Genomic DNA, 72,089 nt, shown 5'->3' with positions numbered 1-72,089 from the left:
AAGGTTTGTGTACACTCTGAATGCATTTGTGACATCAGATTTTTACCGGGGAAATGAAGAAAAGCCAACAACCCACATTCCAGAAAACCTAAGCAGCTATGCTGGCCATCTTTTTGAAACACTGTGTGACTGAAAAAGAGAAAAATCACCATCATGTTCATAAGATACCCAGTACAAATTGGGAAGTGGGTGAAAGAGGACTTTCATACTGAGATTGTCTCCGGTTACCCTTCTTCTGAGCACGGCTCTATCAATTTTGCACTGAACCCTCCCTCCTGAGGATGTTCTCAGGCCAAAATTTAGAAGGTGACTGGCAAACACAGGAGATCAAAACGAAGCGAAAGAATCACAAAAAGAGCCTGTGGAAGAAGCCTTCTGTAAAATAAGAAGGACCCCTGGGCCATATTAGTTTCTCCTTTTCTCTTTTTTTTTCTCTTTATCTCTCTTTTTATTTAGACAACAATTTCTATTCCCCTTCTTTTGAATCCGTGCTGCATGCAAACTCTGTGTTTGGGTGTGGGTAGGCTGAGAAGTGTAACTGTGCGTTAGATCTGCTGAAGCTGGGAGGCACATCTGTAGCAGGGAAAACCAGTACTTTTATAAATTACACCCAAATACAACAACCAAAAACTCATGACGGGTGAAACGGATCCCTCCCATCACCAGCCCTGCCCATTACTGTGTTACGACTCCTTGGAAATAGCGCTCTGAGAGCAAAGCTATGACACAAATTAAATAGGGTTTCCATTGTTACATAAGGCCTCAATGATGCAGTCAGAAATATTAGTCATATTCAGTATGAGCGTTTGAAAAAAACCCTTTCCCGAGTTCATTACCTTCACTTTCCCAGATGCATTTAGATTATGTGTTCAAAAAGAGCAACACTTCCTTCCAGCTGCAGCCCAGAAGAACAACAAAATCATTTCTGAAGAAAAATCATATCTATACGGCCTCTTCACTGCCTTTTTATTCTGTGTCTTCTTCCTTTCAGGCAGTGACAACAGCTGTAAGTGAAGCAAGTAGAATTTACCTCTTCTGCAGTAAAAACTTACCCCATCCGTCAAAACCGTATTGTCACTTGCTCATGTATTGTGTACTGTTAGTTTAATAGTTAGGTAAATATTGCAGTGTCTGGATACTACAGAAAAATATATTTTTAAAATGCACGCAATAATAAAAGACAGTAATAACACTAGGAAATGCTTTTAAGGAAACTCGGGTCCTATAAAACTCTCTTGGCTTCAGGTGCTATTACTGGCTCAGCAGAAGTTGGCTCTGACACCAGTGAAAAAAGGAGTTGGCGTCCCAATTCTTTAAATACGATCACTAAACAGGACTGTTGCTTTTGCTTCAGTTGGACTGGCTCAGGAGAAAATCCCATATAGGAGAATCTCCCTGGAAAAAGTAAGCTAACAGTTTGTAAAATAGCAGCTGTAACAGCTACAGTTACTATTTCTATTAAAGATTATCAATATTTCTATTAAAGATGAGCTGGAGACAAATTGGGATCTAACACTTGATTATATTTAGACCTGCATGCCTAGATGTATAGCAAAAAATGCTCACTCAACGGACATTTTTCCATAACTCCAGTAGAGCCAGGATTTTCCACTGAATGTTTGAATTTTCAGGATATCAACTGCAAGTACATCACTAGAAATAACATTAATGACTTTCAGAGCAGTTTAAAATTAGAGGCAGACCAATTGTCCATGTTACATGCTCATACCAAGAAAAGACTGAGAAAAATCATGCAAAGCTTTATAACCTGAGGGGAGAAAAAGAAAACAAGCATGGGGGTGAGGTCTAAATCAAATATGAAGCAATCTATATTTTCCATTAAAAGCCATTGTGAAATTGGCCGCTTTGCAAAGGTCTTGATTGAAAATGATGTGAAAGTTAATGGTTTTAACTCAGATGGTCCTCAGCACTCAAATAAGAAACAAGGAGAAAGCAGACCCGCAAAAACAGAACTTGAAAAAAAAAAAAATGCTAGCGCAAAACCATACGGCATAAAGGAAACAATTTAAATAGCTCTAGAAAATAGTATAAACTGCCTTGTTCCCACAACCAGAGGTTGATTCAGCAATGCAGATTCATTATAACTTCAGCACTATATTTCTTTTTATTTATAAACAGCATATCAGTAAGATTTACCAATATTGTTTCAATATGCTGAAAGCTTTATTATCTATTCTTAGTATTTTTCTCATTCTTTAGTTTTAATAAAAAGCAATAGAGATGTGTACTAGGTTTTTTTAACATGGCTGCTTTGAAGGCTAATTAGCATATTCATATCTGTCAAAAAAAATCCAATTTCTTTTGTATTCCAATTTCTAGGTTCTTCTGTGGTCAGTTTAACTAAATTTGTTGGTAAAATACTTGACAAATAAAGGAGGAGAAAAAAAAAAACATTTAATAGTTTAGGCTAGATTTTTCAAAGACAATTAATAGTTAGTGCCCATTAAACTAAAGAAGGAATTGGCCGAATAATTTTCTAAGGGTGTTTTTTTTTTTTTAATGTTACCCTTAAAATTTTAGCACCTTTTTTATTTAAGAATAGTCCGGAGAGAATAAGGAGCAGTCATGATCCAAAACGGCTTCCTCCCTTCTTCTCCCCTAAAGGAAGAGGCAAAAAATATTGAGATGCTGAAAAACAGGAGTTCAGTTTAAAAGGCTGCTGACAACCTCTTATGGTGCTCTGTTTCAGAAGCTATGATTTCAAGAGCGAGAAAAGTGGGTCATAAATGCTACTGATAGCTGAAAATTAGGAGATGAAGAACACTTCAGAACGTTTAAGTGTGGTAGGTATGATTACAGCAATCAAAACGCTATCCCATTTTGCTACAGTTTATCTTGAACAGCAAGGTTAAAAAAAAGAAAAAAAAAAAAGGAAAAAAAAAAGCTATATGATCCTAAATTGTGCAGTATGCATAAATGTTAGAAACAGTCCTGACAGAAGTCTACACAGGCCGTTGACCCAAAAGGTAACATGGTATTTATCTTGTTTTGTACTCTCAAGCAAAAAGATTCCTGCTGCTTCTCCAGGAGACGTTTCCCTCTTACCTTATGGTCTGAAGTAATCCTTTGTCGGGTTGCTGTTGCAGACTGACCTGTTTCTCACAAAATATATGCGCAAAAAAAAGCACTTCATCCTTAATTATAACACTGGGGTGTTTTGCAAGGATGTTTGTCTATATAATTCACCGGCCTGCAATCACTTGGCATATATTACCACATATGAGCAGTAAAACAGCAGAACGACGTTTGTCGTAAGACCTGAATTTGGTCTCGTGACCATGAATATCGTCTCTGTTGCTCCAGAGAGTGAACGTTACGTAGGCACTTACATATACTGCGTAACTTACAGTTTTTCCTCTTGTCTCAAGCTATTTTTGACTACCTGGGATGTTTTGTCCTCTCCCACACAGTTTCAGAGCAGATGTTTGGGCTCTTGATGCTTGTTAGGCAATTGCTCGACAGCCTTGGGCTGTGGCTCGTACCAGGGATCCAGGGTGAAGCTGACAGTAAACACCATCACCTCTTTCCTCTCCCGTGAAAACCTTCTCGCCGAAGACACAACATCTCCAAGGATCATTGCATAAACCTCAGTACCTTCCCTACAAAGTGCAAAACAACTCCATAAATACGCCGTGACACAAACATTAAAAACTCCAGTCGAGCCATCCACAGTAAGATCTCCTCTTTCAGCAGAGGACAAGAGAATAAACAATAGATGACAAATGTTAGGTCATTCTCATCTGAAGCCAACATAACTCCGTGCTGCTGGCAAAAATGAATCCTCTCTTCCTTCTGTCAGCTGAATCAGCAAGCTCGTCCCAATTCATCAGGGAGCTGCGCTGCTGTTAATGGACAAAGAAGGGGTTCAGCAATATATAAAGCGTGATATATCAAAGGCACTAGAAAACAAACAAACAAAACACACAGAAAAAAAAACACCCTAGTATTAATAGTAGCACCCAATGCAGATTAAAAATGCAAATAAACAAAACAACTTCACGTTGTTTTAATCCTACTACTTAGGGATGAGTTGAGCATGAGTGTCCACATGCCTTGTTCACTATCCTGTAAACTGAAACGATACAGAACTAAAACAAAGTCTTACAGCAAATAATTAAGATGAAAACTACGGACCCAGAAGTTGTAATGAAAAAAACAGGAATTAAATGAAAAACAGTCCCGTGCGGTTAGAAAGCAACTAAACATCATTCTCAACTTCTTCCAGGAATTGAAGGTAAATCAGGACAGGCATATGAAGCTCTCAGCTGAAGATCTGTACTCCAAGCACAAAAGTTAATTGGCAGCTAGCTTCCCTGCAACAGATTTAAAGATTTTAAGACCCAAAGGGATCAGTGTGATCGACAGATCTGACCTTCCATATAACAGAGGCCAGCAAATGTCATGCAGTAATTCTTACATCAAATCTAAAAACTTTTAGGCTAAAGTAGAATGTATATTCAGCTAAGGTGTTCAGACCCAGCTTTCAAGATTTAAAGAGATGGAGTGTTCATTGCCAGCCTTTTAAAAATTGATCTACCTGCCCTTATTGCTAAGAAGATTTGCCTAATATCCAGTGTCTTCAACAGGGGTAGCCACTGCTATTCACCCCCAGCTTTTTATTACACTCTGCATTTTCTTTCAGCAGTAAAATATAAAGCGTGTTTTCAAAAGTGAAATAAATGATGAGATCAAGTTAAACTTCACAAAAACAGAGGTACTCAACAGCGCGCATCATGCAGTTTCAGGGCGCTTCTGATTGCCGCTGTCTGGAAGAATCAATGGTAGATATTTACATTCTCTGCTCAGACAGTTGCAGGGACATACTATTACTTGTTTATACTGCACAGTAGCCATCGGAGACGAAGGAAAAACACCCGTTAGGTAAGCAAGCGGCCCAGCAGATAGGCTTGCCAAACACTTTGTATAATGCAGACTCCTTGGCACTACACACTTGAATCGCTTATTGAAACTGCATTTAGAATAAAGTTGCTTTCTGCCATCTTTGCCCTTACAGGGGACCTACAAAGTTTCTAGCAGCTGCCCTGAAGTCACTCAGCTGGGGTCTGAGCCATGCATGAGACAGCAGCCCTGGCCTCGACCTCAAGCGGGTGCTCTCAGTGCCCACGGTGTTGCCCGTGATGCTAGAAAATTCCCTTTTTCAAAAAAAACAATTTTTATTGCGCTTCCTAGAAGTCCCTTGCCGGCTGTTCCTTGTATGCTGGGCTGTCCTGTTCCCTGCCTGGCTGATGAGCTCCTGTGCCCGAGTCCTCCCTTGCAATAATCTTGCAATATTACCAACAGCAGAGAGAGAATAAAAATCCTGCCCTTGTGTCATCATAAATCAGGATTTACCAATGTGAAATTTTAGGAGCTCACATTTTCAAAAGCTTGTACGTAGGACTTCTTCACAGGACTAGGTACAAATGCAAAGCAAAAGCAGTGGGGCTTCTTTAAAGTCCAAGCACTTCCACCCAGCAAACTACTTACCAAGCAAATAAAATAATTGCAATAATTTCCACAATAACAATAATAACGTTTGCCAGCTAGAGTGGAAATATGCTTATGGTAATACCGTGAGCAAATATCAACCCAGCCCCCTACTCCCATCCTTTCCAAAGAGTAAGAATGTTTTTACGGTCATATATATATATGATCATATTACAGACAGACAGTTCTCTGCAGCCTTTTTATTGATTAAAATGCACCCAGCTGCTGACATGTTTTGCGGAGCATAGAGACCAAATGCCTGCATCTACAACTGGTAAAATGGAAAGCTCTCCATGTGCAGCTCAGAAAAACATGCTTACATATTTTTTTTCCTTTTATGGAAGAAAAACTGTGATTTTTTTTTTTTTTTTTTTTTTTAATCATGACAGCAAAATGACAAAGCCTAAATTCCCTACAAACTCTGAGGTTAAATATTTTCAGCAAGAAGTCTGTATCCATTAACAATACTGTATAATGCTGGACCAGCTTGATGAAAGGGGAAAGCTTAGTTTTTTCAATTGAAAGAAAACATAGTTGTTAAAAGCACACCAGGTGCCTGAATTCAAGTATGTTTATTTACATTTAACATATGTTTTATTAAATTAGCCATAGTGAAGAAGAACGATTGGTAAATTCAGGCTATTTATATCAGACCTATGAATATAATTCTTGAACCAACTACTCTCCAACATGGATAAGCCATTACTTACCTTTACATCACTATAAACTGGTAACTAGCAAAAACCGCTACCTTAAGTTAATAGGAAAAATCCTGGTTCTTTTTCTCATCTGCTGGAACAAACTCAATGTACTAGTGATACACTAGAAGCAGAGAGGAACTAAGATGGGGTAGAAGGGAAAAAAGCACTGCCCTTTGAAAAGGCGCAGCCTGGCAAACCCTCACATGCAGGGCTGTCCCAAAATGGGTGCCCGAGAGTTTCTTCTGTGCTGGATTCCATCAGGAAAAAGACACACGTGCGTTTTCGTACCACCATCCAGAAACTATTTCTTACCTGAAAATGTTACATCGCTAAACAATTCCTGCAGGTGTTGTAAGGCTCCTTCCTGATGTGCTGCTTTAAATGGCAGCATGTCTTTTGTACGTATACCTAATTTCTGAGGTACAGTACTTCAAGTCAATGTAATATGCTGTTGTGTTGAACTTCAAATACTTTGAATGCATTTTATTAATAAACAGAAAGCAATAAACCCCAAAACTTTTATTCTGGTGCTCCATGGATGGTATTAATTGCAATAATCAGCCTTTTTCTTAAACCAACATTGAGCTTTGAGTCCTTAAAGCGTGCCAATTAAAATCATAAGAAAACAACCATCCAGGACTGGAGGCTTATTAGAGAATTTATTTTAAGAAATTTGTTTGCTGAGAATAGTTTTTCTTTTCTGTTCACATATAATTTATAATATTCTGATGCATTTTCTTCAGAAGTGGTCACAAAATAATCTAGACTAACAATATAGGACTGGTAAAGTGCTTATTCTGACATCCCTCTATTATTACTCCTGTTTCCGGAGTTTTCCCCTGATCTTCAGAGAGATGTATTACTCCTCCGCTGCATTATACAATACAGAGAAAATACAGAAAAGTAACTGATGTGCTTTAACGTAGGCAGCCAGTGAACCCTATAGAAACGCAAGGAGCTAGACCAATACCTAAAAATTAAGCATAAACTGATTTTTTTTCCTGGCTGAAAGCTGATGCATTGTGAGCAATGTTCCTCTCTGTCAGATATGACTCTTTCTACTCCCCAGTTCAGAAGAAAAAACCCAACATTTAAATGTAAATAGCTGTAAATGTTAAACAACTGAGTATTAATAAATATTTCTTACTGCCTACATCTTTACACAGGTAAGAACCCGCCATAAATATTAGTGTACCCCCAAGCCTATAGGCTTGAAATTTTGCAATAAAAAAACCAGAAACACCAACATGGTTGAACCAAGCAGTTCTTAAAATAACCTCTTTCAAAAGAAACTTGGAGACACCTCTGAAAGTTTTAAGCATGTTCTCTGCCAAACCTACCGAAAATGACAATTAAATACAAAGAGAAAACCAACTATTTCACCTTTGACTAAATCCATCATATTCTACAGGAGAAACTGAAGATCATACACAGGAGCATGGCTCATGTATGTGGCTGTCCAAAGAGACTCATTTATGACAATTATTAATAAACCCCCTCCCCAAAAGTAAGTATGCCTCACAAAAATTACTCCAATTGCATGGCAGTTGTATCGAGTCAGACAAATTCAGTAACAGCCTGGCCTCATCGCTTTATGGGGAAATCAGAGGTTTTGACTGTACTGACACGTGCTGGATGTTCAGGCCTGTCTTTGCTAGAAAATGGCTTTTGAAAAAAAAAAAAAAAAAATTAAAAAAATGCATGCATCTAAACTGCCCAAACAACCAAAAATTAACGAAATAAAAAAAGTGTATACTGTTCCTTCCCGTGCCTAGCTCCTCTTTTTTTTTTTTTTTTTTTTTCAAACTTCTTGAAGAAGTTTGATTTTAATATAAACAAAAACTGTTACAGGGAAAACAAACTATGTTCACGTGAACTTAAAAGTACTTTTTGGCAATGTGAAATTGCCCCCAAATATTAGCACATTTCTTCAAACATCTTTCCAGTGCAGCTTTTCCCTGAAAAAGCTGGTAAGAGGCAGAAGCACGTCAGTGCATTAGGAAGATAGAGATACTAGTATCGAATTTAAGTAAAATATTTTCACCAAGAAGTTTTAACAGAAATAGAAATAACACTTGAAAAATTATATTATCCCCTCTGAAGATGTAAAGTTGAGAGAAAATGCATTTTCCTCTGGAAAAAAGCAAAGCAAACTGAAAGCCTATTCACAGAAAATTCATTATCAACTCTATTTAGTAGAAATATAAGCCTAAGAGATGTTAAATCACTGCTGTAGAGCTACAGAGGTTGTACCCAGAACCTTTCATTCACACCTAACTACCCAAATGTCAGAGTATTTTCAGCATCACTCCTAGAATGACAGGAAAAATACCCCAGAACTCTTGACACCTAGATTGCGAAGACAGACGTCAAGACTACTGAAAAATAATTAAAAGGACGTAGCAGCCTTTCAGGAGACGACGAGTCCCTCTGTGCCGACCACCAGCTGATCCCATCCCATCCCACCTCCCGGAGCTGCCTGTGACGGCGCAGCGCTGCACCAGCCCCAAAACTCCCATTTCCCACGTCCTCCAGAAAGACCAAGCGTGTCCTGATCCCGCTGGAAGCGTCTCCTTCGTAGGGATAACACGGAGATAGTCTTCCGTTTGCACCACCAACAGCTCCAGCCTCGCGGTTTGCCATGTCTTCCACAGCTTTTCTCCACCTTTCCATTCTCATTCCTTGACTGACTTTGGCGCTGTTTTTATAATACGCGCTTTTATGGTATGATCAATATTATTTTTCCTCCCTCACGTGCTCCTTTCCTTTGTCAGTGCTTTCCAGCACATTTTTCTTACTCACACGTATAACCACATTGCCAAATCTTTGTTTTCTTCTAATAAAGCTATCTCGCCATAATGCAATTTGTGCGAGGTGTCTAACTAGAGCTCTCTCTCTTAAACCTGGCAAGTATTTTATCTCCCTGGTTATATTCTCAACCCATACTAGAATTTTCAGAAAGCAGAGAAACGTAGTAATAGAAATTCCTGCTATGTTTCCTTTTCCCCAAAACATTAAATTTGGCCCTTTCAATATTCTCTTGGTCACTGAAACGGCAATCAAAAAACTACCTTAATTTCTCTCTTAACTTGCTCTTTCCCTCCTCCACGTGAAAGCATGCAGTACACGGCACGCTTGCTAGCTGTCGGACTTTCTCTCTAAAACCAAAAGCCTTCAGGCTCAGCGTAAATCTGGATCTAGCAGGAAACCGAGGCTTCGATTCTCTAAGACAGTTACCTGTGCTGCCGCTTCTGCTGCTGGGCTCAGACCAAGCCCTTTTCTCTTGCTGCTATTGATTTTGAGGTCTCCCTACGGTTTTCTTCGCCGCCGCAGGTTGCCCTCGCAGGATACCCGGGGCTTCTGCTCGTGCCCCTATTCCCTGTTCAAAGAGAGAGGTTTCTGACTTTCCATGCCAGACAAACAAAAAAGTCAATGTTTCAGCTCTGATAAGGAGTAAAAGTGTAGCTGGTCATGCAACTTTTTGGATAGAACCCCCCAAATTGTCTCATTATACACTTTATCATTTCTGGCCGTTTTCTGACCACTCTCGCCCCAACGCACCCACAGGCACAGGAAAGTCCACTTTTCCAACCCATTTTAACTGAAAACATCATACACAGAATAAAGAGATCGAGGAGAAACCTTTCAAAATACTGTCTTCCTTCCTTTCCTCACTGGAAAACAGCAGCGTGGATGTGCCTTTGCATTTGCAGGGAAATCTGCATTTTAGAAATTCCCATTTTTATTTTCTTCTGCAGGATAGCAACATCTTCTCAGGGAGACCATTAACTCCTGTGCAAGCAGCATTTGCTGTACAGCTCTCTGGCTTTTTTGAATTACAGTGTTTTGGGAGGAGCCCGGTTAAAAGCTAACTTTATATCCATCACAAAGTTTCCCTTCGATGCAGACCAAGCATAGCAAGCAGCAATGTTTTTCATTTCATGCTTTTGGAATTTCTACAGGTTTAGCAGTTTTAAAATAGACGTTAAGCTGTTCTTTCTTGGTTTTTTTTTAACTGTGAAAATGTCTTTAAATCTCCTGAATATGCACCATTTGACCTACTAAGCTCAATAATTTAATGACGTAAGCCCTCAAATATGAAGTCAACAGATATTTTAGATGAATTGTCAATGGTGTGTAGGCAACAAGCTGACATAAATCCTGAAGAATTTAGCTTTAAAAAAAACAAACAACTTAATTCCTTCTTTACTTCAATATTCTTCCAGGGGTCTCTGAAAGATCTCTTTTGAACCTTTTCACAACTTTACATGGCTCTTTAAGCTATGTCAGCAGGATGAGAGGCAACTTACAGGTATAGCAATGAAGTTATAAGCAAACGTATGTAAAAACACAGTGCAAGAATATTTCCTGAAATGGACTTTTCAGAAAATCAATACATTTTCACTGAGGTAGATCACCTGGCATCATCAGTGAAAAAATTTTAATAGAGCAACTATAGCAAAAGAGTCAAACCTAACCGCCAACACCAAAAGCAATTATATTCATTATGAACCCGTAGGGCCTCTTGAAACGACGGAGCATTTCACAAACAGCTGCGCAACTCCACGGGGTCCAATTTGGATCTTGGCTCTATCTTTTCGCAGTTCCATCTTTGTACACCAAAAATAAATTTAAAAATCTAATTCTTGGAAATTAAGGGCATTCTTGTTTTATCCAGACTACGAGTGGCATTGCGGGTGTTTGATTATGCTAAAAACATCCTCAAAGTTGTGTAACCACTGGGAGCTGCTGCAGGTTCTCACAACTGTAGATCCAGAGGAGACTGTGGTTTGAAAACGTTCCTGTGCATAGCAAACATCCAACCTTCCACATTATCTTAACTTGTGGTGGAAATACTGATGAATCCACATTTTCTTAATTAACTTTATTTTAATCCTGGTATTACACTGATCCTTGAAGAAGGGAAATCTTTTTCTCGCTGACTTCAGCAGCAGAATGGGAGCACCTATTGGTGTTTTCAATGAAGTTGAGAGATACTGACTGCGATTTTTCAAGGCAAGAATTTAGGTCTCCCTTTAAAAACAAGTATTACAGACTGGTATTCTTTCTTTCCGAGGCACACGGCTTTTTACAATGAAACATAATGAAGTAGGCTCTAAGGTATTTCCTGTAATATATTTCAATAAAAGAAAATATAAGCCAGTGAAGTTGCTCGTGTAAGCATTCAGGATTTAAGGAATTACTTAAACAATGAATGCATGAAGTTATTAAACTTCTTGAAGAATTAAAATGTGCCTCTACATGATGAATCAAAAGCAGGTCATTTCAAGCTTGAAGGATCGATTTTATACATGCGACTGAAACATAATTAAAACAATATGCAATTGTGTTACGTCTACAGAAAATTTGACCAGACTTCTAGACCATTAGAACACCTTTGCAACAGCTTTTATTTGGTACGTTCACACACCAGTTACCTCTTGGCAACTGCACAGACTCAAGAAGATTATATTCTAGTACTTAGCCTCACGTAAAGGGACAGCCTGGTGAAATTAATGAATTTTAAGGTTTTTTTTTTTTGCAATATTCTGCTGTGCTGGGCACATTAAGAGGATCAGCATGACTAAGTAAGATTTTGCTCATGCACAGCTTATTGCATAAAAGCAATAGCAAGAAAAAAACCCTGATACCAGACTAATCCGTGTACAGGTTATCTGCATATGTCAGGTATTTAATGGTACATTTTACAATAGGAAAGGCTTAGAAAATTTATAACATTTTCTCTGAGACAGGTCACAGGAATGTTCTCTGTTTAAACCAGCTGGAACACTGATACCACGAGATTAAATATAACATAGAAAGTATAAAAGAATTACCACATATTTTAAAAAAAAAACCAACACCAAACCAAACCCCAAAGAGCAGAAATGAAAACAATGAGAGGTATTTTTTCAACTCACTGAAGTGTCCTACTACTTAGGGTCGCCCCTCCTAGTGTGTGTCATAGATTTTTTTTTTTGGCCCCCCATCAATTCATTTTCCGTTGGTATCATGCCTATCTTATTGGTACCAATCTGTCATTGTCAGTTAGGAACTCAGGAGATCTTCAGGTTCTCTTAAAGTGCCTGCTTGGCCATCAGATAATATCAAAACATCATTACCATACCATTTATCAGATTATTTTTTTTTAGCTTTTAGTAATTTGTTCAGCTCCTGAGTCTTCTAGACATTTATGAATATAACATGTTCATTATATTGCTAACGATATCATACGTTGCCTCTGTACTACCTATACAATTAATTATAAGACCACATGCCGATACCATTTTTGCTATCTGCGTGGAGCTAAGAGCTCAAATGATTATTAAACAACACTTTAAAAAAATGTGCAACCACTCACCGGCTGTATTCAAACAATAGTTCATTTGAAGCTTCTTAGTAATTGCAGCATAACGAGCTGACTTTTAAAACAAAGTTCAGGTCTATTTTGCCTCTCGATGAGAGATCTTTCTGAATGACTAATTTAAAATTTTTTCAACCCATTCTACTGAACACAAGCTAGATGTATCTGAACAGCAGAAAATCTGGGCATCACCTACAGTTTAATGAGTGCCTCGCTACCCCTAATGCCAGAGTGAAAGCTCTGTTAGGGATGGAGATAAATTATTATTTGGAATCAGCCCCGAGTTCCCACTACTGCTGTGTCCTGTCTCTCAGAGCACCCTGTAATGTGTAATTAAAAGGATACAGGAATAGGGCTCAGTGAAGAACGTTCCTTCTTCATCCCACCAGTGCTGCTGTCATTATTTTTCTCTGCTAACAGCAGGGAGAGCTGCCACTATAAATCTCCCATGATTATAGTCCCTTTCTAAAATGGTAATTTCCTTATCAAGAAATCATTCCTTCTTTATAAAACACCTTTATTGTCTCTGAGGAACAAATTGTGCTCTGGAAGGATTACCCAAACACATCAGGGGACTGTTGTGAAAGGAGCCTACACGTTACTTTTGATCCATCTACTCTGTGAGCAGTAACCAATACAGTACTCTTTTGAAACAGGTCATTGGAGAAAAAACAACACCCCAAATCCAATCAAACAAAAAAACCCCACGCTACAAGGAAGAAAAGCTCTTAGCTGGTCATTGAATCCCTCGCCTGTCTGCTGAGACTTCTGTACCAGTTTTCATATGGGAACAAAGGAGGCAGACTTGAAGAAAAATGGGGTTTAAGGAGGAGGGTTTCACAGGAGACCTGAATGTGGTGGGGGAATCCAAAGCACATATTAAAATACAAGCCTGTTACGTTGATTCCCCTTTTTTGATTTGTTTTCTTTCTGCTTCCCCTGTGTCCATAAAATAATTTCTTTCTTCAGCTCTTCCTCTTTCCCATTTGGCAATTCCATCCTGTAAGACAACCACTTCATTTATTTTCATATACTTTTACCTGCCTGTCTTCTCACTTTCTCCCCTATCTCCGTTGCCTCTCACACTGAATCCAAAACAGACCCTGCACAAGTAACAGACTCGTGCCCAGTCCCATCTCTGGTTGCTGTCCGGCAGACATTTAAAGCCTAGTTTACTTCTTAGCAGTGACAGGATTCAGGCCAGCGCACCTTGCCCGTCGCCATTACTGAGATTCCCTGCAGTCTCTACCTAGATAAAGGTAATTTGTTTCATTAGCTCAAAAGACAACTGTTAACTCCCTGGGGTTAGGAAGCAACTTTTCATATGGGTAAGTTATTCCGAGTTGCTCAATGTAAGCATAATTAAAACAGAATGGTCACTGCAATGTTAACCACAGATAAGCTGGCCAAATACTAGAATAAAGCAATTTCATTCTGCCATTTCCTAATTTCATTTTTATTCTGATGAAACTTGTCCAACAGAGTGGATGATACATGTAGGTTTATACCAAATCTGTAACTGAGTATATCAAAGCTATCATTTTCCTTGAGGAATGTGACAACAGCACAATCTACTGACGCGAGCAAGGCTGGCCATGACACCACCCACGGACACACGACAGAGCTATTACCTTGGTGTGAGGTCTTGGAAACTTTTCACTGGTGAAAAGGAGCGAGGGCGCCGGACTTTCAATATGAGACAGACAGAAAGGTTTGACTGTTAATTCACAGAGTAGCGCGCTGTCATCCCAAACAGCCTCTTTTCACATCTGTCTTCTTTTTCTAAAGCCTTTTTGCTTTTCTGTTTACTTCCTTGCCACTATATTTCTGAATTTTTCCGCTCTTAACCGTTTTCCTTAAAGATAACTTGATACCATCACACATTTCCATCACTAACTTTGTGATGTAAAAACTGTGAATTTCTTTTCTTACCTTGATCTCCAATGTCACTTGCAAAGCAACTCTAATGAGAGAATACTGCAAAAGGCTAATTTTTAGTAAGTCAGTTGAAGACTTCCCTGGGAGTCACAGCACAGAGCTGTGCACACCTCACCGCACTAGTTACAATACCATCCTCCAGTTACTTATAAATTTGCACGAGCTCCAGCCCTCCAAAACGCATTACAGAGCCTGATGAGAAACACCTTCCAGCAGGCACGGAGCCAGAAGGCTGGATCAGCCCCGGCATTCCTCGAGCCAGCAGATGCGGCGATGCGGAGCACCCACGTGCCGGCACGGGAGCCTGTCGCAGCCTTTACAGCAAGCAGTCGGAGGAGCAATTCGGTTGGCAACTTTATTTATAGTTTGAAACACAAGTGAAGTGCTTCACTTTCTTCTGAAGCCACCAGGGACACTCAAATCCTGCCTAAACGTCTAATTCTCTTCTCTGCTACTGCTATTTTGAGGGCTGTTATTTTCCATGTAAATCTGCGTGGAAGCAAAACCTCCCTTATCTGCTACTTCAGCTCAGCCCAGATAAGGTTGCTTTTATATTTACCTTATTCCCACGTTTTTGTGAAGGAAAGCTAGAGAATGAGGACAGTAGATGTATCTGTTTACTGTTGAAATACACGTGCAGGTGGCTCCCCTTCCCTGCGGAGGAGGACACAGTCCGTCTTGCACCGCTTGACATCCCATGGACTTTACCGAGAAGTCTCATCAACACACAGTTTCGGAGGTGAAACAACTCCCTGCCAATGAGTTGATGGCACCAGGAGATAACCAGAATTTGGGACACCAGAATGCGTCAGTGACAGCCTTCCCAAATTTCTCTGTTTCAGTCCAAAGACGCCAAGCTTTAGGAGTGTTAATGTGCATCCATGAAGCACAATGCGGCAAAGTAAGGTAGCCGCTCCAGTAGAGGTCTCAAAAACTTTCTATTTTTGTTGGTACAGCTTTATATCCAATTTTGTTAGTTCTTTTAACAAATCTACCTAGCTCAAGCTGAAACATTTGTACTAAATCTACCCCTGACACCCTTCCTCTCTCTATTAGATGGAGAGAGGAAGAATTACAAATTATAAATACAAATCCGCAATAATATCAACACGAATCTGTTGGTGAGATTATAGCGTTGGCCTATACATAAGGATAGGGCGCTTGTATGCAACTGCTTGGGGATGGCAACAGTGAAAAGCAGAGTAAAGGGTGATTTAAACTTCCCCACTAAAAATTTGCCTGATACCAGAGTGAAAAATGGCTGGTGAAACAAATACTTGACTCCTGAACAGATGTTCTCAGAATAGTATATTCTGCAGTACACGAGGAACACTCAAGTCCCATGTTGAACAGGACTGGGTTCTGCTTAAGAGTCAGATGTATCTGAGCCACACAGAATAAAAGGCAACCCAGAGTGGTAGTCTGGCATTAGACCTGGAAAAAGAGGTTTCACTTGAAACTGGGAAAATAAGAATGGAAAATAAGTACAGCAAGACAATCTTTTCTTAGCATAGACCGTTGAGTAACAATGCATATTTTACAAGCATACGCCATCATTTGTTTCTTAACTTTCACTGGGTATTGTGGCCTGTAGTTAGCTACACCTACAAACAGAACCCATGAGGAAGAAGAAGCATAAAGGGAAAGAAAGAAAAATTAAAATTTTTGTCCCCCCCCAATCACACATCTTCAGTCGGAAGGGAAGATTTTGACATACCTGCATGCTGCTAATAGCAAGCTCTTCTGCTGTCTGATCGAGTGGCAGCGCAGTCACAAAGCACAAGCATCCACGTCCCCCATCCCAGACCTCGTAGGGCAGGAGAAGTATAAGGAAGCTACCTGGAAATCACACACCGAGGTCACCTTCCATTCAGCAGCTATTTTCACACTCTATAAACGCAGGCTCCTGGCTATCTAGGTGCAAATCCTCCCCCCCCCAGCCCTCTTCCCGACCGAACACTAAATATATTTTAATTCCAATATTCCTATTCTCTGAATAGCAATATGTCATTCCTTATATATGTCAAGGATTTGGGCCAACACATACTTCAGGCTTTTGCCTGCAGTAACAGGTAATACACAAACCCAGCTCTTGGCCAAATCTTCCACACTGAACAAATTTGACAGGGGAACCACTGGTGCAGAATGAATGCAAATCAGGATGCCAGTTTATTTTCCAGTCAGTTCTGCACATAACTAGAATCTAATCCAGTTACGGTAAACATTCAAAATCTTGATGTAAGGGTGAAACACATGTAAATTGCCATTGTGATTTTTTTAAAGTAAACTAGAATCCAGCAAATCCATCTCGTTTCATTATTCTCTGCAACAGAGAAGAAAATTCAGTTGCCAAGAGTAAATTAAAAATAATAATACTAGCAACACATATTTTACAAATGCATTCTGCTTCTTAAAAATAAGGTCCCTGGATGCTATAGAAGCCAATAAATTATTGCACAGGCTCTATGCAAAATATCTCAGCACAAAGTAGATTATCTGCTCACATGTGAAGAAATGAAACCGTGCCACTTCAAATCTGAGAACACCGCTGTCGGTGTGTTCTACACTTTTAATGAAATTTTAGAAGCGATCATTGATGACTATGCAGAAGTCATGTCTGCTGCCAGAGCTGTCAGTTTACATAAAACGCCTAGTGGGGAAACCAATATTAATGGCTTAAGCTCCTCTGTACCCTGGAGCTACGTTTGGTTGTGAAGACAGGATAAGCAGGAATGCCAGGCTCTCTGCCCTGCTCCCCCGCCAGCTCGTGACGCATCTTTCGGAAGAGTGCCATAAACAGACACGAGTGCATGCCTGCCTCTTCTGTCAAGGTTTTTAAAAGCAAACTTGTTGACCAGCAAATGAAAGCTAAAAGGCTGTCTGGCCAAAATTACGCTATGCTGCTGAAGGCATTTTTAATAGAGGAAGGGCTGAGAGCTCACTTTGCTTTTTTCATACGCCCTTGCGTATCGAGTCAAGTGACAACACAATTTACGCGTTCAAATGGAAATACAGAACACGTACTAAATAAAGCCATATTAAGTCTTCACCAAACCACGGCTGGTTTTGTGTAATATTTACTCTAACCAGTTTTTAGCCAAAAAATGATGCAGCTAGATACAGGAGAAGACCAAAAGCAGAAGTTTGCTCTCAGAGAATTTCATAGAAACAGTATAAAATATTTTATGCTAACCTAAGGTAGTAGCTGTTTGGTTCCAGAAAAAAAAGCCAAGGTTGTTTAATGGAGACATATAATTTCAACTCCTCTCAAATATTGGTTGGTTTTGGTTTGGTTTTTCAATTTCATAGCACTTTATCAACATCTCAGTATTTTGTCAGAGAAAATGAGGTGATGTCTAGAAATCTAAAGGATTCCAAAAGCATAGCGAGGACAGTAGAGTGTAGCTCCTGAGCCTTTCTTGCAGAAGAAAACCCTGTTTTGCTGGGTAACCCTGTTACACTGACCACAAAGCCAGAATTGTGAAACTGTCACTAATATAAGCACCTACAGAGCAACTGCCTTTGATGCTTTTTTTCTGCATTGCCCTCACTTCACTCTTCCTCAGTCCTTGTACAAAACCTGCAGACGCCAAAAGAAAGATTCTCAATAGTTCCACTGGTGCCCCTCAGGCTCCTAACGTAATTTGATTTAGGATCCTACACTGTACACTATTAAACAATACAAATTATCAACAGTTAACATTCAAGAAACTGCGAGATTACTCTGATACTGTTAAATACATAGAACAAGTAACAGCACTCACCTTTTTTAGCTGCGTGTTTATCAGAAGCCGAATGTACATCATGGCAGAAAGGAGCTTCTTTGTTTCGAGAAGTGGTACCCAAGTAGAGTATTTGTGAGCAGTGTCTTGTGGACTACAGGTAAGCCTCCTTGTTTGTATAGCAAACCTCATCTGCTTTCAACAGTCATAAATTGAAAGGTTAAAGGGTTTAAACCATTTCCCAGTTATGCTATGTCTACCAGGCAGCAACAGCTGGGCAATAAACTTTTAGCCATAAATGTTTCTGAAAGCGGTAAGTTCACGGCCAAAGCCATAACTACGGTAACATCAATTGATGTCCAAAATGCAATCTAGCTGCATAGTTCCCTTTAACACAAAACGATATCTTACATTGCAAGGTACTTACCAGCAGCCTCCAGGTTAAATAAGACGGGTTAAGGTCAGGTGGGATGGCTCCGAAAGGCTTTGTCGAGTCAACCTGAGATTTGTGGCCTCCTCTGAGCCTCCAGCGCTCCCTGATTTCATCCCCATTCTATCGAACACTCTGAATATCACTTTAGACTGGATATTGAAATCACTTAGCAGCAATAAAGAAGAGGAGTGCTGCAGAATTGAATCCCATTTTGCTCAGCACACATCTCTAAACTATTACCAGTGTGAAATGAAATCTAATGTCTCCCTTAGCAATCCCATCTTCTTTGTCCTTTTGTTTTTCTAGGAGCATTATGATACACTAAATCCATTTGGACACACAACAGTACACGGGTTGTACCACAGATTTCGAGAAGAGATTTCCAAATTTATGTAGCCACCGCATCAGGTTGCTTTTCAGCCATCACACACTCACAGAGAAATCCATTAACAAAGGTAGAAAGAGACAATGCAAACACCTCAGGTAAAAGACAAACTTACATAAAATGATTAGAAAATGGAGAATGGTGAAGTTAGCCCAGTAAAAAAATTTTATCTTATCTAACCTTCAGAGCACTCATACTAAACTGACTTTATGGGAGGAAAGACAAAACCCTTTGCTATTATTTCACAAGTATTCTTCTTATTATTTCATACAATATTAAAACAACATAGCCTTCTGTTAGGCCTCGTATATAAGCCCAACCTACCATCTCCCTTTCCGTTGCTAGGAGTTTACGTTCTCTTTCCCCATCGGATTCTTAATTACTGAAAATTGATTTACAGATAAGATAGCAATAACAAAGCTATGGTTACGTGCGACAGATTTCCTATTCTTTTCCTTATATTAAGTTTCATAGCAGTAGAAAATGGAAAATGTGACTGAAACTCTGCAGTTTCATCAAATGCCTTCTTTGAGACACGAGCTCTACAATGGTACAAACGCTGTACAGAAAAAGTGACCAGTTGAAACCCAAATGCCTTGAGATTCACGGGGAAAACAGGACAACTTCTATGGGCCTGTGCTATCTGAGATGCATCCCCTTAGTACTGCTAAATGCTCCCTGATTTTCGGTCTTGTTTTTCTGTTCATGATGGCCCCTCTTTCTCTCCAACCACATCTTCTCTTCCATAGCATTGGAAGTTTTGCTGAAATAATGTACAAGGCAGGTGACTGATCTGCAGAGCCAACTAAGTGATGAATTTGCAGGGCAAATGAGGATATAACATGCCCCAAGGAGGAGTTTTGGGGGAGGATTACTGTGTTGTCAATTATTGAGAACAGATGTAGCTTATAGAGCTTGGGTGGAAAGCTCATCTGATTGCTCTTGGCCAAGTTTAGATGATGGCTAGTCAACAAAATGCGATGCCCAAGAGACTGTGAAACTAAACCCTCCGGAAACATGTCCAAAGAATAAACCAAGTGTAAGGCGATACTGTACTAATAAATCAACTGAGCCTCTTAACAGTAACAGAGTCAGATACGTGTAGAACGATTCTGTTTAAACCATCTGAGGAGCTTGTCACAGCTATTCTATCAAAATAATATACATAATTACTTGATTAAATACAAAGAGATAGCTTCTAGTTTTTCTCAAATTTAATAAACGCTATTACTTTTTGTATTAATGAAGATAGCAGTCTCTTTAGATAGCTGCATGTTACCATGTCTTCTTGGATAACATTTTTAACTCCTCACTGTTATTTCTGGACTGCACTAGTTCCAAATATGTCACGAAGACAGGATCTGGCATGGTGAGTCCTTGACACAGCTTATGGGAATTACAGACTGACTGGTTACAAAGTAAAAACACCTAAATAAAAATAAAACAGTGTTGGAAGAGAAGCTTGCTAAATATCTGCACTGGTAATCTTGGGCAGTCAGTAGAAATGGTATATAAAATATAGAAGTGTACAAAATTAGCAAAATACAAGCTAAAGACGAATGCTACTTAAAAAATATATCTACTCTACAGAATACAACAGAGTGAATTTATTACCTATTGCAAGGTAATTAACTCTTTCATGGCAGGATCAGTACGTAGGTTTTCTCCATATGACTTTCAAACGGAACATGTCAATCAGCGCTAGACCAAAATATGAAGCTACTGCTTGCATTAAATAGCACCTTATGATGTAGAGTAAGATAACGTTCGTCATGAATAAAATGATCACAATTTGTCCCTTCATTCATGTTTGAAGTTCAGCAGAAACCTACTGGAAATTGTACTTTTACCATTTTATTTTTCATCTATAAAATATAATTGCAGCTTAAATGAAAGCACTCAACCCAGTTGCCCAAAAGCGTTTTGGATGTGGACAACGGATCACTTCAAAACTGTGTATTTAATTTCTCCCACTTTTACAATCAACCAGCATAAGGCATGATTTAAGCAAAGAGAAGACGTACATTAATATAGGAAATTGAATATACTGGCCAACGTGAGACTGAACATCCAGAATCACCAGCAGTCAGGAGTAAAGCTATACGCACAAGGGAGAACTCCTAGCTAAAAACCTGGGAAAGGAACAGCCTACACCACATACATCCTCCTGTAGAGGCACGCATCTCAGACCTGGGAGCCCTTTCTCTGCCCATTTTTCAGCCTAGATTTCACCTTTGATTCTCCATATCCCAGGTGACGATGGAGTTTTTTTCTGAGATGGCTTCCCTCTTTCCATTGTTTTCTTTAAAAAAACCCAAGAAAGTCAAGAAAATGAAAACAAGTGCCAAAAAAAGAAAAAGAGTTCTTGCTTTGCAGCCCCAACATAGATTGCACGATGTAAAGTAAATGTTTGTTCTTACTTTTCCCTGATTAGACTTGAATTACCAGTATTAATAACCTCTGCAATTCGCAGTTAGTTCCCTGGAAGGAAATTTCGCGCAACAGTCGTTCATCTTTCTTTAGTTCTTCTGTTTCCCCAGGCACTGGAAACAGAGCACTAAAAGCTCTCGCGATTCCTCGGGTGATGAACAGATGGGTGGAAGGACAGGTAGAGTGCCCTTCTAAAGTGCAGGTGTAGGGTTCACATCTACACCAGTTCTCTCCCTTCTCTGGGGCCATATGTCATGGAGATGGATAGTGTAGCTTAATGTATGGGTTTTTCCTTTTATTCCCACATGTATATCTGGGTGAAAACCTCTTGTCGCCATTTATATGAGCAGTAATACCCGCACTGCAAACAAAGGTGAAAAGCTCTTTAAATGGAAAAATATTGTTTCACCAGGTACAAAAGGTTACCCTGGCACTAAAAGCAATGGTTATTGATGCTTCCCCACAGTCGAGGATCTTGCTATTTGTGTCTCTAAGTCGAGGTATATGCTAGACAACCATTTTACATAATTTACAGGTTAGGTAAGTTGTAACAGCATCCTGATGTCAAAATTAAATTTTATTTCATAAGACATTGCCTCTTAAAGTACCTTTTACACATAAATGTAAAGCAAGACTATTAGCATGGCTGTTAGACCATAATAAAGGATGTTCATGATTTGCCTCTTAATTATGCTTTTTCACTATCATCCTGTGGCAGTACAATTCCCTTTTCAACCACAAACCACATTCATGACATACATATAATGCAATAAAATTGACACAGATAAGAGCAATGGGTCACATTATTCTGTGCGATTGAATCAGAAGACAATGCAACTGCAGAGAATTTGTAATTCAGTGAGTCTCTTCCAGAAGATTTTGAAAGATCCCATTGCTGCAGATAAATTATAAACCAAACAGCAATAAACTATACAATTACAGAATACATGTTTTCTATAAAATGAGAAGTGATCTTCTCTTTAACTATAAATTAAAAGAGACATCACTGGCACTTGTTAACCGGGTCAGTGTCAATTGCAATTTAGTACACGTGTTTTTTCACGCAATTAATCTGATAGAGCAAAAGAAGCATCATGTCTTGGATTAACGATAGTATTGGGTGGGTCACTATTAGCCACCTACTGCTGATAGAAATTGTAACACAAAAGACACAGCATAGCACAGAATTATCTACATTACAGAAGAGTTTTGCACCTTAGAAGAAGTTGAGGATCTAAAAGCTTACCTCAGAAACCCTCCCGACCGCAGTAGCACATCCAGCTCTATTTTGTTAGATGGCAGAATGATGTACGGAGAAGGGTGTCCAGCTCGAGAGAAAGGCAGAAATGTCACGAAAGACTAAACTGAGCAGCACAAGGTGATTGTCTGAGGAAGGTGGCCATGAAAAAGCTTTAACTGTGGAATGCAGACATAAGAAAAAAAGATAGTTCTTGGGGTTTTTTGGTTTTGTTTTGTTTTTGTTTTTTCCCCTAAATAGCTCTTTAACCTTATAATTGAAAACTTTGTAGCCTTGATAGTGAGAAAATGGGAATTTCTGTAACAGTCACCCCAACTAGGACCCATGAATCTACCACAACGGGAATTTTTATAGAGCTTCTCCAACATGGGTTGCAGTCTGGTTAGGTGAGATGGAAAGGAGCCTCAAAGTGTCTAAAGAAGTTCAGCTTATTTTTAAGTATGATTTTTCCTGAATAATATAAGATCTGATCTAAAAGAGCACTCAAAGTTCAAAGATTCTTGAGACACAAACATTTAAAAAATAAAAATTTAGGCAAAATGTAGCCATTGAACAGCAGTATATACATTCAACCTAGTCACAGTGCACATTTTATGTCAGAATGCATTTCCTTATAATGAAGAATTAACTGATAGTTCATTATGACTTCATACAATAACTAGTTACGCTTCTACAAAAAGTCTTTTTTTTTTTTGTTCAGTCTGTTCTTTACACTACACTCACAGTAATTTTTCTTTGGTGCGACCTTGCTTTCTTTACCAAATCACATTGCCATAAAGCTGTTGAAACGGGGACAACAGTCAAGATCTTAGTTTTATTGGCTGTGTTTTGGACTTACATGACAGGCAATTGTCTGCTTAGGTAAGAGAGAACTGCTGATTGAATTCAGTAATAGAAATACTTTTTCTTAGAAAAATGGGTCTTCTGGACCAGAAAATATTCTATTAAAGATTGAAATGTAAAGAAAAAAAATTAGAATTAAAACGTATTACATGCTATTGGCATTTTCCTTGTCCTATGCGTGTAATTGCAATGCAGTATTTTGTTCTGTACGCAAATGTCGACAACTCCACTTTTTTCTAATCTGAATAATTTCACATCGATCTGAAGAAGTAATATCCACATGGGAATTGGCTTAAAGCAATGAAGGAAGCTTTTACCAAATGTTCTCCACAAAAAGCTGATGTTTTGAATATATTTGGGAGACAGGCACGGCACTGAACCAGATATTCCGGCTACCACATGATGCAGTCTACAGAGACAAGCCAGATGTTTAGCACTACTTCTGAGACCCTGGTATCTATGGGGAATTTTGCTATTTATTTGGAAAACATTTTATTTAAAAAAACAAAACAACCCAAAACATCAGCAGCATATAGCTTGTTATAGCAAATGTAGAACCTAAAGGTTTTGAGAACATCAGATTTTTTTTAAAAGAAAGAGGGGTTTAAAAAGCACTTACACAGTTCAGCTCTAAAAAGCACAGTCTTTGTTGATCTAAAATAGGCTGGGCCACAGTAGCCTAACTATTTCTGAATAATAGCAGGTCATTATTCAAAAGAGAAGAATGATAACACCAGACATATTACAAAAGAGACTGGAAGATGTAAGCACCCACAGGAACAATGCGTGGGGTCTTGCATGTTCAAGAATAACTCCCACAGAATAAGATGAGGAATATGGGGTTGAACTTTCCAAGCTCTTATGCTTTTTTTGTTCTGTGTGAAGGCAATAGCTCTGGATTTTTAAACTGCGGACTTATTTTTCAGCAGGCTGAAGATACCTGCAGTTTTCAAAGGTCACTGGAGTTGGTTGCTCATTAGTCTTCAGCTGTCTTTTAAATAGACAAAAACCAAATCATTGGCATTGTAAATTGGTCTAAAAAGCCATCAGCATATAAAGATAAAAGATCCGAGACTGGTACCAGTTGGCCACCATCCAGCAGTTACACTATTTCCAACAACACTAGAAAAAACAATATTCTTTACACACATAGTACCTGCTGTTTTTTTCCTTTAGACTAAAAACTTACTACAGTTTCCCATAAACCAGTAGCCCAGCCTACCTCACATAAATACCAGGGTGGGAGGGAAGCTCACAGAATTACCACTACCTTTGGTGTGCTGAACAGTGTAATACCTCCATGGTCTGAAAAAAAAAAAACCAAAACCCAACAGCTAAAGTGACATCCAGGATCTCTTCACTTTCTGTTATTTACTTCTAAAACAGAGTTCCCATTAGATAAGATAACATTTCTATTCCAGGCAGAATGAAACCTTAAAACTGATGAGGTGAAGCCAGGGAACAACAACTGCAAAACCACTTCCAAGTGCCAGGCTGCAAATAAAGCCATACCTGCAGACAATACAGGCTATAAATGAATACAGAATCTGAGCTGCTTTTTGGAGACAAAACTGGCTGCAGTCTTCCCTTAAGCAGTCAAATAAAGCAGGCTAACTGAGCCAGTCAAACCTAGCCGGTTGAATACACTTAGAGCAAGCGGGCGGTTCTTGCTGAACTCAAGCCACTGCACCACCCATCATTGAAAAATAGAAAAAAAAAATTAAAAAAAACTAAGAAAGGTTGGGGGCTGGGCTTTTCTGGAGAGATGAGGAATGGAAGAGAGAAGGAGGAACAGGTGCTTTGCTACTGATTTATCATTGCACTGTTACGACTACAAACTTCTCTATGCTGGGTATCTCTACAGTGCCTTGCAGTCCCCTGACAAACTTAACAGCTGTGGGGTTATTATGGCTAGCGCACACCTCTCCACAGGGACTAGATACCACACTGCTCTATTTTAAGTATGATATAATGGAAAATGGAGCAGGGATCTCAAATGGCCTTTAGCTGTTAACCTCAGGAAGCAGCTTTAAAAATATTATATTTCTTATTGTAGTTGTTAATAGCTTCCAAAAGGACGCCTCCTCCTAGGACTGCAAGAGCTCATAGACTTCACATACATACATCCTTCTCTGAGGTCAAACGGGAATCGTTCATAAGCACACAGATGAGAGAAGAATTACCTAATGAAGTGCTCTTGCCTGAGCACATCTAGCTCAGCGCTTTCTTGAGAACATAAAAAGGAGCTTTTAATGTGAAAACCTGTTTTTGTTTGAAACTCGGAAATGTTTATGGGAAATTCTGCCTCTAGGCTCCGAGACACGCACGTGCATAAATGCGCAGAGCATTGTTCGCATTTACATCATTGTGGTCTCAAGGGGGAAAAGGTCTGAAAAACAAATCTGTTTTTACAAAGGGACTGAAATGAAATCATCCAAGTTAGAACATCTTAGTAACAGTGACAGGCAAAGGTACTTACCAAGGCAGACTTTGTTGAGATCCACTCTGTTGATAGGCTCTTCAAGAAACAAGATGCAAAAGTCAAAAGCATGCATTTCAAAGTCAATACTGCAGAACTCTGCACTGAACTTCACCAATTTAGTGACGAGAAAAGAGGGCCTTATGTAGTGACATTTCTTTTGGGAACTGGAGAGAATGGGTGATGGTGAAGTGATGGTGGAGTGATTATATTATCGACAGTGTAACACCCACAGTAGCTAATTTGATGATAAATTCACTTTTCACCACATGACAATTCCACAGCGTGTGAAATTATTAAATAAGAATGCCCCTGAAAATCTCAACTGAAATTTCAGGTGTGACTCATTTGACTTATACAGTGATTTTTCAGATCGTATCTTAGAACAAAGCAGATTTCTTTTTTTTAAAGTTTCATAAGACTTATGGAGTTTGTTTTTGTGTATAGTGCAAGCTTTCTTTTCATAGATATTCCACTGAAATACCACCTATCACAGGTAAAAGTTCATTTCATTCATAAGAACCACTGACAGCTAAAAGTGCTCGCCTCTTACATGAAAGAGTTCCAAAACCTGAAATAACAGCTAGTATGACTATCTCTTTGAGTCAGCTAATTGACCGAATTACTCGGAAGCATGCACAAGACAGAACAAGAGGGAATGATGAACAAAGTCACTGACTCGAGAGGAGGAACGAGCAAGAAAAAGTTTGTAAGAAAAGGCATGCACAATGACAGAATTATGCTTTTTCTTTTGTTTTAGTCCGTGAGGTTATTGGTAACATGGGGTGTTTGCAGCTTTTGAACCCGCCCTGATCTGGCAAAACTTAGGGTCGATGCTCTGGTTCCTGCTGAAGGACAGGAAGGAGAGTGGCAGATGAAGAGCCTAGGTGGAAAGAGGGGGACAAGTACGAACAAGTGTGGTGTCAGGAGTCACCTAGGCACCCAAGTGGGGATGTTCAGATGGGAAGCACTGGTGATGGGAGCTTTGAGGGCCCACAGAACGTCTGGAGCTGGGTGAGGGACCGAGAGAGTAACTCCCGATAGGGTATGGAGGTGACAAGCAGCCAGAAGTCACGTGGGAAAGGGGAACAGAGCAGGATGCTGGATCCAGAACAGTAAGAACCAGACTTGTCGGGTAAATGGGCTGGGACTAGGATTTAGTACTGGAGAAGATGACTGCTTAGTGCTGTCGCTTATTCCCGTAGCTTGGTGGAGGGGACAGAAGGGTGTGGGTGACTTAAAGCTCCGCTGTTGCTGGTGATCTGTGTGCATGGCACTATAAGCTGTTTTACAGTTTGCTCTTCAGAGGCCTAGCAAATTTCAAACAAGGCACGAAACAACCCATTAAGGTTTTGCTTTCAAAAGTTGGAATATGTCATCATCACAGATGTCTGTGCAGACTTTGTTCAGATACCTTATGTGTTACTATTGTCCCTGACTATATGACGATAGGTTGTTGTTCCAGTATTATCTGTCTCATCCAGTGCTAGAATAGTCCTCCTCTGGGACTGCAGTCAGGTGGAGGGGAGTTGTCTATAAAACTCCAGTTCCACCTGCAGCAGCGGTTGTAAACTATATCGTGCATAGGACAGGAAACCGAAGACAGACAATCGCAGCTGCCCTGGAGAGTAAGATTTGTGCTCTGCAACAGATCTCTCGTGTGATGCTAAAATACACATATACCAAAAAAAAAAAAAAAAAAAAAAAAAAAACAAAAAAAAAAACTACTTGTGTATTTCTTGTCCTCTGGGAGCCTGACTCCCAAAGTCTGACAGATCCTCCAAAAATACATCTCAAGAGCATAGCGAACCACTAAGATCTTCTCTTCTGCCTTCCTGCATAGCATGAGCCACAGGATTTCACCCAGTCATTTCTGTATCCATACAGAACATGGTCTGACTGAACTAACAAAATCCAGCATTTTTGATCATATAACTGCCAGCCTTCACCTTGGAAGTGTAATCAGATTGGACTGCCTACCAATATTTAGAAAATTAGCTAAGAAAGATCCTGTTAAGCAATGCTTGCAAATTCAGATTTGTATTTCTGGAATTTTTTATTCCCTATTGAGCTCTTGAGAATATGTAAGATATGAACAGGCAAACAGATTACCTTCTGCATCTTTTCCCTACTGTGCAACACGAAAAAAATAACAATAGCAACGCTTTCACAAACTGCTACAAAATAGAAGATTCAGACACAATTTTCTATGCTTAAACCATGAGGGAGTGAAATACAAAGACAAAAGAGACATCAAGTCACGGAAGGTACACCTGCCTCAAAGGGTGGAAAAGGGTCTTTGCGCAGGAGTTAGCAGGGCTCAATGAAAGAGCTTTAAACTAGATTTGAAGGGGAAAAGGGATAAAACCAGGCTCGCTAGAGGTAAGCCTGGGGGTGGCATGGCAATGTTTGAGGGATGGTGTGCTAGTGAGGTCCCTCGGCCTGCCATCTCAGTGGAGGGAGGGGATGGAGATCCATGCAGCAGCAAAGACGCAAGGGTTATTGATGTGTTAGAAACCACGAAAGTGCCCGAGAATGGTCATGTAGGAATTAGAGCTTCTCCCCTCATAAAGGTGGCAGGATCAATAGCCCAACTGAAGTGCATCTGCACCAACGCACGCAGCATAGGCAACAAACAGGAGGAGCTGGAGCCATTGTGCAGCAGGGTGTCGTGGTTTAACCCCAGCCAGCAGCTAAGCACCACGCAGCCGCTCACTCACTGCCCCCCCATCCAGTGGGATGGGGGAGAAAATCGGGAAAAGTAAAACTCCTGGGTTGAGATAAGAACGGTTTAATAGAACAGAAAAGAAGAAACTAATAATGATAACGATAACGCTAATAAAATGACAACAGTAGTAATAAAAGGATTGGAATGTACAAACGATGCGCAGGGCAATTGCTCACCCCCCGCCGACCGACACCCAGCCAGTCCCCGAGCGACGATTCCCCCCCCCACTTCCTAAACTAGATGGGACGTCCCATGGTATGGAATACACCGTTGGCCAGTTTGGGTCAGGTGCCCTGGCTGGGCATGAGAAGCTGAAAAATCCTTGACTCTAGTCTAAACACTACTGAGCAACAACTGAAAACATCAGTGTTATCAACATTCTTCACATACTGAACTCAAAACACAGCGCTGTACCAGCTACTAGGAAGACAGTTAACTCTATCCCAGCTGAAACCAGGACACAGGAAAACTATGACAGTTGCTATCACAGAAGCATGTTGGGATGACCCGCATAACTGGAGTGCTGCAACTGATGGCTGTAAACTCTTCAGAAGGGGTAGGCAAGGAAGGAGAGGTGGTGGGGTAGCCCTGTGTGGTTTGATTGTCTAGAACATAATGATGATGATGACAGAGTTGAGTGTTTATGGATAAGACTCAGGGGAAAGGCCAACAAGGCAGATATGACTGTGGGAGTCTGTTATAGACCACCCAACCAGGATGAAGAGGCAGATGAAATATTCTATAAGCAACTGGGAAAAGTCTTACAAACGCTAGCCCTTGTTCTCACGGGGGACTTGAACTTACCAGATGTCTGCTGGGAATACAATACAGCAGAGAGGAAAGTCTCGGGCCTTCCTGGAACATGTGGAAGGTAATTCCTGACACAGCTGGTGAGTGAGCCGACCAGGGAAGGCGCGCTGCTGGACCTGTTGTTTGTGAACAGAGAAGGACTTGTGGGTGATGCGGTGGTTGGAGACTGTCTTGGGCACAGCAGTCATGAAATGATAGGTTTTGATTCTTGGAGAAGTAAGGAGGGGGGTCAGCAGAACTACTACCTTGCACTTCCAGAGTCTTTGGCTTGTTCAGGAGCCTGGCTTACAGAGTCCCTTGGGAGGCAGTCCTGAAGGGCAAAGGAGTCCAGGAAGGCTGGCCATTCTTCAAGAAGGAAATCTTAAAGGGGCTGGAGCAGGCCATCTCCACGTGCCAAAAGACGAGCCGGTGGGTAAGACGACTGGCGTGGCTGAACAGAGAGCTTTGGCTGGAACTCAGGAAAAAAAGGAGGGTTTATGACCTTTGGAAGAAGGGGAAGGCAACTCAGGAGGACTACAAAGATGTCGTGAGGTTATGCAGGGAGAAAATTAGAAGCGCCAAAGCCCAGCTAGAACTTAATCTGGCTACTGCTATAAAAGACAACACAAAATGTTTCTATAAACACATTAGCAACAAAAGGAAGGCTAAGGAGAATCTCCAGCCTTTATTCAATGCAGGGGGAAACATAGTGACAAAGGATGAGGAAAAGGCTGAGGTACTTAATGCCTTCTTGGCCTCAGTTTCTAATAGTAAGACCAGTTGTTCTCCAGGTACCCAGCCCCCTGAGCCGGAAGACAAGGATGGGGAGTAGAATGAAGCCCCATAATCCAAGGGGAAATGGTTAGTGACCTGCTACACCACTTAGACACACACAAGACTATGGGGCCAGATGAGAACCACCCAAAGGTACTGAGGGAGCTGGCAGAAGTGCTCACCAAGCCACTTTCAATCCTTTATCAGCAGTCCTGGCTAACAAGGTAGGTCCGGGTTGACTGGAAGTTAGAAAATGTGACGCCCATCTACAAGAAAGGCCAGAAGGAGGATCCGGGGAACTACAGACCTGTCAGTCTGACCTCAGTGCCAGTGATGGTTATGGAGAAGATCATCCTAAGTGCCATCACAGGGCATGTATAGGACAACCAGGTCATCAGGCCACACCTCTAATCCCGTGTTCAGTTTTGGGCCCCTCACTATAAGAAAGACATTGAGGTGCTGGAGCGTGTCCAGAGAAGGGCAACAAAACCGGTGAAGGGTCTAGAGCACAAGTCTCATGAGAAGCGGCTGAGGGAAACTGGGGCTGTTTAGCCTGGAGAAAAGGAGGCTGAGGGGAGACCTGATCGTGCTCTGCAACTACCTGAAAGGTAGCGAGGTTGTAGTGAGGTGGGGGTCAGTCTCTTTTCCCAGGTAACAAGCGATAGGATGAGAGGAAACAGCCTCAGGCTGTGCCAGGGGAGGTTTAGATTGGATATTAGGAAATATTTCTTCACGGGAAGGGTTGCCAAGCATTGGAACAGGCTGCCCAGGGAAGTGGTTGAGTCACCATCCCAGGAGGCATTTAAAAGACATGTAGATGTGGCACATGGTTTAGTGGTGGACTTGGCAGTGTTAGGGTAACAGTTGGACTCGTGATCTCGAAGGTCTTTTCCAACCTAAACAATTCTGTGATTATTATTAGATTAAATAAAGAAAGCAAATAATTCAAACCTGTCTGTTAAGCAATGCTTTTTGGGAATGCTTTCCTAATTGCTTTCCCATTGGGAGAAGGGTGGAATGCATGTGTTGATTTTACTAGAATATCCTTCCGAAAGGGCTGTTTAACTTTTAAGTAACACTGAAATACAAATAACCCCACTCAATTTACATACAAACTACTCTGACAAGCCAAATACCTTCCCCTGGCAATAGCTGAAGCAACACAGCCTGTGAAGCATTTCAGCTGCCCTGCTCATTCAGCGCTGCTCAGACACTTCACGTTCTGCAGTAAATGAGAATATTGTTACTTACAATAAAGTTGGGGAGAAAATTCAGTAAATTTTAAGACTTAGAATGTCCAGTCCCGACTCCCTTCTTAGCACTCTGCTTCAGCAAAGCACTTGGGTACCGACGACAGTGAAGGGAATTGGTAGTGTTGGTTATTCACCTTCTTTTGGTTGTTCTGTGAACTGAAAAAAAGTGAAAATATTTATCAGTGCACAGTCAGTTTCCATCAGAAAGCTGAATCTGATTACATTTTGGGTTTATTCGATAGGTTTCTCACGGGAAATACCTCTTCTTTTTTCCTTAACCCATTCAGGGACCCTAACTCTGCGTAGAAGCTCACACTTTTTTATGTAATTGCTTCTAAAGCCTTTTTCTGTCACAGCATGGCTGTCTCTTTAAACTACTTAGTACGTTTCTCTTCCTCTCTTAGTCTTTGTTAACAGTAAGTCAGCTTTAGGTAGTGAATACTGTAAGCAAGACTGCCTGTTCCCTGGGCATCCCCTCTGCAGAGGCAACGAACCAGCTTCACTCTCTTCTCCAAGAGCAGATCTGTGCAATCTAGAAAGGGTTACCGGCTTGATTTGCAGGCAGAAGTGCCTCTCCATCATTCTGTTGCTCAGCGGCTGTGTGTTTGCCAAGGAGGAGAGTCAAAGCTGTATCAAGAGCATTCCCTGAACATCAGAAGTGGAGGAAAAACTAGCACAACTCTCTGGTGCATTAGCTGCGACACTTACTTAGGAACCATTTTGTTCAATATTTAATCCTAAGGTTCTTTTAGCAGCTTGTTCAATTACTGGATGAAAGACAAAAAGAAAGGGAAAAAAAATCACCAGCATAGATACAATTAGCCAAGACTTCCTATCACCACCACCATTCATCACCAGCCTTGAGATATCAAATCTTTTTATTCTCTCCCAGTCGTTCCACTCATGTTTAGTACTTCTATGTCAAATACAGCAGATTCAAAAGGAGTGACTGGGAAATAGTTTTTTCTCAAGTAGCCCAATGATTCGAGTACTGTTTTGAATAGTGCGAGCTCTCTTTTGCCTTAGCTAAGCTACACGCAAGCATTAAAGCAACACATTCGGTGAAGCAGAAGGAAAGCCTCGCTCTTTCCCTGCATATTCTGAGAAAGGTATAAAGAAAGGGCTTAGATATGTACTCCAGGAAAGACCGTTGATCCCACTAACATGGAAGTACCAGGAGTTAGGCAGCCTAATGTGGGTCACAGACAGCCTAAATCCTTTTCTTGTGGCCCAAGCCCCTAATCTCAAACCTGTTCCTTCAAAGGTACAGAATTCATAGTTTCTAGCTCACAGGTACGATCAAACCTACAGGTAGCAAGCATTTCTGTGGCACCCTGCGTAAGCATAACATCTTATTCACTCACTCTTTTCAAGAGCCTCCGCTGGAGAAATGTAAAGGCTGCGTCACGGTCTCTCTGAGAGCAGCACAAACGCGTCCCCTTCCTAGTGAGACGTTTTCCTACTACAGGCAACGTCTCCTCAGCAGCGCTATGGAAAGGAGCAGCTGCTATTGTCACCGCGCATCATCCGCTTTAACAAATACTAGGGAATGACTGCCAGGATTAATCCCTCTCCTGACTGTCGTAACACGCACAATGAGTCTTCTCCTTGAGCAGCTTTTTCTACTTATCTCTATTTTTTTGCTACAGAAGCCACGTCTACACAAGCAAGGGATCGTATGCAAGAATGAATAGGCTCTGATTTACACGTATCATATCAGACAGCTCTTCAGAGGCTCCTTCTGGGTCAGCATGCTCCATTAGTCTCCAAATGTCACAAAAAGGTAGAGTTAAATCAACAGTCAGGAGAGCATGGATTAACAAGCAGAGAAAGACACAGATGAATATCAAACCAGTCACTGCGATCATGTTAAATGCTGCACACCCATGTCTCCACTGGCCCCCTCTTTAAAAGCACTTGGGAAATGTGCAAGCACACTTATTTGGGATGGGAGCTGTGGATGCCGGCTGGAACCACCTTGCTCACACCTATTTTTGACAACTTTGAAGCCACCGACACCCATGGCAGGACCTTGAGGCCTCAGCTCTAAGGCCACCATTGCAGCCTCTTCACCACCAGGCTCAAGGTGAAGTTGCACAAGCTGGGGCACACCAGCTTCACAGCTCCTCCCATTCCCCCATTATACCTCTCCTGTGTCCCCCTCCTTGCCCCTGGATGCCCCCTCTGGGCTGTCTGCACCTCCCGTCTGACCCTGCTGAGGGCTGATTCAACTCACTGACTCAACAGAAAAGCCCTCCAGCAACAGAAAATAAAAATTAAAAAAAAAAAAAAAAAAGAGAAAAAAAGGAAAAAAGTAGATATATTCTGCCTCATGGGCGAGCAGCCCATCTTGGATGAATCGCGGCAGAATCGCGACGCTCAGAAACTTCACCCCCTGCTTCCCCGCCTCTCCTTCCCTGGCAAGCGCGGCGTGATTTCCCCAAGCTTGCCCTCCAGAGCTGGGCCTTGTGCAGCTCCGGGGCTCTCTCGCTCCACGGGTGGCAGCGGCTGATTTTGGGTGTTTCTGGTGGATATAGATTGCAATGTATTTCCCTGCTTGTGCTTTTGCTTCTGCTGTCACAGAGTGCCGCTGCTCTCCCTCATTCCTCCACAAATCCCTACTCGCAACTACGTCATCATCTTAACCCAATGCTTTCTTCTAATTTTTGCAATATTAAAAAAAAAAAAAGCTCTTCCAGAGAACACAAAAACATAAAGCAATGTTACAACAGAAGGCTTGTAGAAATATTTCTAGGTTTATAGAACGAAATGGCTGTTGTGGCTCTAGGTTAAAATCCAGGATAGCACTCACAATTTGGGTTTCTGTGTGTTCCCACTGACCCGTCCAAATTCTTGCTAGTAGGGGTTGAAAGCAACAGTTAAAGGCACTTGTGGTGCAATTAAAAGCATCTTGGAGTTGGTAAGCTGGGCAGCTGCTGAGCATCTGCTGGGCACCAAAGAGCAGCAGGCAGCCTCCTCCTGCATCTCGGCCATGCTCAGTCCCTCCCCACACACTGCAGGTCCCATCGCCTTCCACCTGCCAGCCGGCAGCACACCCCAGTCCACAGTAAGAGTGCTCACATCTCCTTTATTTCCAGGCGTCAGGCTTGTAATCGTTAAGTACTACCACTAACTGATTAGACACTGAGCAGTTCCAAAAATACCAATCTGGGGGTGATAAATTTCTGTCATGTAAAATCAGACATCTCAAAAAAAAAAAAGAAAATGATGCATGCACACATGCAGGCATTTCATAGCTTTTAAATATTAGCACCAACAATTATTTCTGCTTCGTGTCTTACACTTTTTGCGAGTTTTAATTATTTAGAGTTCAGCCTGTTCAAAGATTTATTTTATTTTCGATATTTACTTTTTAACTGTCACACCTTCTTTGTCACAGCTTCAAACATGCTACAACTTCTAACTTGCTGAGAATGTATCAAGAGATTTGGTGCTGGTACCAATTCACAGATTCACTCATCCCATAGTCATTTTGTTACTTTCAAATGCCATTGAGATGCCCTGATCAGAGTCCTCTCCTCAACTATTGCTCAGGTAACCTGTCTCCATTTTTCTAGGGAAAAAAAACCAACAAACCCAAACCAAAATTATTTTTGCACATTTTTCAGAACAAAGGTACTTTAAGTGTACAAAAGTACAGGAGGTGATATCCTCACAGGAATATAGGCAGTCCTGGCATCTGGGATATTTGATCAGGATCAGAGTGACTTGCTCTTTGTTCATATAGGCATGAGCTACTCACCGGAAAAAAAAAGGTCTTCATAGGATGCCTGTTCTAAATCCTCACACTATTGCTCGTATTAAATCCTAAAGCGTTTGTTGATATAAAGGAAAGACAGAATTAGTGTTAAAACCTTGCCGTAGAGCCTCAGCTATATTTTTCAAGAAACTTGCTGTCATTCAACAAAGAAAGAAATAAACAACCAAAACCCCAAGCCCCAAACACACCACCCTATCATTATGAAAACATCACTTTTGATGAATAGTCTTCCGATGAGGCTAATGGATAAAGGATATTTTTTTCCTTTGTTAACAAGAAACCCCTGTGACCTCTCTTACAGATATGTGAACTGTGTGCCTATATCTAGATAGCCGTTCTTGAGTTCCCTTTCCATTTTCAGGCATGCTAAATTTACATCTGCTGTTTATTTCACAGTAAACCTTCTACTAGGAGCTGATTTCCAGTATTAACCCAACAATTACACTAACTGATATATAGTATATTAAACTACACCAATCTTAATATAAGCCAATCATCTCCACCTCTGCTGAGAAGTCTAGACAGACCCATAGGTCTGTCCACAGAGAACAGATTTTGGAAACAAATAATTTTTAAGTTTCATTCTGAATAAGTAGGTGCCAAGACAGTAGTTGTCGGGAGTGCCGAATCAAAATGTGGAAAGACTGAAAAGTGCAGGCAGTGCTCTGGAAAAGCTTCGGAGTTGAAATGGAGAATTAGGGTGGTTTTCAGGGTGAGCAGCTGGGAGCTGGTGGGACAGGTCCTCCTCCCAGGAGCAAGAGTCTCCTGAACGCAAGAAGGTCAGGGTTTCAGCTTCGCCACTCTTATATCCTCCTGGACATGAAAATATGGAGGATTGGGGTTTTGGCCTCAAGGGCTGGTCCGCTCTTCTGAAGGTCCATAAATCAGCCTCCAGAACTGAGGCTCTGTGCCAGTGAGAAACTATTATTTGTGGGTCGGAGACAGGTTTCAGGTGCACAGGGATTCTGGGAGCGGATTAAGCTGTCCACGTAGACCTAGCGATTCTGCAGAATGAAGCTGCTTGTACAAGTGGTCTTTGGGTACTCAAGGACTGCGTAATCCAGCTTTTAAGTTAGGTATCTGAATGCAGATTAAAAGATGCGCACTTTTGCCAATATTGTCTTTGTCCTAGGTTTCTTTACCACTGCCATCATCCAGACAACACGCTGCCCTTAACCTATCTACCAAACTGCTGTTGGGGTTTGAAGCAACAAAGGCGGGGTACTCGCAAACAGTTATTGATTAAAATAGAAAATCACATCAACTTACAGGAAAATATAATTCAGTACTTGTTTGGTATTTTGTTTTTACTCTAATAAAAAGGTAAACGTAATCTTTCACAAATTGTTATTCACCAGAAAAAAGTGTGTAACAATATGCACTGACTGCAAATGCTCTATTTAAATATTCAATACAGCCGTACTTTTGGAGAACTGACATAGAAAAATTCCCTGCTCCCTCTTCCTCCTCATTCAGCAAATCAGGTAGAGGATTTTGAACGTAAATTCAGAAAGCATTTTCATAAATAGAATATTTCAGCAGTTAAGACCGTGGTTTTAAGCAGTTCAGACTCTTCTCAGATTCTCTTCCTTTGCCTTGGTGGAAATAAATCAAACTCTTAAGCTGCTGCAATAATCTCTAAGAGACAAAACAGATGGAAAATATAATGGAATAAGGTACCTTATGAGTAAGATTTTGGCAACACAAACGTAATGCCTCTGTTCTTTACCTAAATGTTTAGACTTGCAGCTGCCAAATCCAAAATAAAACTGTGGGTGTTTTGTTTTGTTTTTTTTTAAATATGTGGTACTTTTTATATATAGCACACTTTATATATTAAAAAAAAAAAAAAGTAATATAAATCTGCACAGGGGAAAAAAATACTTTGGGAAGCGAAATACTCCCTTGTTCTTCGTTAGATTTTGTAACAGACTCCCAGAAAGACAGAAGGCCATACATACACACGCAGATATTGCAGCTCTTTATATCTGCAGGCACAGATCCACCAGCCTCATGCGGAGGGTCGTGAAGGGCAGAAGATGCTGGGCAGTCCCTGAGTTGCTCCCCTCCGTGGTCAGTGCTGGGATGAGCCCGTGGGGAACCCCCAAGGCCAGGGAAGACACGCCATCTCCCTCCTGGATCAAAAAGCAAGGGAGACAGGATTACGGTGGGAACAAGCGCATTGATCAGGCAGGGAGCTGCTTGAATAGAGCCCTAGAACAGCACCAATTTTTACTTCTTTTATTACCTGGCTCCTCTTCCCGTGCTCATCCCTTTCAAACCCTTTGTCTCTCCCAGTTACATAGTTTGCCCTGTGTGCTCTTGCCCCAGTGGCCCTGGTTTTGCTGTCCTAATACCCCTTTTGGGGGATTTACTTATGGTTTTCTTGAAAATCCACCATAGCAGTCGCTAACTCCCCATTTTATTATTTACAAGATTGTCCATTTCTCACACTGTTATCTTGCTATTGCAGCCATAAACCAGGTTTAGCCTGGACAGCATAGACATGACTTTCTTTTTCATTTCTAGAAGGTTCGACAGTTTCTTCTATTTCTGTTTTGTTTGTGCAACTCTGCGGCCAGGATAGGCCACTCACTTGGGCATTATTTGCTTTTGATATCGGTAGTTTCTCATGCTGCGATCTCGAACTACACATTCAGGACACAATGTTTGTCTGTGTACCTTGACACAGCCATGGCTCATCCTTTGCTACTTATGGGCCTTTTTGACTTTTCACAAACAGCCAAGCAATTTTGCCACGGAAAAGGTATTTTCTTGACATTCACTCTGTTGCAGCTTGGGCAAACTCAGCCCCCACAAGCTGCTCCCAGCATAACTTTGCTAATTGCAACCAATTTTAGTTTTATGGGAGGCCCGATAATGTGTCTGCAAGGATTTTTCCAGCAATGAACCCAAGAAGAAATAGGTACAACTATCAAATTTCAAATTTAAATACATTAAAAGTAACCTGCACTCTGCTGAATTTTCTTGACCGATACAGAATTATCCTCCCTTACTGGAAAACCACATCATTTTTTGGAAGTTTCTTTGAACAAGTTGATGAAAAACAACCGAGAGGACATTTTTAAAATTGCCCAGAACAGAGCTTTCATGCATTTGTATAACTCTAATGTGTACTGTGAACTTGCAGTGAGATATATCAACTGGGATCATTGCCCATTCTCTGAAAGAAATAAGACTAAAAACCAGCAAAGTACATACCCAAGGATCCCTGTGCAGCCTCAGACCTATAGATTTAAATTCTTGCACAAAGTTTAAAGATCTGAAGCTAAGACCTTGAAAGAAATACATTTTAGGGAACCTATTTTGACTAAGAAGGGGGAAAAAGTGATTAGAATTAGAGATTAGGGAAACAGAAGCCCATATTGGTATATAAATAAGTGTGCATATGTTTGTGTGTAGAGTCACGCAGCTTAAAAGCACACAGAGCTTTGGGGGTTTTTGGTTACTTGGTTTTAATCTGTTCCAAGTCGTGATCCTCAAATTGTGTTTTCCATAATTGGTTTTAGCTGAGCTATAATGCACTGAATTTAGAAACCCTAAATCTTCTTCATCTTATGTTGGTTTTTGGAGATGAATACTATAATAAACTTCTTATCATACTCATAACAACTGCAAGAATCAAGCTAAATATTTACTGTTAGCAAAAATGTAATGCTTTTATTTTTGAAGCGGAGCAGCTACAAAAACGCCTGTAAATGTTTGTCATTTTTATTTCAGTATTAATAACCAAGTTTTTATGACCTCATTCAAGAAACCCACAAGAATCTGGCTGTTCTTTTTATATTATGTTTGTGCCCTTTACATCATTTCCTACTTCTAATAACTAATGATGATAGGTAATTACTTAACAGATGGTAAAAGCTCTTTAATTGCTTTTAAGGACTACTGAGCTTTGCTGTAGTTTGGGAGCATTAACTTCTGTGACTTTTCATCTTCCTCAGCTCATTCCAAGTTTGTTCAGCCGTCATTAAACATTCGAGGGCCTGGGCCTTTTTTTTTCCTCCAGCACCATGAACGGGAGGTTAGTAACATGCTGCTTCAGCCTGTTGTGTTTTTCAAATACGTTTCCTTTGTGAGGCCACCCTTAACACTGAGAGAGCATCACCCTTCTCTTTTCTCCCCAGGTCTGATCAGCACGTCAGCCCGTGCAGACCAGGGCGTCTGACCTTTCGTTACCAGAGATGCAGCGCTCTCTTTCCTGTAGCAAAGTGTTATCAGATCATTAAGAGGAGGCTAGGGGAAAAAAAACCAACACCCGACCTCAAAGCTAGGTGGGCTGGTCTCGTTAATGCCTTGCATTGCATTTGCATTATCTCCTGAGTAACACAGGCAGGAGAAATTTCCAAATCAGAAGGGTCAAAACCGAGGAAGGAAATACATAGTTTAACACAAACACAGTTAGTGACCCTCTTTATACTTCCCTTGCATTTTGAATAAATTGCACACTAACCACACTAAATGCTGGCCCGATTCGTCAAGGTACACTATATGCTACCAACAACTCTGCTGAACGCTTTTTCAGTTCTGATAGTTATTTGTCTGGGTTTGTATGTAAATGCATACGAGGAGCTGTGGTAAAAGATATACAATTGACTGAATTAAATTTACTGCATCACAAATTAGCAAAGAGTATGTCTAGAAACAAATAATTCAATTTTATGACTGCCGCTGAAATAAACTATATGGCTCTTGCATTTTGCATGAGACTGTGAAATCTGAAATAATAAACAAAGTCAGAATGATTTCTTCATACTTAGGATCAACAGCCCTCCTGGTATATAGCTAAGGTTACAACCGATTAAGTTGTACGTTTTTCACTTGATGCAAAGAGCTGCACGCAGAGCACTGGATAGACCACGCGTGAGTTCTGGTTAAGTGTGCCCAGAAGCGCGATTCATTATTAAAAATAAATGTTTATAACCAATTTGTTACTTGAAATAAAATAGGTACATAATATGAATATAACAAATGGATTATAAGGTAGAAGTCGTGAAACTTTTATTTGAAGCGTACAGTGTAAGGGTTTGGTTGTTGCTTGGGAGGAGCTCTGAGTCAGCCGTGCGGAGAGAGCTGCTGAACAGCTCTCTCCCTCCTTTCCTTTGCTGAGGGATGGCCATTTATCGCCTTCGTACGTTACTGTGTATTTATACTAAGGTAGCTGCCCATGACTACAGAGGACTCGGTAGCATTGCCACCTCTTACAATGTTTGGTCAGTGTTTTAATATTTAAGTAACAGCTCCCGGAGTCACGTAATACATTTGTTCTCCTAACTAAGAAAAGTAAGGGGTGACGTGCTTATTTTCCTCTGTATACCTCTGAATTGCTCAGAGCACAGATATCAGCTTCCCATTTGTATGCACTGAACCTGAGTACCTCCTGTACCATTGCAATTTTATTTTTGATTGAGAAGAAAATGATAGTTATTTGCCCAATGAAAACCCAAACATGACCTCAACTGGTATTTTGTTCAGTAATCTCTAGTACATTTAGTAAACTGCTGAGCGGATTATGTTCAAACAGAGAGTGAATACTTATAATCATCACCATAAAAAAAAATGGACTCGCTAGGTATTAATTTTTGATGTACTAAGCACTTCCTTTGCAATTCTATTGTCATCTGGCATCATTGTACCATAAATTTAGCGTTGCCTGGAACAGCTCTGCGTTGTTTTATAACATGATTCCTTATGATTTAGCAAGTTTAAGCAGATACAGCTGATTGTATAAGCCATTTGCATTTACTACCCTTTAGGAAGATAAGAGATACAATCTAAAAACTTCTAAAATAGAAATATCTTTGCATGGCTTAATAAATTGTTATGAATAAGCAAAATCCCCCATTACGTTACACTCTAAATTATCCTGGGCTTTACCTAACTTTGTAACTGATAGGGGAAAAAATGAACAAAACGGAGAACAAGCGAACTCTAAGTCTTGGAAGGTACCGTATGAATAAAGCCAGAGATGATGGAACAAGGAATAATCACACTTTGGGGGAGACACCAGGAGGTAATTCTTGTGCCCCAATTTACACTATTTTTCTTACCTGCTACCTGAACTATGGATCCTGAGGTGTCACACAGGAGTCCTTCATAAAAAGGACTCTGGGATTTGGCTCTTCTTTCCCTGAAGGTGGATAAAACACTACAGAGTACAAAAGACCGGTGTGCATGCTTACTGCAAGCTTTCTAAAAAAAAAAAAAAAAAACAAACCCAGTGTATGCTGCTCTTTAGAAACAGAGGTGAAAACCAAGGCTGAGGAATCAGCTATTTCTGCAGACAGACGAGCTGTACTTACGGACTTCCAGCTGGTTGCAGCTGGGATGCGTGCTTCTCCCTGCCCTGCCAAACTCTCCGCCTGGTGCTGCCCCGTTATGCCGTCTTCTTCAGCACCCTCTCAAATCGCTCCGAAAAGCCTCCTCACGTGAAGGACTGTGTGGCAGAGATAGCTAAACTCTTCTCCACGTGGGCTAGCATCCAAGCATGGCTTTGGAGGGATGAGCCAAGCCTACATTCACAGCTCCAAGGAAGCGGCCCTGCCTGAAATGCAAGGGAGAGTAACACAGAGCATGTGCCTCAAAAACTCTTCCAGGATGCTTTTTTTTTTTCCTTTTTTCTTTTTCTTTTCTTAAACTTAATCTTAGAAAGAAATATTTTTACATATTAGTATACTGGTAAATCAAGAAAAATCATATCATGAGACACTGCATAAATAGTAGGAATATATGGTATTTACTCTTGCAGCCTGACCAAAGAAATGGAGTTCCTCTTACATACCATATTTTAAAAGCGAAACAGAAAACAAATCCTTTCCCTGCCTGAAAAAACGTGAAAGGGGTATTGCTGGAAAACTGAGCTCTCTTCCTCGACAACGAGCTGTAACACGCTGTCCATATTTAGAAAACCTGACAGGAAACAATGTATTTGCATTAGGATTTGCGTATTTTTTCTTTTTTTTTTTCTTTTTTTTTCTCCTGCAAACCTCATGTTCTTTGAAGTCCCTCCAAGATCCACTAAAAGCAAGCACTTTGCAGGAGGCTCCCTGAACCTTACAGAATTAAACCCGTGAATGGTTTATCGCCTTAGTTACAGTACATGATTTCCAGTCCCAGCAAGTGCACTAAGCTAATTCACAGCAAACCACAGACTTGCCATCATTCTGAGAGTGCCAGGTCGGAGCCATTTCTGAGACAAAGCACAATCCTGAAGCATTTTAGGCTTTTCATCCTTGATAAATGCAAAACATACGTAGGAGGGGGAAACAAAGAAGTACTTACGGTTCAATTAAGGGCTGAAAAGTCACAGGTATCTTCCGATATTTGAACTAATCACAATGTAAAATTTTCATTTGCTAGATTTTTTGTTAGATTTGTTGCAATTTCATGGCTCTAGCAGAAGGCGTGTGCGTGAATGCGTTTTCAAGGTTCTTAGCTAACGGGTTTCTTTCTGTCTTTATCGTATTTATTTTGATTGAAACAATATTAGAACCGCTTCTACAGCCTCTGGGTACCCCAGCACACAACTAGCGCTATAGCAAAACTCCCTCAGTATTAAAACAATCACATTAGCAGGATCTCTGTGAATTTGTAATTATAAAGAAAACGTGTTTTCAGAAAGCAAAATAAGCATATTGACGTTATTAAGCGTGATGGCAGGCCAGTCTGGGGAAAGGACAAAAAAAAAATGAGTTGAAGAAACCATTAGTAAATAATACGTATTCACATCACTTGTCCTGCTAAAATTGTTTAAAGCACTGCTAGAAGTCATCTCTGAGCCAGCAGTCCTTATTCTAGAGAAGACAAGAGGGACACCAACACTTGAGTGGCAGAGCCCCCACAGCACACTCCAGGATCCTCTCCCCCCATCAGGTGTCTGCTTGAAGCATACTTAGATTTGCTGTCTTCCTTCCAAGGACCTCTGGGAAGGGAAAGGAAAGGAGATCTCACCTTAACGAAGAGCTGACTCGCACCTGGGGTCTCTGGATTCAGGGGCCCTCTGGGGTTTGCTGCTGCAGAAATACCCCCGGAAAACAGGGACAGTCCCTGGGGACCATCTGTGTCTTGAGAAAGAAAGATGGAGAAAAAATTCAGTACTCCCACAGATCCTGGAGTATTAATTCTGAGATTTCTAATTCAGATTGCATTTACTCTATGGAGATTTCTACTCAGAGCAAGCGTGTGTGGACCTGGTCCATCACTTTAATAGAGTCATCAGAAACTAGCTCAAGTGGTTTAACAGAGATTAGAGTACAAGAACGGCTGGTTTTCATCCTGTGGTTGGAACCTAGTAAGTTCCCACGAGTAGAATAATGCCCCAAGTGGATCAGGACAAACTCGATAGATCTCCTTAAGATCTTCGTCCTATTGACCGCTCACGAGTCAGTGCGAGGAAATACACTCCACATCAAGCTACCACAAAACGCGTGCTTGCAAAGCCCATCCCACACTTTGCTCTTACATCGTGAGGATATTTCACGTCGAGAGCATCCTGCCTCGGTTCAGCCTTGCGGCTGGTTACGCAGGGGATGGAGCAGGGCACCTGTTTGTGCAGCTTGTTGGGGAAATAAGAGGAGGGCAAAGGAGCATGCGGTGACCTGCTGTTTGTCAGGGCCGGGGTGTCTGGCAGCAGGAAAGGGCAAGAGCATGTTTTTTCTGTTCTGCTGACCAGTTTGATCTATGAGAAACACTACAGGCATTTTTCATCATGTAATAGGTTCACTTGCATAAATACTGCTTCTATGGAAAGGTGTCTGTTTTGTAGAAAAGTACCGAGCAGTGCTGCCAAAGTACTGGGAAAGTTTGCAAATCCAAATAACTATTTTGAAAGCTCCAACAGAAGACTTGAAGGCTATGAAATAAACTTCATAGCATTTATTCATCATGCCAATAATCCTCACAAAATAGAAGCTGTGAATGTTGTGCAGACCGGGAGGCTAGGGAGAAGAAAAAGGTTGGTAGTAGTATCTATGTATCTTCTATATCCTCATACTACTTAAAAAAAAAAAAAAAAAAAAAAAAAAAAAAAAAGAAAAAACTTGTCTCCACTCTAGTGGAAGGAAAAATAATTAGAAAGAAGAAAAAATTAGATTAAATCAAATCAAAACTTGATTGTTAGCTAGCAGCTGGGATTCTGACGGTCTGGTGCTTAAACCTACATGATGCTTTCAGGAGCTCTATAGTGCAACCGCCATCTGTAATTGCAAAGCTAAAAGAGCAGCATGATTTGAAATAGATGATATGAAATAAAGATAACTCATGGTATTATGACTTTACCCCTCTTTTCTTTCTCTATTTAATTTTCTATGGGTGAAGTGACCAAAAAAAAGAGAGAAACAGGTGGATAATTCTTCTGGGTTTTTTACAGCTAAACTTTAAACGTTTTTAAAAGGTACAAAATTACTGTGGCTGTGTGTCTATACCAACACCACCTTGATCATTGAACTGCACACATTTGAACTTACATTTAAGGAAGAAATCTTTTTTTTTAATCTTGATGATGTGAGATAAGCATTTTGGAATGAAATGATAGTTTTTATTTTTAAGCACAGGTCTGCATGTAATATTAGACCCCATAGTCTTAGTCTGTACAATTAATATTATCCCTCTGATTAAAAGGGAATCCTGTTTTCACTGGCAATAACAAATAATTTTATACCAGAATAATATAGTGTACGTTTTGGAGAAAAGGCTCAACTATGGATTTCTTACTATAGGATGGAGAATTTCTTACTATAGGAAAAGGTTTCTATAGCCCCACGCCTGAAAAAATAGTTATCTAGGAAAAACCAATCGGACAATTTTCTTTAAGGCTCAGCCATTATGAAGTGCGTTTGGTTTTTTTTAATCCTTGGAAACCCACCTTCTCCTCTAGCAGCTTGGGGATTCTTTCTCTTTATACGAAAGATAGATTTTCTTACTTGTATAAAATTGTCTGTGGAAAGAAATATCCTGCTTAATTCTTCATAGCAGATCTTTGAGCACAAACTTCCATAGAGTGACTCTACGTTGCTGTGAAAAATGGGAATGGAGCTCTGGGTGCAGCTTACAGACTCGGGCTCTGCTCTAGACGGATGCTATAAGCAGATAAAGATGAATCTTATTAAGCTAAACCTCTTCATTTCCACCCTTACACTTCAGTACATGTTGAATGTGATTTCAGGAAAAGTCATATCTGAGCTTTGGACTTTCAAAGAACTGAGAAAAACACACGTGACACTTCAAACCTCTTTTTTTTTGATCTGGGAATACAAACTGTGGCCGGTGCCACAGTGCAAGCAGAGGAAGGGCCACCAGGACACACCTCTGGGAACAGCTGAAGGAGTTTAGGCTTCCATGCTGCTGACAACAGTAATATTATTTGCCCCATTTAACAGTGGGTGCTCAATTTTCTTTGAGGAACATTACTGTTACTCAGCTGTCTCTAATGTTCAGTTTAGGAAAATGAACTACTGGGTGGCTGACAGACGTTCAAATCAAATCGTGTATTATGATTTGGGGGAAATGATGGATAATATTCTTCACCCATTTACTAAAGGTTCTTTTTCATCATTAAAAATGTATCTCACGTAAACTGAATGCACCATATCATCTTGTATATATGCAAGTAAAATTGACTTTTGGATTAAAATTACATCTATTCAGATTGCATGCAGAAGCATGTAGCCATCTATTTTAGTAGTTTTATCTTGTAAAAGAAAGAGGGACCTGAATAAGTAGTGCAAAAATCATTATATACGTAGATATGTATGCAATACAGGTGCATTCTAGCTTAACTGGAGACTGGGACGGACAAGTAGACATGCTCTTTAACTTCCTTCCCACTGGTGCCCTAGAGAAATGCTATCTGTGTTGCTTCTTAAAGATCTTATCAGTAAACCTAGCCAAGGCATCTTGCATTTCAATAATATTTCAAAGTCATTGTTTTGTTGGGGTACCAATGCATTATTAAATAACAGTTTTAAAATTGTATAGCAGCAAGTATGTAATTTCATAGTAGCACACAAAAATAATTGCCCTAATACATTTCTATCCAGAGAGAGTATAACTTACATATCATGGAAAAATTGGTTCTTTTGGAGTGCAACACAGTTTTGCTAATGCAAGGCTCACAGAGCTTAGATAATACTGAGTGTAAGCTTCCAGCATTTTACAATCCTCTGAACCGAACTAGAAATCTGAAAATACTGGTTTGCCAATTACCAGGCAGTGCATTTCCCCTGACTGCTAACAGAAATGTGTGTCACAAAAATATATCTATTGTTCAGAATGTTTCTTACCTTAGCATCAGTTAAGCACTTGCAGAAAGGGAGAAGAAAGAAAACTTTGAATTATAAACAAAAGAATTTAAATAATCATGATCAAGATAAAAAAAACTGTGCTTGCAAAAAAGCACAAAATATTTCCATAGACCCAGGAATTCAGATGATAGTGTTCAGAAATTTTCTGCCAGAGGGCTATTTTTTTCCCTTCAAGAAGTTTTGATACATCAGCAGCCATATGCTTTAGTTTACTGGTTTATGCTGATTTCAGTGACATTTTGCTTCTGATGAGAAAAATCTAAGTGATCTAAAAGTCTATGTGATGTTTCAAAACGAGTTTTCACTTAAAATGTATAATACATATGCACAAAACTTTGGAAGAAGACAGATTTTGATATTGTCAAAACTTCTCCAGCAATACAATGATGAATTCTAAGTTTTGTACTACAGAAAAATAAGCACAAGTCATGAGAGGAGAAGAATAAATTGTCACTGAAGACAACCGAGGCTTGGTGTTATGGAAAACCCTCACTACTGTTAGGCAATTATTTTTTTTCCACTGGCCAGGCAACATCATTGAAGAATTTTCTTTTTTTGGCCAAGATGCAGGGACCATGTTAGATGTACACATTCTTGATTCTGTCTCACTGAAAGAGAATGGATTAGATGACCTTTTGAGATAACTTCCGGCTAGAGATTTCTGTAGTTTTATGCTGTCTATAGTAAATGAATACTGCACACTCCCTCTTGATAACAAAAGGACATCTCTTCAAATATGCTTGTGCGCTTTGAAAAGAAGATAGCGTCTAGTAGAATGCTGAGGAGCATGTAAGAGAATTGTTTCCTAACTCAGATTCGTCTTGATAAGAGTTACTTACCTGATCTATGTAGGGATTTTTGAAAATTAGACTAAATACACTAATAACTTGAAAATCTCCCCCAAATTCTAGAGTTACTGGTTAAATAGACTAGCTTTTTAGACTCACTCCATTAAAACAATGGCAATTACAGAGTACTTCGAAACTTTGCTTTCATACAAACCGGAGATGCTAAAATAGATGCGTTCAAATACAGTATACTATGTTGTTAATTAAATTAAATTGTATTTATAGGAGGGCAGGGATGCAGGACTTTGACTCAAAATTATAGTGCAGGTATTGATAGTCTATTTGTAAGTGAATATCATGGCCATTTGATGAGTAACAAGTCTCCAAATGGGTTCCAATGAAAGATTCATAGAATTGAACTGCTCCTTGTTTCTGATCCCTTTTTTGAACCTGTGGAATCTTTCGGTTTATGGCTTCCAGCAAACTTGCTGCTGTTTCAAGCAACTTGATTTCAATACTTTTGAGGATGAAAGAAAAAAGGGAGATTGTACTTTGACCCTGATTTATGAAATAACTTGCATTCTTTTTAATCTATAAAGAGTGCATTCATTTTTTTCTTAGAGAAAAAGCCAACTAGGACATTTTTCCAGGTATGTTCTTTTCGATGAGATTCAGCTACTGCCATCTATGGATATATATTGTGAAGGGTCACTATGAAAGTGCACATCTTCACTGTACCTTTTTTAAGAGTACTGTAAAATATCAGGGGTGAGAGAAAAAGACGCTGAAAAAGTGCCTTTCCCTCCCAGCAGTGAAAAACTGTGATTTTGAGAAGTAGGAAAATTTCGGTAGTAGTTTGAGGGTGCAATAAAGGCATGAGCCGCTTTTATTTTAGAGGTAAACTTTTAAACAAAAAGGGCAACATCCAGACAATAGGGGTGGTCTGTCAGTAGATGATGTACCTAACAAACACGTGACATGCGTAGCTGTGTTATCCTCATTAGCGCGTATTTAGGTGAGTTGGCCAACGTTCAGCTCTTTAACAGCAGCCCAATCTCACTGGACATGCTCCTTCTCAAAGCCCTTGGAAAACAGCCTGTTTCCAGCCATCTGTGGAAGGAATGCGCTGACCTGAATTAACTAACTGAAATCAAGCCAGTTTTATAAAGGAACAAGACCAAAGAAGGAGACACGCTGAATTGGAATAAGAAGCGAGTTGCGACTTTCAGCAAAGCCCTGACTACGCGACGGGGAGCAAACTGTGAACTTGAGGAAACTGCCACTACGGCCGAGGAAAGCAGCTCAAGTGGAGCAACCTCATGGGAGTGGAGAAGAACACAGGGAAGGGTCTGAGGTGGAATTTAGTAATTTCTTGTTATTGCATATCACAGCAAAATACTGCCATCCCTCAACACTTCTTTTGGTTTCTCTTGTGCTGAGCAGCAAAAGCAGTCATTATCTCCTCTATTCTAAGACCCAAGGTCTGACAGCTATATAATACACCTAAGGGCTTTCTGAATATTATTGTTCTCCCTTTTGCAAATGAATAACGAGGCTAATGCCAGGCTTTCATGAACATTTCTTCTTTCAATGTCTCTTTCATCTTCAGCTGATCATACCAAAATAAGAATTTTTTCCTTCTGAAAACAAGCTTAGCTTGTCTATACAGAAACCTGCTTTATTAATTTGTTTTCAGCTGAGATACAAAATATCTGCTGCACACTTCCTGCATTTTGTCAACATCTTGCTAATTACTTAAATGATACAGCTTTCTTCTCTTCCTCTTCTTTTTTTTAAATGAGACATATTGGGGAGAGGGGAAGTCTGTCTTCAGTTACTCATTTCATTTATTCAAATTACAGCTTTCCAATCCAATACTGCAGAAAAAGTGCTCCAGGGTAAATTTAGAAGTCTGTTTCATTATGATCCCTTAAGTATAATGCAATTAGAATTATGCCATGAATGACTAACAGTTTAGAAGCAATTATTTTATGACTAGGTGAATTTCTACCTCACCGCAAATATCTCTCACACTTTTGTGTGCTAGTCTTTTCAGCTGGCACTAAGAAGATTAGCGAGATTAAGTAAGCATTTATAATCATGAAAGGAAACCAAGAGCAATCTTACTCTTGTTTGAGGAAGCTGAACTGGGGAGGTGGAGGACTGGGGTGAGCTGTGTGTCCTGCAGCACAAGCTAGAAGATAAGAGAGACCTGAAGACTCGCTGTGTCCAGGTTGTGGATCCCGCTATCCGCGGTCGGGCGCTCTTGGGTGAATGTGAGGCGGAGGGCTGGTCGCAGTCTCCAAAGGTGGAAGCACCCAACACCATCGCAGCGTGGTTTAGAGCACAGAAGCATGACGGACGTTGAGAAAATGGGAGGGAATCAGCATTACCAAACCAGTCAACTGCTCTATTAGAGAGTGCTAAAACGCACGGACATCCTAACCGATGCCAGGACTGTTACTCAGGGAATTACAGCTACTTACTCTCTACTAGGGATACACAAGTCACAGACGTCATTACCCAGTTTGGATATGTTGTTACTTACGCTATTCCAGTATTTTGACAACACCGGTTGTCCAGAATTATCACATTTAGCCAGCACCTTCCTGCTGCTTTCTTGGGCTCCTGAACAGCTTTGCGGCAGTGCCTGGGCTGCACGCCTGGCCCACTACCCTCTCCCTATTAAAAAATCCATCATTCGCACGGAAACCATGAATGAAACTATGCACATCGCTCCCAAATCTTGTGGCTCACGCTAAAGCTGTAAAAGCACCGATCTGAGGAGTTCAGGGAGTGGTGCTCAGGGCTTGAGCTCAACAACCAAGCTCTGAGGGTGCTTTCAGGTTCCTGGCTTCCAAGCAGGAAAGAAGATGATCAAGCTGAGCCAGAACTCAGCTCCTTGTCCTCAGAGTCTCTGCCTGAGTTGTTGCTCCCAAAGCTCCTACATTCCTTTGTGTGAATTCGGGGCACTTCTGTTGCAAAAGCCCAGCTACAATGGAGAGCTTCCAGGATTGCCATAGTTTTCAGGTGAGCTGGTTTCCCTCCAGGATGTTGAAAAAACCTAGAATGACGGCCATCAGAAACTTACTTTTGATTTGACAGGTTTTTTTAGAAATTATAGCTGAAACACACTTCAGTGATCCCTTCAGCCATTTGAAGGGATTCTGCCCTTCCTCATTAGGATTGAGTAGATTACCATCCATTCTTTGCCACGCCACTTGAAAAAGAGCAAAAGAAAAAGCGCATTGCTAGTTGCATCTTCACTAAAACTTTACGCAAGAGTAATAAGTCTTTTCAACTTGAAAATGGAGCTCCACGCATCTGTGGTGGAACTCCTGTTTTAAGGACTTTTAGCTCACCAGAAGCATGTCCCTCCTCTCACTGCTACTCTCTCTCTCCTTTAAAATAAAAGTTACACTAGCTGCTATTGTAACAGTCTGCATATAATCTGCCGAGAATAAATACCCATGTAATGAGCCTGAAATGATATGGTAATTTCTTAATTCAAAATAATTACATGGCTATTTGTGCCCTCTAAAATAAGGTATTACTTATTCAGCCCAAACAAATTGCTATTTGCCCAGGTTTTGAACTCTGGTAAACAGTAGCACAGCAGTCATCTGAATACTGAATCCTGAAACAATTTTATGTTAGATGTTTACTTACACAGAAACGGAGTCAAATATTTGTCAAGGCAACAAGCAGATTTTAGTACAACCAAGGGAAAAACAACAGAAAGCCCTTGAAAATGGGACTGCAAACACGGCCAAGTCAGAGCGCTACAAGGGCACCAGCTGGCTCAAAGTCACCTAGGTGCCCTCTAAAACGTCTCCCAAGCTTGAAAATGTTAGATAAAAGAATGGGATTTGTTTGGTTTATTTTGGCTTGTCACTTGTGTCTGAGTTAACTGCCTATCTCCCTGCATCGCCTGGAGATACAAATAGGAAAGCCACCACAGGGATGAAAACTGGAAGGAAGGCAAGAAGGAACGAGGGCAGACAGACATTCAAGTCATTGATTCTGGCCAGCTTTCCTCCAAGTCAATATAGCGTCTTCCACTGACATTAATGGAGGCTGAAGAAAACCTAGATTTCAGAGCATGAATAGAAGATTTCAAAGTCACTTCATTCTAAGCAGCAGTAGAAGGCTTTTCATTAACTTGAATAACGTGAGCTAGAGCCACGGATGCTCATGGCTATTGACTTCTCAATGGTAATTCTCTGCTTTCTCAGATTGGAAGAGTGACTGATAACGAAGGACTCGCGAGCGGACTGATGCTGCTTTGTGGATGAAGGCAGAGCCCTTCAACACCCAGAGCAGAGATCAAGACAGGCACGAATGTGCTCCATGCATTGAGCGAACTACATGAGTGGACTACATCGAGCGCACTACGTTTCATCTGTGATGATTAAATATTTGGGCCTGGAATGAAAATTAAATCCATACTTGATTTTGTACTCCTGTATTGCACAGCTAAAGTGGATCTATAAGCAAGATCTAGCATGTTGTTCCCTACTTCCAGGGGAAAAAAAAAAAAAAAAGGGAATCAGCTGAAATCTGGTCCATCCCAATTAAGTGCATCTTGCGTGAGAAATAAAGCTCAGTAATCAATTTTTCCACTTAAAAATTAGGCAGTCTGAAGAAGCAAGATTTTCAGAGGCTTATAGATTACAGAGAAGAAATAATACAGGCTCTGTTTTTGCAAATGTTTTCAACTTACAACAGGGTGATCCAGAACATAGGATGAATCAAACAGAATCGCTGCTTTGCATCCAGAGGCATCTCCAATCTGCTGCCAACAAGTCACCCGCTGTTTTAAACCTGTAACAAAAAATATGATTGCTTATTTTCTGCTAACATGTATGCCAAAAAAAAAAAAGAGTAAAGTTTTGCATTACTTAAGTGGTAGCATTCATTCTTATGCACAACTTCAAATTTTTGTTGCAGCATTACATATCTCTTCATCTATTTGTATATTGTAGTTGGACTATTCCCATAGTTTCACTTAGCATTCTTGCTGCAGAAGAATCAACATTGTACTCTTTACTTCATTTGCTGAAGATGTTAAAGGTGTAATTTGGAAAACTTGACCTTACAGAAAAATTGCAACTTTTTATATCATTGATAGAGTTAGCATTAAAATCCCTCAACCCTATGTTTTGCACTCTCTGAAAATAAGCTGCATGTAAGAGTACAATTTAATACTATGTGCTATACCGTTTAATTAGTTGGTTAACGTTTTCCCAGAAGCCACATGGTTTTTCTCTCATTATTTGTGTTTCTTATGGTTCAGGAAGTAGATTACATGCCATGAAAGGTTGTCTTCCTAGAAGCAGTTTTCTGGTTGTTTCACCTGAGGTTGCGTCAAGAGGCTTGAAGTGTCCTATACGTCCTTCCTATGCCTAAGAGGCTTCAGGCCGCTTTGTGCTCTTTCATGCCAGGTCAATTTAACTCAACCTTGGTTGTTGCCTTGCCATTCTGCATACCAGTATTGTTTTAGGTGTTCTTGATGCTAAAAAGCTTGCATATTTTCATGAGAACGCTGCTGAGGCCCTAAGCTAAGCCCTCTACAGTTTTCTATACAGATTCTTTAAAGCACCGCAGGAGAAAGGAAAAACAACAGCAAGACGTTTTGGCCCTTTCTTCAGTTGACAGTTAACATTCTCTTTTTTGTTTTGGCACAAACAGTACCGAGTGTGGTAGCCTATGATAGCACAATGGTAAACCAGCCCCACTGTTGTTACTTGTAAAAACCAGAAAATTGCCTGTAACTTATTCGTTCCATCCCACCCTTTTTTACAGTGCAACTGATGAAGATTTTTAACAGCTTTGGCTGCCTACAATGTGCTATTCCCTCTGGCTCTTACAGGGTTCAGCGTTCAGCATTCAACATCCTGGTGCTAGTAGCAGTGCATGCAGGTGCTGTTGTCCATTTGAGTGATGATGTCCAGATTATCTTAAACAGAACAGTTAAAACTTTGGCTTTTATTCTAATGTAAGTGTCATTATACCCACTCAAATAAATTTATTTATCCATCTCGATGATATTGCTTGTTTCAGCTTGTTTGGTTTTAATTCAGGCCTGAGCTGCTCCATAATAATTTGTTCAAGTTTATGACATTACACTTTGTTGACTAATAGCTTCATTCTGCTGAGTTTCCATTTATTACTGTCACTATTACAGCTAGATGTGAATTTTTGTAACTTGCCTATCCTAGCATGAATCTAATTTCATTGACGTTCAACACTGATCCTGAGGGCTCCTCTTTGACTGTTTGTCACCTACAGATCAAATACTTTTGCTGCTGACTTTTAAAATCAATTATAATCTCACAGGATTTGGCTGAGAGGATAACCCGAAGTGAAAGGCAGTGAGTCTTAAGAGAGAGAGTTTCCCAATGCATTAAATAAGATTGATTTTCTATGCGCAGAAACAAAAGGTCTGCTAAAGGGGAAAAAATAAAAGCCAAAACCACACACAAAACCCCCACAACCCAGAGTCAAGTCTCTTCTATGATACCTGGAAAATGTGCATAAATCTGTATTGCAGTTGCAGAATTTTAGGATCTGGTATAAAAAAGAACAACCCCACAAAGTGTTGGAGGGATTCTGTTGCAAAACCTGTGCACAAGTCCTCTTAAAGGTAACATTTTCTCTTCCTTTAAGAGCTTCAGTTTTTCCTGTGACATAGTCTATCTTTGGGTCAATTAATAAAAAGAATCATAGAACAGCCCAGGTTGGGAAGGACCGCAAAAGATCATCTGGTCCAACCTTTTGTGGAAAAGGGAGCCAGGATGAGATTATCTAGCAGCTTGTCCAGTCACGACTTGAGAACTTCCAGTGATGGAGACTCCACCACGTCCCTGGGGAGGTTGTTGCAGTGATTGATTGTTCTCACTGTAAAAAAATTTCTTTCTTATATCAAGATGAAACCTTTCCCAGCGCAACTTGTACTCGTTGGGCCTTGTCCTCTCCTTCGGAAGAGAGAGCCTCCGTCCTCTCCGTAGCCACCCTTTAAGTACTGGAAAACTGAGTCCCCTGAGCCTTCTCTTCTGCAGGGTGGAAAGACATAACTCCTTCAATCTTTCCTCAGAGGGCAGATTCCCCAGCCTTTTGATCATCTTCATGGCCCTCCTTTAGACCCTCTCCAGTCTGTCTGTGTCTTTTTTGAGTTGTGGGGACTAGAACTGGACACGGTTCTCCAGGTGCCACCTGACAAATGCTGAGTAGAGTAGGGTGAACACATCTCTATCTCTGCTAGTAAAAAGAGAAAAAAAAGTTAAGTAAATCCCCATCAATAAATTCCTTTAACTTAATATTAAGAAAATATGTTCTAGATATCTAATTAAACTGCAATTTATCATTTCCACAACAATATTCCTCTCTCTGCTTTCCAATATTCATAGTTCCATTAATTGGATCTGAACTAAATCTCCAACTTCGACTAAAAAATTGAGGCAAACTGAAGTACTGTGCTACGTGATTTTTCAGCAATAGATAAATGGCTTCACTTTCAGAATCATTCCTTATCTATATAAATGACAAATACAGATTAATGGAATCCTCAAAAGAAAAAAATACAGTAACATAATGGAACAAGCAAATGTTTTCTTGAAAATACCCTTTCACACTATGAACAAGAATTCTTCTTTAAATTGCCAGCAAGTACATACATTTGCTTCACACTTTGAATTAGGTTGAAATACATTTTAAGGTACTGAATTTGAAAACTGTTAGAGGAATTATTCACATATGGATAAGCAGGAGGGTCACTAAAAACAGATTCAAAATAAATATATTTTAAAAGCTCATTTTAACGGCATACTGAATAATCACAGAAGATAGACATAAAAGCGTAAGGTCTTTTGTCTAGCAATTCTTAATGATGAGCTGCTGTTATTTGACCAATAATAGGGAAGAAGCTGCGGGAAAGACAGAGCCAGAAAGTAGAAACATGTGATGGAGAAGCAACTCTGGGGAAGATGGAAGAGCTGCAAATAGAAAACTTGTAGAAGAAGTTAAGGAGAAGACCAGATGGGCTGGCAGAAAAAGCTACTCGGAGAAGCCCAAGATAATATAATTGCTTAACTGGCTAGCATGTCTGAGACAGGATTTGCAAGATTGCCCTTTACTTGCCTTTCCAGGCTGCAGATTGCTATAGGTACCTTCTCCTCAGCCTTTCTGCTTTTCAGTTTCTCCTTCCCACAGTTGAGAACCTCCCCGTTAATGAGAAATAGTCATTATAGAAGCAATCCAGCCACTCCTGGGACACAAAGGGTGACCTTTTCAGATGCATATACGGACAAAGAATTCAATTTCTGAACTGTTAGGAAATAATTTTACCTACAAATTATGTTTGGAAATATTTTACTAATGCCAAATTTTTCTTCAGAAAATTGAGTCTTGAGTCTATTTTAACCAAATTGGAACAATTTATTATATTAAACAGGACAACACATTTTGCTTAAAAATCAATGACTGTCAACTGCGTTTTCTTAGAATACAGACTTCTGGGAATTCGGATTTTTTTAGCACAAGCAAGCAAGGACTTCAAGTTGCTGCAGATGATTTAGTTGTGTAGGTCATTATCTAGCTACATGTATTTCAATTACTTCATCCTGGGAGGAATATTTCTCAGCCCCACAGAGAAAATTGGAGGCCAGGCAGTAATGGCAATAGAAAGGCTGATCAGCTTATGAACAGAAAAAACCCGAACCATTTCAGTTTCAGGAACGCAGTGCTTTGTTTCAATCAAAAACGCCAAAACAAAATATGCCAACATTTCCATATATGAATGTTCTTTGAAATCTCCGTGTTCTGAAGGCAGGTGTTAAAACTTCATCTTCTCTTGAAACAAAAGCAAACGCTGAAATATCCTTGGGGAAGAAAATGTGCCATTTCTTCTCACCTACTTATTATTACTCCCCATTTTCAGGACACAGCATAAATAATGGAGCCTCTGAGTAGTGAGGCAAGAGCACATTACAAAATGGTTAAAAAGAGATAATCTGAGCTCCACAGTAAAAGTTAGTACGAAAGACATGAGTCTAGGGAACCCTACCAGTGCAATGACAATTTTATTTGGGGTAGAATCTCTGTAATTGAAACCTAAACACGAATAAACACATATATAATGTAACTGTTCAGGCATGTACAAGATGCTAAAAGCAAAATCACAAAGATGTCCTGTTGTCAGAGCTTGGCATTAATTCACTTTCCAATTCCAGTCAATTTGTTATCACAAATGCCCTCAATTAAAATGTTTTATTTGATACAGGGTGAATTTAAACAATCTTTTTATTCTGATGATAGAGATGCACTTAGCAGCATATAAAATAGTGATTTAATGGGTACTTAATGGTCTGAAGCTTTAAATGAACAAATCATAAATTAAAGCTTTCTTAGCCTTTTATACTTTCCCATTTGGATCCTAAAAAAACAATTTGCATTCATTATGTAGGGCTGGTATACAGTACCTTGCCTCCCGATGACATTCAGCTGCATCGCAATATTTGCTCCCCCAGTATGCTTGACGCTGTTGCCCTTTGAAGAGCTTTTAGTTTAAGGTCTGGGTCACAATCCTTCCTTGCTGAAGGTGGACAGAATGATTTCTGACTTCTCTGGGTAACTTCGAATTTGCTGTAACATCTGGATTCTGAGCAATCGCTGACAATAAATCCATTTCTTTGTCTTCAGTTCATTTCATAATTTCAAACCAGGCAGCAGGGGTGGATTTTCAAAACACCATACAAAAACTGAGCACAGAACCTTGGTAAGTAAATAATAAATTTGCATGGGCCAGGTTCTTTCAGCGATACTTTCTGAAAGAAATTCCTTCCCAAAAATAAACCTTAAAAGAAAAAGTAACTCCTTTGTTTTCTCCTAAATATTTTACCTGTGTCCAAGAAGCCTGAAGTGCTTTTCTGTGCATCTTTCACAGGTGAATATTTGCTGTACAGAACCCAGCAGTTTCAGACCGCAACACCTTCAAGTCACAGAAGACAAACCAGAAAAAGTATTAAAACCCCCCAACCTGTAGAAACCAAAGCAGCAATCTGCGTAAGTTCTTAAACATAGCCACACCTATATTCTAAAATAAATTCAAAAGTGTCCTTAGACTCTACTCCATTACCTGTCAGCTGGCTGTTTATGTCCTAGTCCTTCTTGCTAGGGGAAGGAAGATTGGGAGTCTTGTGTACTCACTTTGGAAAGGAAAAAGAAAAAAAAAAAAAAAAAAAAAAAAAAGGGGGGGGAAAAAAAAAACCAAAAAACAAAAAGCAAAGCGGATTTCCCTCCAACATTCCTTCAAGATATATATAAAATAAACAGTGTCTTGTCAAAGTGCATAAGCCCCAAATTGCTCAGTAGCTGCTACCAGACTGTGATACTTTAGTGCTTTAAAAGCAACAAAACCCAGAAGTCCACTGGCTTCATCCCAGCAGGTTCACACTGCTTTGTGCGGAGAGGGTTAAGGGTGCTGCTCCACAGGCATCTTACATAGGGGTGCCTTAAAAACCCAGAGCCAAAGGAAAGAGGGGTTAGGTTGGTTGGTTGGTGGTTGGGTTTTTTAACCTGTAGTTACACCTATTATAAGGCTCTCATGTGCTTTTTTGCTTCAGAATACTCTGTGCCGGGAGAGAATCAGAGTTGCCTTGTCAAGGTGCTGGTTTTGTATGCTAACAAATATTGCTGCTTGAATAATATACATTAGTCAGTCTCCTTTCTTTCTGAGTCACTATGATTTTCAATGTGTCAAGTAATTTGGCAATTGGAAAAAAATTAAAAATAACATAACACACACACTCGCACATATATATTTATGTGAGTATTTAAAAATTCATTTGGGGATAGAAATATTCTTTTTGATAAGAATAAAGTATTTGCCTAAATAAAATATAGTTTCTAAAAAGAAATAGTCAAAGGTAAAAAAAACCACCAAAACTAAGTGTTTTCTCTCTTAACATATTTGAAGTTCTAAAATAGAATTTGTCTTCCTTTTTTCTTTTTTTTTTCCCCCAAAATAAGTAATTCAGTGAATTCTACAAGCAATGGAAAGAATTTTAATACTGCTACTCACCCCCCCAAAAAACCATTCTAACAATTTAAATCAATTTCCTGAGGTTTTTTTTTTTCACTTCTGAATTCCTCCTGAACATTCTGTGTTGTTACATTTCTCTTTTCCACTACTATCTGCCAACAAGGCATTTTCAGATGGTCTCAGTGGTGCCACATAAATGGGGACTGTCTATTCATTGATCCATAATGTGGTGTGTTTGCATTTTTCCCTCTGTACTGCATCATTAGCGCTTACCTCATTTTTACAGGCACTGTCATCTCTAGGTCATTTCAGTCATTTCTGCCTTCTGTGCAGTTTCCTCCCATTAAGGATCTAGGTTTGCAATAATTCTCTCCTGACCGATTAGTTTTGGAAGTACCATACTGCATTTCCTTTTGTTCTCTCTCGTGTCCATTTTCAGCTTCTTCCATCTTGCAAACCTAACAAGATTATATAATGACAACATTAGTATTTCAAATTATATCTGAGAGCTTACATCCTCATATTTATTTATTGTGATTTCTATCATCAGTTAATAATCCCCCCCAAAGTATTATAGGCTGTTTTTTTAAAACTTCATTATGTTTTTAAAAATCAAAAAGACCCTTTTAATATTACATAAATTAATATGTGAGCCTTCTGTCAGAAAAAAACTGTTCATCTACAGAAAAGAGATATGAAATTAAGAAACAAGTAAAAGAATTTAAATTAGATTTCTCAATGCATTGTCTCTTTCCAAAATAGATTTCTACTTCATTAATTTAGATGATATAGTCAAATCTATTCTCTTTCATCTGCTTCAGGATAGTAGTCATTTTAATAAAACAAAAATCACCTTTAGAAGTTGTCACAAGATGCTTACTCTTTGTCCAGCTGCCTATGAGACTGCCAGTGTAGTATGTCCTGTAAACAGATAGCATAAACAAACAAAAAGTATTCTCCACTTTTCAGGAAAAAAAAAAAAGAAAGGAAAAAAAAAAAAAAGAACAAGAAACATCTTCCGCATTCTGCAAATCTACCAAGACTGAAATTTGATTTTAAAAAAACCCAAAAAAACCAAAAAAAAACCCCACCAAACAACACAACTTGCAAACTATTATTAGACATTCAGAAATCCATCTGCTTACACTCTTCATACTTCCGTCATCTTTCAGGGAATTTGGGATTTAAATGAATTGATCTATGATAGCCTGCGAAGAAAGGACTTGGAGATCTTGCACAAAAATCAAGTGCCCTCGACTTCCTTAATACAAATTCACTATAAATAGTCTGTTAAATGTTCTAACATTCATGCACTTTTACTGAATTTATACATCACAAATACTGGAACAGACTTAATTCGAGATGTGCCAGTCTGAGCTATTATTGGGGTGTTAACACATACCAGTCCTGTAATATTAGTTTTCCGTAGATGTTAAAGCTTAACAACCACTTTATAATGAGAAAGGCTAACTGCATTTATTGTGGTTCACACCTCCATTGCCAGACAGCTTTTCACATCACATCCGTACGGTGTGCCGCTTTATGCACGTAGCCCTTGCTTCTTCTAGTTACGTAGCCAAGTAAAAGTTATATTCAAGGCACTGAATGCACCTTCAAATAACCACTGAATATTAGGGGATCCCTCCTGTCTGAGCTCCTCAGAACTCCTCACCGGGAGGAGAGGAGTAGGACAAGTACAGCACTCCCTTTGTAGGTCTTGAGATTCAAGTGATAGACAACTCAAAAGCAGATTTCCTACCACTATCCTCACACCCCCTCCCCGGTACAAGCATTCCTAAATTAAAATAATACATGGAGTGGCACCCTAACGCACCAGCTTTATTCCACTCAGGAGGAAATATCAATTAATGTACTGTAGATACTGTAATAAATGTTTCCTGAGAAGTCAAAATTACAAGGCTCCTCGTCTAAACATCTAGAAGTATTGTGTTCTCAAAATACAGGGGATTAACCCTCAAAGACCCCAAACTTTGCTTCAGCAACAGTTGTGCTTTAATAGTGAGTTTCTTCCAGAGCTGATATTTTCTTTGCGACTTCCTTCTTCTCATTTCCATCTACCTACTCTGCCCTTAATCCCTTCTACCTTCATCATTCCTCCTTGCCTCTGAGTTTGGGTTATCTCAAGATCCAGGTTAAATGAAGACTTGTTTTAAAGCACTGGACCATTTATAAGGGGTTCAGATTTTTTTGATGTGTGGCTTTTACGCACATAAGTATTGCAATTATCACAGTAAATGATCCTTAGAGTGAGTAGTGCCATGGTGACTGAGAAAAGTCAAAGTCCAGTTAACGTGCAAACTGTCCCATTTCTTGATTTACAAGAAAATTACTTGAACAGTCTCCCTAATTCATTTTGCAGGCTAAATATTACTATGCTTTGAATAGTTTAAAAGGACCACTTTTATCTCTAAAGTTGCTCATGGAGTAACAGAAAACCCCACTTAGGTAAGTCTTACCTTAACTTTAGACCAGGTTCTTTCCAAAAGGAACATGCATCCCGCTCTTGGGGGAATCCAACTTGTCAGCCTTGGATCTTATTCCAGCATGGAGTCAACACCGTGCCTGGGAAGTCCTCCCTGGTTCCACAAGATGGACACGAGCTGCAAAATCTTGGCTTCAGTGGTATTTTGGCAAGAAATTCTAGAAAACAAGCTTCGTGCAAGAAAGCTTTTCCATTTGAATTTTCAATATTACTATTTAATTGCAAGTTTTCTGCCAAGAGCTATTTCATGCAAATCCATTTGCATTTTCTGCTAGATATTGACCCAAAACAGGAACAAAAATTTTCTAAGAAGGCTTCAGACCCAAGAATGGTAGAAAGCCAATGAATACTTTCAAAACTGTCCAGGAATAATTAATCTAAACATAAGGAAGGAACAGCAAGACGCTCCAATGTAAAATTCTGACCAAGAGCTGCTTCAACCACATTCTGGATTTGCAAACAGGTATTGAACTGCAAAGAACACTAAATCCATTTCAGCTCGTGTCTAGCTACAGGAAAAGAAAAAAATGTTTATTCATGTTTTAATCCTTTATTTTGTCAATATGCTATATTTCTGAAATATAGAAATATGTAATACAGTCCATCAAGATGTTATTTTGATACTTACGGTAACATCAAATCTCTGCTAATCAATGAAAAAAAATTATTAGTGATGAAAATACTCATTGTTCGATGTATTGAAGACGTATCACTGAGAACAGATTATAACATGGTGGTGCATATATTATACTATTATAGATTTCCACAATACTAGGCAAATTTGTGAACAAGTTAATTTTTACAGGCCATATTTTACATTTCCTTAGCCAGTTATATTGTGCAATTTGGGTATTTCATTAAATGCAAAGCATCAAGATACTGCATGCACAGACATATGTGAGTATAAATGCATATGTACCTAAATAATTATCAATATTTTATATTTTTACACTGTCAATTTTTACATTTTTATATTATCAATGCTTACATTTACAGTACAAGAGGAAACCAAGGCGGCCTCTACTACTCACTCCCTTTCCTTTTTTGTTCTCTGTCAGTGACTTAAATGCATCTAGAACATCATTCATAATAATACGGTGCTCGTATCGACAGAAGAACACGCTTAGGTGGATTTCTTTCCCCTTGCCCTGGGACAACCAAAGGCGAGTTTCACTGAAAAAGCAAAACCACCCAACTCCCTGCCCTAGCTTGGAAGGACCAAGTGTCTAGGACAGAAAACTGCAGAGCGAAGCCCCCCCCTTACCCTCGCTACCCAAGGCCATCCTAGTAGCTCTACTTCAGAAGCTTTAAATTTGGTTAAAAAGGCTGATAGGAAATTCTCATACTGTTCTGCTTTCAGTTCTGTGTTATACATAATATTACCATTATTATTTTCCAAGGGAAAACATTTGGGCAAACAATAAGTAGTTCATAAAAAGCGTACGAAAGTCACCAGTTTTCCTGAATATTAGCAAGGATCAATCCATGTATTTACAAATGTCAACCATATAAATTAACAGCCACTTAAAACAAAAAGCTAATGATACAACTGTTTAAAAGCAGGCATGATAAGAAATACTAAAAATACTCAGTGAGCATTTACAAATGATAACTGCTGAAAAACAAGGATCAGTACAAATGTTCTTCACATACACGGGAAAGTCTAAAGAAAATTACTCTTCAGAGTTACGTATACGTTTCAGTCTTTGAAAGACTGTTACTAAAGTTTTGTTTAATAACTTTTTAAAGATGAAACCAGAATCTGACATGAATACTGGAAATTTTTATAAAGTATCTAGGGATTTTGATTAACACAATTTTTGACACTGATTTTAAGATTAATTTTTAGGTTCTGGTTTTTAATAATTGCTAATCACATAACTTCTGTAAAGGAGGTCATATGTTATTCTGCATCGAGTACACAGAAACCAAAGCATCTTTTAAAGAAAGATTATGTGGTCCATTATAATCCATTATTCAATTAGAGTGGGTTAGGCTGCTTTACTTTCACAACCCACTAAATAAGAGGCACACGTTTTATTTCAGCGCCTACTACTTTTCCTTTTACTATTGGGAAATGAACCTAAAAGAAAAAAAACAGAAGTATACCTTTTGTTTCAGAAATTATTGATTACCATTTAAACATGGAAAAAATACAATTATTTAGAGAGTTATATCATCCCGCTCCTGCGTCTCTGTAAGGAGTAACTGAATTTAGAGACGGTGACAAAATAAATTCAAGTCCTTGACAATTAAAATACACAATTAAGGAAAGACTGACTTCTGTGCCCTGACTCCTTCTGGTGGAACAGATGAATCACGTGAACTGATCTGGAGAAAAAAGGATTGCTTTTTCTAGGTAAGGATTGCAAGGTAAGGATTGCAATTGCAATTGTAAGGATTTTCCGGTTAAGTTGCAAGGCATTGGCCATTTTCTATAAAATGTATTTAACTTTATATATATATAGCAGCTGTAACAAATTACTCCGTGACTTTGCCTCTTTTACATACGTGTACAATTAGACATCTGAATACAAAATTCCCGCAAAGTTTTGATATTGCTACTGTTGCTGTATTGTCAGAAAGACAATTGTTCCCTTACAGAACTCCAAAATCTGCACTCGGAGCAAAAGAGAGAATATGCAAAGCAACCAGCAAAAGATACCCTAAACCAGATTTGATTTATTTGGGGAGTTATACAATCAGGTAAAGCATTTGGGATCAGACTAAGTACCTTCTTCAAGAAGCCTGCGCCGTATGCACTTCCATTCGTACCTGCATGCATTATAAAATGGCATCTGACAAGCATTAGACTCCATTTTTCATAAATATTATTGATAGCTTCTTTCTCGAATGATTACTTCCTGTGAACCTCGAGTGAATGAAAATGATGAGACTTGCAGATAAGTCAGGACTGACATTTTTCATGAGACTTCCATAAAACAGGTGCTTAGCAGCGAAGAGGTACATTTAACAGAAGCGAGAAGAATATTTCTTTATTCATGAGATGCTGCGAGTCCTCGTACTCCACCAGCACCCATGGAAGCTCTGGCGGGTCGCTCCACTGGTGGCCGTACTCTTCAGGCACCAGCTCAGCACGCGCTTTGCTGATTAGTCATGTACTGACCTGCATATCTGACAGTCAGCGCTGAACTGGGAAAAAACGCCATCCCATTTTCTTCTTTAGTAGCTTGCCAGAGCTCCCGTATATTAAATACTGTTAATCGCAGTCGTCTGTTTTCAAGGCTGTTTTTTACTCTGTGGACTTCCAAGTTTAATGAGGATTCCCTAATCAGATATCAGAGACTGACTCACAAATCTGCTCGTCCTAAAGGAAAAAAAAAAAAACCCAAAACCAAATCCCATAGTTTTCTTTCTTCTCCTTATATTACACCTTAGCTTGAAAATAATTTTGCCATTCCTCTCTTTAAAAACAGTTGAAAAACTCCATGTAAAAAAATATTTCCCAGAAAGCACTATTAAACGTACATTTTTAAAAAGGTTAGATTTTTTTTTCCCCCCATTGAGGGAATGGTAACATTCTTTTTAAACCTAACAACGAAAAATAACAATTCTGAAATTTCCTTATGTATTTTCCTATGAACACCACTGCCAATAAAGTCTTGGCTTAGTAATAACTTAACCGGTATGTCAATTTTGCAAGTAATCAAGGTGTATAACTCAGGACATGACAGAAAAAACCTCAAGTTGTAAATAGTGGGAAACAATATTTCACAAACATGTCCATACCCCTCTTTAGAAATCAGAAGTAAACAGTGCATTATCCACTTTTTTTATTTTTTTAGAGAGTTATGAGTTTGGACCAAATGCTTAAGTCAGGTCAAAAGCTTAAACATTTGTTAGAAAAGTGGGCTTTTTTTGATCCAACATCAATTTTTGCAAGAACTATGTAAGGCTATTAGATGGGTTTATACTACTGAATTCCTTTAAGAACTTATTCTAATCCACCTACAGAAAGTCATATATCGCTCATGGCAAAATGTTTAACGCAAACATAGTTTTTAGACTTGAGAAATACGTATTTTTAAATTAATCTTCCATGATCAAGTACCAACCTAAAGAAAAAAATCTGAAGTTACAGTTTTTCAAACGGTTTTCTACTGTTCCACCCTTTTGCAAATCAGTTGTTTGGTAGCTTTTTCTATTTTGGCTCAAAATATCTGCCAAACTTGGTGAAATAGCACACAACTCCATCATCAGGATAAAGCTGTTCACTTTGCAGGCCTCAGTCCCAAACCATTAACATCAGTGAAAGGGTTTCATTGATTGCAGTGGATGGCAGAACAAGCTGTACCCAGGATTTGTTGCAAATTGCATTTGATGTGCTCCGGCTTTTTCCCTTTAGATACTTGTGTGATCATAGTCATAGAAAGTTTAGCTTAATCGGTTACTGATTTAGAAGTGGATTTTTTCAAAGAATTGCTTAAATAGAGCTCCTTCTGATATCCAACCAGTTGTAAGAATCAAAATTTTCTCTCTTTGTTTCTCTTGCAGTTCATCAGATCTCTCTCAGGGCCTCACAGAACGATGCTTAGTAGAAGCTTGAGAGAATATGAAGGTCCTGTACTGCCGAGAAATTAAGTTAAGATAAATTAAGGAATGCATTTATGACCTTTGTTGTTCCAAGTTACTAGGAAAAGTTAATGAATTAAAGTTAAGCATTATATGCTTCCAAAATATACAGATAATCCTATCACAAAAGGTTGACCGGCTGCATGTTGAATCTATGTACAGTAACACCTATGAGACAGGCATACTTACAGGTGAAGAGCAATCAGGACTAACGAGCAGAGCAGACAGTTTTCCTTCAGTCCGCCTCATTACCAAGTGATGTAGATGCCACCATATTTCCTTGTCGCTTCCAAAGCCAAAACGCTAGCAAGAAGTTGTTTACAGAAAATGATTTTCAGCTTTCCCAGGGAATAAGTTAATTGCCCTCACACTTCAAAAATTAAGGGGAAATGTGCAAGGTTATTTTGGATTCTGGTGTTGCCTACAGAAACGTGATACTATCGGTGGTAGATGCAGGCAACAGCATATTGTATCTTGTGGCACCAAGGCTTTGCAGTAACAAGCAATTACACATTCTTACACGGTTTGCACCTGTGGTAATACCACTTCTAAAGCTTTTAAATACTCATCTGTGTCCAGAGCGAGTCCTGCTTGCTTCAATATGGTAGATGAGAGCCAAAGTCTTTTCGTTTTTTTCCTCTTTGCTTGACGCTAATATTCTAAGTAGCTATGTCTCTCACACGTACCTCATCGTAACGATTGTTTTTCTCAAGTTGAACCCAGTAAGGCTTTATTGACCTGAAAATACTCTCACTAGTGATGCCAAAATTAATTCTTAACACCCAGATTCTCGTAGCTGTCCAGGGTGGGAGTCACACATGAAAAGGCAACACCCAGGTGGACTTTCTTATAATTTTCCACACATTCATGCAAACCCAAAAGAGTTTATGGCTATGGTGCAACACTGCTTTCCTTTATCTTACTTATCTGGAAGTTTCAGGAAGGAGTAATCATGTTTACTTTCTAAACTTTAATTTAAAATTTTCCAGTCCTAATCTTATTTTGTCTGAATTTCCCTTTACTGGGCTGAAATTTCAGGGTGCAATGCTTGAAAGAGCTCCTCCTGCACTGTTAATCTGTCAAATACTCTTTCCAGGCCATACACAGAGAACAGAAACTAAAAGTAAATCCTCATGGGGGTCATGTCGCCTCCTGCCACCTCCACCTCTGGATTTTTACTGTTATTTTTTTCTGATTTACTCATCCAAGTTTTTTCTCAACTTAAATTAAACCGGCTGCTCTACAACTTTATTGTGTTTCTTATTTACATCTCCCATCCCCTAAGTGATATTCTCTGACAAGTCAGAAGACAAATCAGCTGTCTGTTCTGCTGCCGCTTGCCATTTTTTTTTACTTTTTGTTTCTCTTCTTCTCCTCATATTTTTAAGTATTTCAGCAGCCTCTCTAACTGGGTTTGGACTTTCTGTCCACTTCAAACCAGAGAGAATATTTTGGTTGCATTTTACATGCAAAACAGATAAATGCTACTTGAAGATGACCCTTTTTAGATATTGTTTATTATGAAAACAATTTTTTTTCTAGAAAATACTTCATCATTATACTACTATGTACTAATTCAAGACAAAATAATCAATACTTTTAGTTTGGAACAATTTTCAAATGGAAAGGGAAAAACTGGAATGCTGTGGGTGCTTGTTATCATACTGCTCTCTGATCAGAGCACTTAATGCCAAACACAGATCAGAAATCTGAATTGCAGTTCTCAGCCTGTGAGAATTTTTACCTGCCGTCTTCCACCTGCCACTGAAGTGTGCCTCTCATCAGACTGGTAGGCACTCTAAGGCATCACACTGGAGAGCTTTTGTTTCTTTTTCAGAACTTAAATATCCACTGAACACAGAGCAGCAATCAAAGTTCTCAGTTTAAGAGGGACAGCAGCATAAATTGGTTCCTACACAAGTTTGGGAAGTTTGCCGCTTCATTTCTTCAACTTTTTTTTTTTCCACATCTGAAAATAGAACACTTCAGTTAGACCAAAAATAATAACATTCTAGGTGACAAAATTTTAGTGAAGGTTTGTGTTTTTCTTCAGTGAAACAGAAAATAATATACACCAGAAAAAAGTATTAAGACTTGCATTTTTCTTCAGTGAAATGGAAAATAATGACAAAAACTACTCTGAGTCATACTTAATTAAAATGCTTCAAGTTTTGAATTTAGTAGCCAAAGAAATAAATCACTTCTGAGCAGCACTAGATAGTAGCAAAAGAAATGTTATGATACCCTTAATTTTCCATGCCAACCATCCTGATTATTTTCTTTTTGCATATACTTTAAAATTTAAATATATGCTTTTGTGTTTAAAAACACCCTAGTACTTAATTTTTTTTTAATAAAATCATAGGTGGAAGTTTTGAGAACACACAAACTGAGAATTTTGAACAACAGAACATTTTTGCATATACGTTCATTCCATCCTTTATGTTTGCCTAATATAAATGCCACTTCTATTTCTTCCAAGGGTAACAACTGTAGGCACGCATGCCTGCATACACACCGAGCTGGGATTTTATGTTGACACGCTCTATACAAAACAGATAGAGGGGTTTGCCAAAGGTTAAATATTTCTCATCAGGTTCCACCTCTGCTATTGATCTGGAGATTTATGGCTAAAATTGAGTAAATTATGTGACCTTGAACTAGAGGTCCTTGGATTTAAAATGGGACTTGATTCAGACTGATTTTATATATTATTTACTTAAGCATACATTTTGACTGCCAAACACATGGCTTTTCCTGTCTTTTGAGGGAGAGGGAAAAATGGAAACATGGTGATTAAAGCTGAAAACTCTCAGCACTTTCTGTGATCCATTTTGAGGTGGGTCCTACACATTTTGACTTGAGGTTTTTTAATGCTTTCACAGTTGCGTAGAGATGCCTGTAGACACTCAGATATTCAAAGGCTCCTCTTATACAATGCAGTACTAGTACAATTCGCCTACTGAGGTGCTTATTCCCATAACGTGGTGAGCCGCCCTGAAAAATCTCAGTGGCCCACAGCTGCATTTTTAAGCAAATGTATTGTTTTGATTAAAGACAGTTAACATTTTAGGAAAAAAAATAAAATTCCTACGGTGCCATTACAAGTTGGTTTATATCCACTTAACTGCCTATGGTGATAATAAACAATGTGATCGTATATGAGGGGAGAAAGACCAGAAAATATAGCGTTTGCTTTTAAGAGACTGGCTCGACCCAAAATCTCAGCCGTAAACACCTAAATGCTGCCCAAGGGCTTGAGAGCAGGACACTACTGGTAGGCGACCTGTCCCTGATTTTGACCATGAACAAGAAGATGGTTTGATCTCAGTGATGCGGTACGGACTTCCCCGGGCATCAGGAGCTAACCCCAAGTCACGGCTCCTACCAAGCCTGTCGGCAGCGATGGCTTCCAGCGGCGTTTGGATCAGGCGCTCCGGTGAAAAGCTCTGGAGCTGCTGTCTGGCCCCTTGAGCCATCCGAGCCAGCAGCCCAGGGTTTCTCTGAAACAGAAGGAAACGCACACGCTGGTAAAACTCCTGCGTATACGGGAAGCGTCTGTCTGAAAAATTAAAAATGTATGATGCTGCATTCTCCAGAAGACTTGAAAATAAAGTGTTGTAATAATGAAATATTAATATTTAAAGTAGAGAACTACAACCTCAGAACATAATATATCACGCTATAGTTTAGTCACTAACAATTGCTATTCTGCGCTGTTGGACTAAATGTGCTGACACACAAAAGGGAAACAGGCAAGGACTTTAGTTTTACTTCCTCATATCCAAAATAAAATTAATTTTAATTAAACTTTGATTTGTCTATGACAAAGGCTGATTTTTTAACTGTCACTGTTCACCTTGAGTGCAAAGTTTACTTATCACATACAGCAAGCTCAGTTATGCTCACAGAAACTTAAAAAAAAAAAAAATTAGGCCCAGTTTCTTTAAAAAAGATCTTCAGGTACTGTTGTATTTTATGTAGTATTCATAGAATTTCAAAAGATACCTCCTCACCTGTATGCGTTATCTCTTAAGTCAGGACGATACAATTCTCTATATAGCAAAAGCTACGGAAGGAGTGACAAAGCACAGAGCTCTGGTTAGAAGAACCACAGCTGGAGGCATTTCTCTTACTTTTCTGTGTACAGGCCAGTGCCTCTGCTCACGCAGGTAGAGGAAATTAATCCAGCAGATCCTGGCAATAGGGAATGAGAGGATAAGACACAAAGGCAACTGCTGTGGCCACCCAAAACACAACGTACTAACTATAGGGAAGAAGAGCTAACTCAAAGACTGGGACGGTGAGCAGGGAAACCGAGGGAAGGGGTGTTTCTGTCTTAAAAAATTTTTTTTACATAATATGATCTGAACAGAAAAGAAGAAACCACCTCCAAATGACTTGGTGGTTTAGCCCTCAGATTTGACAACAACAAGTGCATGGAAATTTCACAGCAACTTGAGATAACAGTTAGCAGCTAGAGCATCTTGTGGCTATCAGTAATAACACATGGGTTAGGCACATCAAATACTCTTTCGCTGAGTTGGTAGTTTTAATTGTTCTGGTTTAGGCTTCTAGGGAAGCCTGAAAAAGAAAAAAAAAAAAAATCTCATAGTACACATATACCAAACCGATAGATAGGAAAACCAAGCAAAGTGAGGCTCTGAAGAAAATGTATGAGCAGAACATTAGCAGCAGAATGAGGCATTTGACAGTCTCAGAACATTGTATATTATAGAAGCTGGACAGTTCAAGTAATGAGGAAAGTATACCCACCAAGTGGCAAAAGTGATAAGGCTAATGGAGGATAGCAACAGGGTTAGGCAAAAGACACTTGGATTAAGATTTGGACTGAGAAAGATATGGCCTAACTCAGTATAACAATAAAATCATCATCGTAGAGGAAAAGAAGTGTCTGGGTTGGTTTTTTTTTTTAAAAAAAAAAAAAAAAGCTTGAAATGTCATCAATATGCACCCTGAAACAAAAAAAAAATAGCAGGAGAGGGAATATAGAGAATACTTCAAATGCAGCCTTTTGGAAGGTAATAGCTGTTGTTAGAACTGTCAGCTATAAACCAGTCAAAAGACAGATGTACTTGAAATGTCTTGTCCAATAAAGATCCCAAATGTCACTCAAAATGATCAGACTATTTATTACAGAATTTGTAATGGAAACATGAAAGAAGGCATGGAACGATACAACAGAGACAGATGGACTGTTTGCTACAGATGTCATTTAATATCAATCAGTGACTAGAATTTATTAACACAGTTGCTGCTTTAATGGATTGAACAAGCTTAAAAACATTCAAAGCACTAGATGGTAGGTGATAATTAAAATGCAAGACACACGGCTTCAAAAAGTGTAATAGTCTCCTGGTAATATCTAGTATAATTTCTTTATATTTAAAAAAAAAAAAATGTCACTTGGTTTTTGAAGAATTAAGGTTGTTTCACTACCAGCATCCACTGGAAGATGAACTGAACATTGGCATTATATCGATAATAGTTTTCTGCTTTTTCTTCACCTAACTCTGCTGGTTCCCTTCACTTTTAAGCAAGATACCTAATGGAAGCAGGACAGAACAACTACCAGCAGTACAGACAGAGGACAGCCCTTACAGAGGAAACCCCAAGCTGCTGCACAAATCCAGTTACTGTGGTTTTTCCCACGCACTACCTACCGTGTTTTTATCTTTCCACTTGTGGAGCCTACAAGTTATGTCTTAAAGCACCTCTAATTCAGCAGCACTGTGGATTATATCTATATATAATGCTTGTAGGAGAAATTCTCTAAACAATATTTATTATACTGAAAAAGGCTGGAGACCTTTTCTAATTCCCTCCACTGACATTGCCTTTCACCCAGTTTAGAGCTGCCAGCTCTGGTGACTACTTCTTTTTGGCATTTCCAAAGAGTTCTCTGTAAGCCAGATTATTTATGTAAAAGTACTTTTCTGGAAAAACAAACAAACAAACAAAAAAACAACCATTCAGAAAAAAGAATACAATGACCTCACTGTATACAATTATTTTCCAGGCTATTCTGAAATAAGGAAATCTAAATACAAAATGTCCATTTTTACCATAAATGAAGAAAAATATATTCATACATTATGTTTTTTGTAACTGTTTAAATTACTATGAACATCCCATTTAGCAATTGAATCAGAGCCCAAATTTCCCTGAAAAGCTCATATTTTCATAAAAGTCCAGTGGGAGCAATTCCAGCTATTTTAGTACTGAACCCAAGGCAGTTTGGTGTCCAAAGACAATTCCCTTACGCTGCTTTGAAAAGTCCAGCTCTATTTGCTAGATCAGTCCATTGTTTTACAATTAAATTTATTCCTGGTTCATATTTACATTAGTCTTTCATCTTCTTAGCTGCAACAGTAGGAAATATCATGAATATACCATGATTATGGAATTAATTGCGTAAATAACAAACAACACAAAT

This window comes from Haliaeetus leucocephalus, unplaced genomic scaffold (genome assembly GCF_000737465.1).
Source record: "Haliaeetus leucocephalus isolate CR32 unplaced genomic scaffold, Haliaeetus_leucocephalus-4.0 Scaffold484, whole genome shotgun sequence".
Classification (NCBI taxonomy): Eukaryota; Metazoa; Chordata; class Aves; order Accipitriformes; family Accipitridae; genus Haliaeetus; species Haliaeetus leucocephalus.
The sequence above is the reverse complement of the archived record's forward strand: the minus strand, read 5'-3'. Positions refer to the sequence as shown.